Consider the following 72089-nt stretch of genomic DNA (forward strand, 5'->3'; position numbering starts at 1 on the left):
GACACAGAGGGGCTCAGACCATGAACACATTGAGCCAGCCCCAGTAGTCAGATGGAGGTGTGCCCAGTATGTCCATGCCTTGGCATAGAGGGAATGTATAGCACACACATTGACAGTATTGGCACCTATGGACTGATACCCTTCTCCACCTGCACACACAGTAAACATGGATGGCACACACACAAGACCACCTGTAAATTGTCATGTATAGGTGGTCTACTATGTGCATCCTACATAGGCAGCCCTCAACTATTGCACACATAACTGCTATTGGCACAAGGTAATTCAACACCTGAACAGTAAATTGAGCTATCAGCATGTGCTGATACTGTATGTATAGGTTCATAGGTACATAGGTAGGTACTTGACTAACTTCCAGAGGCTATTCATAAGCCTAGCCAAAATGTGTCAGCTGTCGCCACCCCATTGATTAACTAACTGTCCCTCTGTGTAGCAGAGACAATTGCAGGATTTCTGGGGTGTATCCACTGTTCCCCATCCACTCTGCAAGGTTTCCCTGGAGTGTTAGTGAGGAGCTCTGTATAATGTAATCAGGGATGTAGTTCCAAAGCATGGGGAGTACCTGTGACAGGAATCTGTCACTCCAGCATCTTCCAGTTATGGTTGTGGCAAGGTGTAGCTCATTACAGTGTATGGCCCACTGTGACATGGATTCCCATAGGTGGAGCTTATCCATTAAGCCTGAGTTGGACATGACTTTGTTGGCCAGCAAAGATTATCTCTGAGTAAATGAGATGCCACTGAGTAAAGCAGGAGTTTATTCAGTCTGGCAGTATAGGACACATGTCTGAGGCCAATAATGCTCTTGGCAAGGTATGTTCATGGACCCTACAGCTGTTGGATGTGTCTTCTGAGGTACATCCCAAATATGTTATCATACTCGATGATGGGATTGATGAATGATGAGTAAAGGGGCACAATAACCTCAGTATGTCTAGATGCGAACCCTTAAGTAATCAGATGGCCTACATAGAAGGAAGTCCTAATTACTTTGGAGATATGATTGTCAAAAGAGAGATCACTATCTAATGTAGTCCCCACATACCCATTACATCATCTGGATTAAAGTGGCTGCCACTCATGTGTTAATATGTGGGTGTTTAGTTTTCCCAACATGGAATGACCATGCAGTTTGTGACCTTTAGCTGGAGGCCATGACTTTGTCACACTGTGTTGGTCTATGTGAGGTCCCTTGAAGGACATCTGTGACAGCTGGACTGTCAAGTATGGCTCCCAGTTTGCAGTAATCACCAAACACGGACTGCTGTAGTCCACCTTTGTTTGCCTGTACCTCTGAGAAGTATATGGCAAACAGTAGGGGTCCCAGGACTCAGTCCTGTGGGACACCTGTTGTGACTGGTTAAGAGTTGGACCTGGAGGCTGCTAGGCTTACCATATGGGTTCTGTGTGTGAGCCTGTTGGCAACCCAACCTGTGATGTATGGGTGTATGTACTGGCTGGTGAGTTTATAAATAATATCTGAGTGGGGAATGGTGTCAAAATCTATGGCGAGGTCCAGGTAGTATGTGTGAACTACCACACCACTCACCTAAAGTCTAGGTGACTGTAAGACATCAAACAGGTTGAGTAGGCATGATCTGCACTCAATCAAACTTGACCTGGGTTGGGTCAAGTGTCTGGAAGTTCCCAATGTTCATAGGTTCATAGGTTCATAGGTTCATACTTGGCTATCTGCCCTAGGGCATCTACAAGCCTAGCCAGAATGTGTTTGGCTATTGCCACCCATTGAATTGAGTTTACTGTGCCCTTTTTAGGTTAGTTTACTGTGCCTCTGTCTAGTAGTGACACAGAAGTAATCCACGGGGTAAACCTATGCTCGCCCATCCACTTGTCAAGATTCCTCTTGAAGAGAGACAGTGAGGGGCTCTGCCTAACATGGACTGGGATTCTATTCCAGAGCGAAGGGAGCTTCTGGGTTATGAATCTATCCCTCCAGCATGTCCTATTTATTTCTGTTCTGAGGTTCAAGTCCCTCGAGCACGTAGCTCTAAAGGATTTGGATTTTCTGAGGTGGAGCATGTCCATTAAGTCCTGGTTTGACATGGCTTTATACGTCAGGCATAGATCACCTCTAAGTAGGTGGTATGCTACTGAGTAGAGCTGGAGTTTCTTTAACTGAGCAGCATATGGCATCTGTTTGAGTCCCTTTATCCTCTTTGTGAGGTACTTTTGGGGTCTTTCTAGTTGCTGCAGGTGTCGGTAAGGTACATCCCAAATGGGGCATTGTATTCTATTATGGGCCTTATGAGGGATGAATAAAGGTGCACTATGACATCCCTTGATCTAGATGTGAATCCTTTCATGATAAGGTGGGCTATATAGAAGGTTTTTCTAACCACTTTGGCAATGTGGTTGTCAAAGGAGAGATTACTATCAACTTGGGTTCCCAGGTCCCTAATTACTTCTTCCGTACTTAATGGATTACCACCTATGTGGTAATTTGTGGATACTTTGTTTTTGCCAAAGGGTATAACTATACACTTTTTGGCATTTATCTTTAGGCCATGGCTCTGGCACCAGTTATCCATCTCTGTGAGACCCTTTTGGAGGATACTTGTGTCAGCTGGAGAGTCAATTATGGCGCCCAATTTGCAGTCGTCTGCAAACTTGATCAGCCACAGTCCTCCCGTGTTAGCCTGAACCTCAGAAAAATATATACCGGACAAGAGAGGTTTCCAGGACTGAGCCTTGTGGGACGCCACTTGTAACTGGTTTTGAGTCTGACATGGCTCCAGCAATTCTGACCATGTGGGTTCTGTCCTTGAGCCAGTTTGCAACCCATCTTATGACATAGGGGTTTATATTTAAGCTGGAGAGCTTATCTATGATGCCCAAGTGGGGTATTGTGTCAAAGGCTTTTGCGAGGTCCAGGTAGGCTGTGTGGACTACCTTCCCTTCATCCATGGCCTTGGTGACTGTTTCAAAGAAGTTGACCAGGTTCAAGAGGTAGGATCTGCCCTTAACAAAGCCAAATTGGGTAGGATCCAGAGTCTGTAGGTCCCCAATGTCTTTGTTTATGAGTTCCATGATGATCCTTTCCATAGTTTTGCAGACCAGGCTAGTCAGGCTTATGGGGCGTTAGTTTCCAGGGTCCGTAGAGGCACCACCTTTGTGGAGTGGGACCACTGTCGCTGTATGCCATTCTTTGGGTACATAACCCGTGGTAAGGCTGAGATTGAACAGCAGCTTTACATGAGGGTTTAGCTCTTCTTGGAGTTCATGTAGGACGCAACCCGGGACACTGTCAGGTCCCATTGATGCTGTGTTTTTTGCTTTGGAGAGGGCGGCCTTCACCTGAGCATCTGAGATGTTAGGGAGGCTGCACTCTGCTGGGATAGTTATTTGCTCTTTTGGTGGGGGGGGGGAATTTGCACTGAATCTGTCTGCCAGGATGTTGGCAATGTCTGTGGGTTCAGTGTATTTTTTGTCATTTTGGATCAACTCTGAGCATATCTGGGAGTTTCCACCCAGGTTCCTAACATAACTAAAGAAAGCCTTGCAATTTTCTTTAGAGTCCTGTGCAATTTTTTTCTCGAAGCTGGCCTTGGTGGATTTTATGAGGGATCGTAGTTTTTTGCTAGTACTGATCAGAGATGCCTTCCCTTTTAGGGATTTTGCTCTATCATGTAGTAGCTTCCTCCTTCTGTTGTACAGCTTATTTATGGCTGGGGTCCACCAGACTGGACGCCTGCCTTTGGATGATTGGGTCTTGGTTTTGTTTGGGATAGCATGATCCATGCATTCCTGGAGGTGTCCATAGAATGCATTTAGAAAGAATTCTGCAGTTTGGGCCGTAGTTTCCACTGGTCCAGGGGTCTTGAAGGATTCCACCTCTGTTTTGATAAGTGTGAAGTTCACTTTTGTGAAGTTTTTCACTGTGGTTTTCTGGGTTGGGGGTGGGGTCGGGATGTGGATATCCAGTGAGATTAATTTATGGTCATATCTTACCAATGAGGGTTATACCTCTGGTATGGAGCATAGAGTCCCCATGTTAGTGATGACCATGTCCAGTATGTTTTCCCCTCTTGTGGGAGTGGTGACTAGTTGTTCCATAGCATTTGAGTTTATAAATTCTAGGAATCTTTGGGCTAGGATGTTGGGGCTTTAGTAGTGCACCCAGTCTATGTTTGGGTAGTTGAAGTCACCCAATATAATGGTGTTTGGAGAGATCTTCATATTCTCCAGTGATCTCAGGAAAGCTGAGTGGGATTCCTGTTTTTGAGAGGGTGGTCTGTAACATGCTACAAACTGAAAAGCAGTTTTGCCCACTGTTAGTTGCACATGGATGGTCTCCGATTCCTCGTGCAACACCACTAACCTAGAGGTGTGGGTATCTTTGATGAATATGGATACTCCCCCTCCTTTTATGGTTTGGTCCAAGTTTTGGGGCCGAAAAGCATGATATGAGGTATAACCTGGTAGTGCTGGGGTGCTCTCTGGAGCCTTGAACCAGGTTTCTGTCACTGCACAGATATCGATGCTCTCCATACTGAGGAGGGCTTCGAGTGAGTGCATCTTGAGGTTTAGACTTCTGCCATTGATGAGTTCTATGATGATGCACTCCATAGCCTTGCAGACCAGGCTAGTCAGGCTTATAAGGCAATAGTTCCCGGGGTCTGTTGTGGCGCCATCTGTGTGGAGTGGGATAACTGTTACTGTGTACCACTCTGTGGGTATGTAGCCTGTAGAGAGGCTGGGTTTGAACAGTGTGTTTAGGTGGGGGGGGGGGGTTAGTTCATTTGGAGCTCTTGTAAGACACAGCCTGGGACAATGTCCAGTCCCATTGAAGCTGTGTTTGTGGCTTTGGATAGGGCTGTTTTAACCTGTGTGTCAGTGATTGCTGGGGCCATACATTCTTCTGGTATGGTTATGGGCCATTTAGGGGTTGAGAGGGGTGTGAAGTTTGCAATGAACCTGTCTGCCAAAATGTTGGCAATATCAGACAGTTCGGTGTATTTTGTGCCAGTCTGCACCAACTCAGAGCAGATCTGAGAGTTTCCATTTAGGTTCTTGACATAACTAAAGAACACTTTGTGGTTATATGTAGGGTCCTTGGGAAACTGTCGTTTGAAGTTAGCCTTGGATGATTTCATGAGGGATCGTAGTTTCTTGCTGATACTGATCAGGGATGTCTGTCCTTATAGGTATTTTGCTCTTATCTGTACTAGATTCCTCCTTCTATTGTAGAGCCTGTTTATGGCAGGGGTCCACCAGACCAGTTTCCTTTTCTTGGAGGAGTGAGTCCAGGTTTGACTTAGGATAGCACGATCCATGCATTCCTGCAGATGATCATAGAGTGCCTTTGTATAGGTTTCAGCATCTTGGACAGCATTGTCCATTGGCGTGGGGGCTGTGAACCTTTACACCTCGGGCTTAAGCAATGTGAAGTCTACTTTGGAAAAGATTTTCATGGTGGTTTCCTTGTTTGGGGTTGTGGGCGGAATGTGATTATCCAGAGTTATTAGTCTATGGTCTGATCTAACCAGTGAGGGGTTGATGTCGGGTGTGGAACACCGGTCGCCCATGTTGCTGATGACCAGGTCCAATATGTTGTTCCCTCTGGTGGGAGTGTAGACCAGTTGTTGCAGGGTGTTTGAGTTTAGAAATTCTAGGAAGCACTGGGCAAGGAAGTTAGTACTTGAACAGTTCTCCCAGTTAATGTTTGGGTAGTTGAAATCACCCAGTATTAGGGTGTTTGGTAGGACCTGCATATTTCTCAGTGTCTCCAGAAATGCAGAATGTGGGTCCTGGGTCATGGTGGGTGATCTGTAGCAAGCTACAATTTGGATTGCAGTTTTGCCCATTGTCAGTTGCACTTGGATGATCTCTGATGCATCGTGCTGCGCCACTAACCTGAAGGTGTGAGTATCCTTGATGAATATGGATACACCCCCGCCTTTTGTGTTCCGGTCCGGGTATTGTGGCCGAAAGGTGTGGTATGAGTTATAGCCTGGTAGTGCTGGGGTGCTCTCTGGAGCCTTAAACCATGTTTCTGTTACTTCACAGATATCAATGCTCTCCATACTGAGGAGTGCCTTGAGTGTGTGCATTTTGAGGTTTAGACTTCTGGCATTGAGTAGCAATACCCTCAGTTTCTGGTTACTTGTGCTATTTATGGTGGTGGATTTGTCTTATGAGCCTTGTCTAAAAGTCCACCTTGCCTAATATCCACCTCTCTACTATTGTTTGCAAGCAATGACAGCTGTGCATGTGTACATGTTCTGCAAATGTGTACTGACCTTTGTTACAGGGCTGTTGCCAAATGGCTATGTGCACACCTACATGAGTAGATATTGACAGTAGAGACACACTGGCTGAACGTTTAGATTTGTGTATCCTAACCTCTCTTTGCCAGACTAACAGCTGCTTGGAAATATGTTGACAGTACTGGTAATGAAACAGGGTGCATATCATCTTTAACTCCAGTGTGACATCTGCAGTAGGAGTGTAAGATGTAGGAAACTGCTGCCCATGTGTAATAGCTGCTTCATAGGTGATGGCGTACACTATCTGATTATATCCTGATCATGTCGATAGTGGCAGCAGAGTCTATTGATATTTGACTCTGTGTGGGGAGTGGGTGTCTGTGCCCAATAGAGCTCATGGTTCTGCTGGGTATGTGAGTATATACCCAGACAAGGATACAGCCCTGTTCACACGTGCATCATCTGTAATCAACTATCAGGATGTGATGTGGCCCTCAGAGGGGGATCGCTACTAAAGGCAGCTACCATGTTCCTTTAATAGCTAGTGTTGCCACGTCCATAACACAAGTATTTACATGTGAGCATCACTGTCTAAAAATCTTCATAAACAGTAAGTATACTAAATACAGTACGCTGTACTTGTAGTACTGAATGCTTATACAGGCATGTCCACTAGTCAGCTACTGGTGTTTACTAATGTCAGCTTTATGTATGCAGCCATCCTGGGGGAATGCAATCTCTACGCGATGTACACTGCCAAACCCACCTAACACCACACCCCACACATTGTTCGGGATGCAGCTACATGGGTGAGCTTGGAGGCAGTCCATTCTACACCCATGACTGGACTAGACAGTCTAGAGGTGTAGGTTAACACATGCATCTCATCACCACAACCAACACATACCCTTACCAGAACACAGTAAGGATACACACACATGCCACCAGATATCACACACATCCACAGAGGCCTCTAAGTATCTGGCCAAGCAAGAGGCCTCCCAAGTTTGAATAGACAGACAACAGAATACAAAGACTGTACAACATAGTTTGCATAATTGTGTCACACCTCAGAACATGTGGCCGGAAACATGGCCAACAGTACTCAGATGTGAATGCAAACCCTAGCACTATGTTACATACCAAGCTATATGAGGGCAAACATACTGTCAACTGCCTGTCTGCCATGATTAGCCACATACCCATACACTCAGACCACCTTTAGAACTATACACATGTCTCTGGCATATTCTATGTTGTTGTGCAGGACCTGTGATGCAGTAGCCTGGTCTGCATGGAAACACATGTAGGAACTGTCAGGTCTTGTAGCCCATGCAGGTATGTCCCAAGTCCTGGGTAGCATTCTGCCATTAGCCAGAATGATGCAGCAGTACAGGGACAAGGATTGTATTCCACAATTGTGATATTTACTGGTGTAATTCAAAGTGTATTCAGCAACTCTCTGACTGGGATAACATGGTTGACAGACCATGATGCTTTGCCAGACAGGACCTGCACCTGTCACCCCTGAGAATCTGGATACTGACAATGGCCCATACTTCTCCTATAGTGCCCTCATCATGCCAGGTTCAAGTGAAAGTCCACTGGTGCAACAGGGACAGCCAAGAAATAAGCTGTGGGTCTTGCTACTCAATGATACAAATAAGTCACTCAATATGGACTCACTTCCGGCAATCTGAAACATGGAGAACAAATCTGTGCAGTGACTAAGATATGGTTCAACGCTTTGGAGAGCATCCCTGCATGACCATGTTATAACACATACCTCACCTCTTGGCTACCATCCTTTATTGGAACACATGGGCCACTGGTGTGTCCAACTTCCTGAGGGATATGTACACCCCCACGCTAATTGCACTTGCACAACGTAAGATGCATTATGCTGAGCAAATACCTTTGTGTCAAACTGTAATCCAAATTGCACCTTGTGACAGATCATCCACCATGCCTCATAATTCCGAACTGTCATTGTGCTGTAATGGGGAATACCACTTTTGAGACAGGAAACCATAATCATGGCCACTCAGCTATCCCATTATGAACTAGGAAGACTTATCATGTACCAACACATGTGCTCAGTGCATATTGGATTTCATCAACACCAATGACCTGGATCACCATAGTCACACCAACAGGGCTAACAGTATGCCACACATGGTCAGTCTTCAAAGCCAGTGTTATGCTCCTTAAGAGTGAAGTGGTGACTGTCATGGTACCCATGCAGATGTACAATGCATGTACAAATGCTGGGTCCTACACAAATGCACTTTAGTCACTCACATATGTGCAGTGGTTGTGCCATTGAAACAGAAACAGAATTCAAACAAACACAAACATGAAGGCAAACCAGTAGTACCCTGCCTTACACTGTACCACAGAAGGTAGTAACTGTTGCAAGAGTCAACACACATGAGTGGGAAATGGATCCATGGTCAGCCTCAGCAAGATGCAGATACTTCATATAATGCCACGCAAAGCTACTGTGAAACTAATCATCCACATATTATGAGGCCAAACACAGAGGATTCCATAGCTGTGTCATGAAACATAATGGCAACAAGAAGACCTGCTGTGCTTCACAGCACTATGGCATGAAAAGTGCTGCACCTACAGAAATATCACCTGTTCATACAGATAGAGTCTTGGATAACATAAACACACTGCCCCACCCCACCCCCCACAACAGGTACACATTCATATATCCATGTACACTACAGAGCCCCTGTAATAACAACTATGCTGGTACAGGCTGCACTCTCTAATGCCATACATACAGGCTCCATGGGACCTGTCCACATCCCAGGTTGTAGCCTACAAACATGTAAAAACAATCTGCTCCCCACATAAACATCATGTACAATCATAGCTTCATGGCAGGCTGTGTACACACTGAATGGTGCACAGCAACAGTCATCTGTTAATGCTGTCGATATCCGAGGGACCCTGGTATGTGTACAGCTGACCTGGTTACAAACAGTGGTATCATTGCATTGCATAACACATAATGCAACTGTGTCAGTACATGGGAGCTCTGCACAGTTGTTGTAGGGCTAGGTACAGTCCACCAGTCAAAGGTTACTTGGTGTTGAACCATTACATGTCATACTACATGTATGGATATGTGTTGGTGGTCTGAGGACATGGTGGTTTCTGAGGATTACATCCTAGAATGTAGCTTTTGACACTGTGACCTGCACCTGGCTCATCTGTGATGACTTATGTTGGAGTACTGGTCTGTACATGTGAGTAGCCATTATGAATGTGGGGACACACCACCTGGAGTGGTCTGGACCAGTGTTATGGCCCACATGTCTGGTTCTGAGTTATATGATGGTAGTGCTATTGTGCACTACAGAGCCTTCAGCCAGGTGTTCCTCACTGCACAGATGTCAGTATTCCCCATTGTAGGTTCAACAGTGAGCAGCTGTGATTATGACAGTAACACATCCAGCACTGGTTAGCATAAACATACAATGCAATTGTCTTCTAGGTGTCAGGGTGTTATCTTGTGTTTAGGACATTTGTCTTGGAATGGCACTATATGGACAAATGTGACCTAGGTATTATCACCACTCCCTTGAATCATGGATGCATGTGATCTGTGACAAAGGCTTGTCTTCTGTCAGCCATGTCATCCCAGAATGACAGACACTGGACAACCTCGTAATTACAGCAGTACATTGGCTCACTGTGTTGGTCAAGCAGTTGCCATTCCTAGCATGACATCACTGCGAGTGGTAGTATTGTGCTTGGTATAGACTGATACATCTAAGGTGACAGGCAGCAGCAGATGTTGTGTAGATGACCAGTGTCAGATATATGTAGTTCAGCGTTCCAGCTAACAATGACAACTACTAACACCAGAGCCCATTACAACATGTTCTGTACGTCTAACTGTATGAGAATGGCCACTGTGCCCTTCTGTGTTTAGAATCAGAGTGCATCCCAAACGGCCCTGTGCTACTACGTGTATGAGCATGCCCAGTAAAACCTTGTGTAGTTGTACTCATAGTGCATTCCAAACAGCCCTGTGCTACTAAGTGTGTGAGCATGCCCATTGACACCTTTTGTAAGTTATGTGCTTCTATGTGTATGAGCATGGCCATTGTAACCCTGTATAGCGATAGTAGTCATCCATTCCACAGATGGGCATACTCCTGTTCAGGATGGACTCCTACATTAAACACACAGGTTCACAGCTATGTAGATCTTAGCTGTCAGCATCCCTGTTGATGTCCGCAATCCTAGAAGGTCATGATGACTGCCTTAGAATGTGTAATCTCTGTGGTGCGACTCATAACTGTGTAGTATGGTAATAGTGATCTGTAGATAGGCAGGTGTCCTGATCCTACCACTGGCACATGTGTCTGTCTGCCTCAGGACAGAACAATGCTTTTTAAGAGTACTCACACCCCATACAATTCATATACTCAACTTTGGCAAGGCTGATGATGTCACCCACCTAGGAATACACCTCTGGAATTGCTGTGACCCTGTAATCTCAGTAACATGTTCTGTAACTGTGTAATGCTGTAGTGTGATAAAGTAGTTAGGTCAGTGTTCTAATCCCAGATATGCCAAGTGTGTGTCCATCTGCCTGATGACAAAACAATCCTTTTCAGAATACTCACACTCCGTACAATTCCTAAACTCAACTTTGGCAAGGCTGATGATGTCACCCACCTAGGAATACACCTCTGGGATTGCTGTGACCCACTAATCTTGGTTGCGCATTCTGTAACTGCGTAATGCTGTAGTGTGATAAAGTAATTAGGTTGGTGTTCTAATCCCAGACATCCCAAGTCTGTGTGTGTGTGTGTGTGTGTGTGTGTGTGTGTGTGTGTGTGTGTGTGTGTGTGTGTGTGTGTGTGTGTGTGTGTGTCCATCTACCTGAGGACACAACAATCCTTTTTAGAGTACTCACATTTAGTACAATTCCTATACTCAACTTTGGCAAGGCTGATGATGTCACCCAAGTAGGAATACACCTCTGGGATTGCTGTGACCCAGTAATCTCGGTAGCGTGTTCTATAACTGCTTAATGCTGTAGTGTGATAAAGTAGTTAGGTCAGTGTTCTAATCACAGACATGCCTAGTGTGTGTGTGTCCGTCTGCCTGAGGACAGAACAATCCTTTTTAGAGTACTCACACTCCGTACAATTCCTATAATCAACTTTGGCAAGGCTGATGATGTCACCCACCTAGGAATACACCTCTGGGATTGCTGTGACACAGTAATCTCAGTAGTGCATTTTGTAACTGTGTAATGCTGTAGTGTGATAAAGTAGCTAGGTCGGTGTTCTAATCCCAGGCATGCCAAGTGTGTGTTTGTCCGTCTGCCTGAGGACAAAACAATCCTTTTTAGAGTACTCACACTTCGTACAATTCCTATACTCAACTTTGTCAAGGCTGATGATGTCACCCACCTAGAAATACACCTCTGGGATTGCTGTGACCCAGTAATCTTAGTAGCACATTCTGTAACTGTGTAATGCTGTAGTTTGTTAAAGTAATCAGGTAGGTGTTCTATTCCAAGGCATAGCAGGTGTGTGTTTGTCAGTCATATTCTATGTGTTAGTGGCTATGAGTGTCTAGCCATGTTGTGATATTTAATTTAAGATGTTGAGGATGGGTGTTTGACAATGAAAATATTTTCTACAATGCCTGCTTTCCCTATAATGGATAGATTGCTGTAATAGTAGGCCTTTGTCTTTGTTTTTACACTATTTTGCTTTCGGGCAAACACTTTTAATGCAGGTGCTCAGCTCCGACTCCAACCTTAAGCCATGTTGTTTGGATGTTAATGTTAACATTTGTGTGTAAATCAGTTAAATGGATAAAATGTAAAAACAAAATAAGAACAACTGTAACTTAGATTTTACACACACGTTAAGACAAACACAAATACACAGTTTGACACTGGATTCGGAGGTCAGCAACTGCATTAACAGTGTTGCTCCGTTAACGGAAAAGTATCCCCACGTAAACGCACTTAAACATGCTTACTGGTGTTTAGATATGTTTACTACTGCATATCTGTGCTTACACCTGCTTAATAGTAACTTATTCATTATGTCACTAACACTGAGATTGAATGACATTAATTAAACATTTCATGCAGTACTCCAGTTCACATGTACATGTTCTTATGTAGGTTGAACAGCAACACGATGTATAAATATGTTTATATACACATTCCACATGGAAAATGATAAGTGCTAGATTGGGACTAGGACCGTGAATGACTGTTCATTAGGTGAATGCTCTGACCAATACACTATTGCTGTGCGGCTTCAGTTGCATATATACCCATATACCCATGTCTCCTAGTTCCCCAAACACCCACCCCAACACTTCACTAACACTGCAGCCATCCATTCTCCAGTTGGATTTGAAGTGTATTCAAACCAGTACACATTGGCTACTCCCTACCTCTGTAGACTCATCCGATCGGTTGACTCACTACAAGTATCCTCAGGAATCCCTAACGTTTAGTCCACAAACATTGGTGACATGAGTGACCAATAGGACACTAATCGCAAGTTTTGCATTATCCCACATGGGACACACTTGTCTTTATGTCAAGATTAGACTCTTACTTCCTTACATACTTACTCCCGTTAACATGACACTACAATTAATTAATTAGTCTGATTACATAGTAACATACAAGTTACACATGAGAACTAATTATGTACGTGTCCGGCGTGATTCTTTTACAAATAGACCGGTTTAGTATTTGGCGTTGCTGTTGCAGGCAGATCACAGGGATAATTCCCTGTGTGAGACAGTCCTTACATTTGATTTATTCAGCACAGCACTGACTAAGGACATTGTACACACTTCTGCGTTTTAGCAATTTCGGCACTTCCCTCTTATGCACTACCTATTATTCTATCTACTGTTGAGGTTTGTAAGGGCACATTCATGTGTTTATGTCAGCAAATGGAATGGATATGTTACAGGGAATGTACTTCTACATATAGATGTATGCATGTGTGTAAGTATACATACTTATAACTAACTCGCTGGCCTCCATGAGGTGGTCCAATTAGAACCAGGCCATCCAACCATGACACGCATGGATCCATAACCACATACCCATGGTTTCTCTACCCCACCCGAGTTCGACATACATGCAAGTCATCCATTATCCAGTTGCTTTCACAGCCATGACACACCTCCACACATTGCCCTCCCCCCAGTGTTAGGGGCCTTACACATATGTTGTCCCAACACAAGTATTATCATGCTCTCCCACCATTTAGTCCTTGAACATATCTGCGCTTTCTTGTTTAATGGACGGAGATCCAAATATGCTGTTGATTTTTGGTAGTCCCACTGTGGACTACCCTCTGATTGTTTGTGAAATAGACTTAGCAGATCAACAATGTTACTCTCACTGGTAAAACCCTGCCTGTGGTGTGAGTAGCAGTGCTTTGCTCACTCCTGGACAGCTTGATATGACATACACTGACAGCGCTATATAATACTATAGCTGCTGTTGATTCCCTTCTCATTCCTTTTCTATGCTTTATTGTTACGACGTTCATTCTTCATAGATATATATATATATATGTGTGTGTGTGTGTGTGTGTGTGTGTGTGTGTGTGTGTGTGTGTGTGTGTGTATCTATATATATATATATATATATATATATATATATATATATATATATATATATATTACATCTGTACATACTTATATACATTTCCTATGCTGGGCACTGCTTACACCCACGCAAGCGCACTCAGATTTGTTTACTGTTTGTTATGTATGTTTACTGCTGCTTATTTTTGCTTACTTGTGCCATATTCGTTATGACAGCACCACTTTCATTGAATGGATTTGGATAAAAGTCCCATGCGATATTCAAGTTCACTTTTACATGTTATTATGTCGGTTTTACAGCAGAACAACATTCATTCTACATGGAAAATGATATGTGCTATAGTTGAACTTGACTCATGAATGTCTGTTCGTTAGGTGGATGCTCTAACCACTACATTATTGGTGTGCTGCTTCATTTTGATATATACCCATGGTTCATAGTTACCCGAACACACGCCTCAACACTTCACTAACACAGCAGTCATCCATTCTCCATTTGGAAAAAAAACACACCACTACACATGTGCCACTTCCTACCTCTCTAGACCTGTCCCATATGTTGACTTACTCCAAGTTTATTCAGACGTCTCAAGCTTATAGTCCTGGAACATACATTCATATAATGGTCAGGGTGTTCAAATAGTCTTCCTGTTTTTGGCTCGCCCGACTGAGGACTGGGACTGGGACTGCCATGTACCTGTTTGAAAGTTAGACTTAGCACGTGGACAACGTTAGTCCCACTGTTAGCATCCTACCTATGGCTGGAGATGCAGGGGGTTTGCTCACCTCTGGCCAGCTTGATATGACAGCACTAAATAATACGGGAGTTCCGCTGCTGCTTTCCTTCACATTTGTTATGAATGCTTTATTGTGACCATATTTGTTCTTTACAGATATATATATATATATATATATATATATATATATATATATATATATATATATATATATATATATATATATATATATATATATATATATATATATATATATATTATATATATATATATAAAAAATCTGTACGCATGCATGCATATACATCTACATTATTATTTTCTTTGATCATACTGTTGAATGACTGAGCTGTCTGCTATGTTTGTGATAACATCAGAGTTAAGTATAACTGCTGTGGCTTAGTGGTAAATCACATTGGTTGTGGTGTGTAGGGTCCTGGTGTTGAGCCTTGCTGAGGCGGTTTATTGTGTTGCTGGGCAGAACAAGGGCCGTTGGACAAATGGTGAGTACAACACATTTCAGCAGCAGTTTTCCGTTTCACCATGTTTAACTGCCGCTTCCCGTCATGCAAACACCTTCTCCATTCTTACTGTGATACGTCACTCCCGTTCACATTTCAATGGTATTATATCATTATACAGCATACAAATGTCAGACTATGCTCATATACGGATTCCGCGTCATAAATAGTGTGTGCTGCAGTCAAACCGGCAATGTCTGCTCGTTAGGTGGATGCTCTAACCACTAAACTATTGCTGTGCTGCTTAATTTGCATGTATACCCATGGTTCATAGTTACCCGAACACACACCGGAGCACTTCACTAACACAGCAGTCATCCATTCTCCAGTTGGAAAATAACCACACCACTACACATGCACCACACCCTACTACTCTAGACATGTTCCGTATGTTGGCTCACTCCAAATATATTCAGACATCCCAAGCTTATAGTCCTGGAACATACGTTCATATAATGGTCAGGGTGTTCAAAGAGTCTTCCAGTTTTCGGCTTGTCCGACTGGAGACTGGGACTGCCCTGTACCTGTTTGAAAGTCAGACTTAGCACATGGACAAAGATAGTCCCACTGTTAGCATCCTACCTGTAGTTGGAGATGCAGGAGGTTTGCTCACCTCTGGCAAGCTTGATATGACAGCACTAAATAATATGGGGGTTCCGCTTCTGTTTTCCTTCGCAATCGTTATGCATGCTTTATTGTGACCATGTTCATTCTTCATGGATATATATATATTTATATACATCTCTGTCTGTACATACACATGCATATACACCTACATGCTTATTTACATTTCCCATACTGTTGAATGAGCGCCACATACCGCCATGCATACCCATTTACATCTGCTTGAAAGTGCCTTAATCACCCTTTATCTGACAGACATTATTCTGGGCATTATATAAATTTAGCAACCCTTGCAAGGCTTGGACCCAGGAATAGAAACACCGTAGTCACTGGTTTGACCACTAAGCCATCCGTGATACATTCTGCATGGATGGTAGTTAGGATATATGACTTTACTACAGGCATTCCACACTACTGGCAAAAAATGTGACAGTCGGTTGGTGTACATATGTATAGTACATGTTAATGCTCATATGTTTCTGAGAGACATATGTATACATTTGCAAGTATACATGAATAGGACACATACTTGACAACTACTTATATGCATGTATGTGTGATGTGTAGCTATGCGAATATAAGTATGTACATTTATAGATATATGACTACATATCTGGGATTATACATGGCCATGTATATGAACACCCGCATCCGGGAGGGACCTGTATTGTTTGTATACAGGGGTTGTGTGCATCATTACGACGTGGAACCTGGACAGGGTATACAATTTGTGGACATGTACTATTTGGAAGATGGCTATCGGGAAGCTTCTTGGGAACATGTGAAAGGTATATATTTCCGATAATGCACATGGGGAGACGTGCATCACAGTCAGGTGTTTAATCCCGTCGTAGGTTCTGCAGGACTGGGTGGAGGCTGAGCAGGATTGTGGACAAGCACTGCTATTCCGACTTGTGTCTGGATGTCAACGCCAGTGGAAATCGTGTTGTGCCACCAAGTCTAATCTTGAGAGCAGACACTTATCCTATGAGGGATGTCCAAAAATTGTGGACGCCGATGAACCCCATTCTTTTGGTTATATGAAAATGAGGGAGGGTTATACATGAATGGGATACCTAGTTTGCAGGCCTGAGACTGCTTAGGGTGAGACTGCCTAATAGATGTGGGTAGAGGGCTGTCAAAGAAAATACTCCAAAAGACCAAAAGCATAAGGTTCAGTTCAAGTATCTTTATTCTTGCACAAGGAGACAAAAAATGCAGTTACAGAGTTTGTCTGACTAAAATCAGAAAGTGTCACAGTTATTATACCTTTCTTTCAAGGCATTGCCCACTACGGCTGACATAGCAGACCACCAGTTCACAATTCTGTTACTTTACAGATGTTTCTCACATTTCTAGCTGACTCTTCAAAGTTTTAAAAAAGATTTTTCAGTAAACAGGATGGCCTTGACGACCACCGGTCAATTATAACTTTCTTGCTATGTGATGTTACAAGTCTAGGTACTATGGCTAATTCAAGCACAATGCAAGTACAGATTTCTGAAGCAGTTCATTGTTTATAGTATCTAACTTTCTTGCAGCTTGTGCACTTTTTCATTAGCAGGAAAAGAGCTTATTGTTCATAATGAATGGATCTACAGAAATTATTATTCTCCATTTAATTTCCTGACCTAGCAGAAAAATCACCAGCTTTCCAGTACATTTCCAAAGCATAAACATGTATTTTGCTGTGCTAGCAATCTAGGTCAGAGTGCATCTTGCAGTGTCAGATTGCACAATTTCAGAAAAGCATGTTTTCAGTTTCAAATAGAACTAATGCTGCATATAGAATAAAAACGTGTTAATCTTCCCTTATTTAAAATAAGCATTACACACATATGTTATTACATATTTTTCTAACATTTCCCCCCTGTTAATACGTTTTATTCTATTTCAAAAGCATAAACAGTTTGTTTCTTCTCCTAACCTCTTCCTTTGAGGATTTGCAGCTAAGAGAGTCATTCAGTTTAAACTTATGAAAGTGTTTCCTTTTTCGACAGTTCTTCAATTTCAGTACTTTGATACAAAGTCTCAGAAACTGACATGTCTATAAAATCTTTGATTAATTTTTTCATGCAGGGAATACCACAGCAAATACATGCTCCTAACAAAAGTAATCCCACACAAATGGCAATCAGGATGTTCATTAGGATGGAACACCACCCCCCAAACAAATTCTGGAAAAAGTCCGTCAGTGGGTTCGGGCCTGGCCTGGTCATGTCTGACACTTGCTGAATCATTTCCAAATGATCGCTGATCTCGTGTTTATTGTCGGGAATGAATGAACAACACTCGTCTTTGATTAAAGAGCACGTACCACCTCTCGCTACTAGGGTGAAGTCAAGAGCCATGCAGTTTTGAAGCACCACAGTTCTCATTGCATTCAGTTCATCAGTCATTAATTCAAGAGCAGAAAAAGTTGCATTGCTCATGACCTCGAGAAGTTTGGATAGCTTTCTCAGTTCCCAAATTGATTTAACTGCACCATATGCAGGGACCAGAATATGATAGTGTCACTAAAGTCCATGTGTGCTAGTTTACTTTTGTCTTTCACAGAGTTATGGTTCCTCCAACTTGCTACGATCTGTCCCATCGTATTCTCAGGTTTCTTGATTGGATTTTCAGGTTTCTTTGTGACGTCTCTGACGTTTTGAATTCTCCCATGAGGCAAAGCTGTAGTGTGTCGTATGGCCGGGACCAGGTAACCCAAAAAACAACTGCCGGACCAATTCTCAGGCAACCATTTGTATGCCTTTTTCCCAAATATGAAATAACAGTTTTCTACCTTAGTATTGATATAAACCTTCCCTGCATGAAACATTTTCTTATCTATAATAGACAGTTGTTTTAAAAGAACAGGATTATGTTGTATATCACTGACAGTTTTATGCAAGGACTCAAAGTATGAGTCATAATCTGCATCACAAATTGTTTCTGTGTTTTTAGCATTTTTAGGTTTAATATAACATTTATAAGAAACCGTTACATTAAATCTACTCCAACCTACTTGAATCGTGTCATTTTTAAAAAAGCATACAATTCCTGTTTGTGTAACAGGTAGGAATAATGCAATTTTGTCTCTAGATTTTACAGGTGTAGTCTCAAAAATCAAGTTTTCCCAGGTCTCATTGACCCCTAGGGGGACAGCAGCCATTAATAATCCCCAGTATGCTGTTGGTATAGCTGTGCAAATCCAACAATTCGAAATATTAAAAGTCTCAGCATACACATATTTGATTGCTTGGTAAGTGTTAAAGTTTGGATGCCAGTCTATGAGTGTTGAATCATGTTTGTTCAGTCTAGCTGGTGTGGCTGAAGAAAAGAAAGGCCACAGCAAAAGCCTCAGCAAAAAGAACATTGTCACTAATGCAGTTATTAAGATGATTATGCAACACTGCTGAAGTCGTTCAGCATTTCTTTTGTCTCTGGGTCTTGTCATTCTACTGCTGCTGCGTGTTAGCAAGAGTTTTATCAAGTTCAAAGTTTTTGACTAGTTTACAGTGTGGCAAATGAATCCAAGATGAATGTTCTGCAATTTTGACTGCTGTGGGCGTGCTCAGCAGTACTTGATACGGACCTTCCCACTTTGGTGTCGTCCAATTCTTCTTTTTGATTGTCTTCACCCAGACCCAAGTGCCTGGGGCTACTGCTACTTCGGATGGTTTGGTTTGGTCTTATCTGAAACAGAATTAAACTGTAAAAGATGTTTGTTATTCAGCATACTCCTCATATACTCTGCAAGTGTCCAATCTGCTTCCTGGTCTGCAGGTAAGAGAGGTTTCCACTGAGGTATATAATAAGCTCTTCCGAAAATCTTTTTGAAAGGTGTCAATCCTTTTGCATTCAGAACAGTTTTCATGCTCAACAGTGCCAGGGGCAAACAGTACACCCAGTTCTTCTGTGTGTCAGCCATGAGTTTCTTAAGCTTATTCTTTAAAACTCCATTGTGCCTCTCTACTAACCCTGCAGATTGAGGGTGATATGCACAGTGATGATTTAAAGAAATCCCAAAATACTGGCTCAACTGTTGTATAGTTTGGTTAACGAAATGTCTACCATTGTCACTGTAGATCCTTTCCGGTATGCCAAATCTAGGAATAATTTCTTTAACTAGGGTCTTTGCAACAGTGGCTGCATCTGGTTTACTAGTCGGAAAGGCCTCCACCCATTTGGAGAACATATCCACAGTGACAAGGCAGTACTTTTTATTTTCACATTTGCTCAATTCTATGAAATCCATACAGATGGTATGAAACGGATATGGTGGTGCAGGGAAACTCCCTTGCTTGGGCTTTAATGCCCCTTGTGCATGATGTTTATTACAAGTGTGACATGACAGGCAAAATTTTTTAGTGTAATTTGTAAACCCGTACATAGCGAATACCCGATTCACGAACTGTACCATCCCCCCTGTTGAGACACGGCTCTGCCCATGACTCAACAAAGCTGCATATATAAATAAATTAGACGGTAATATCAGTTTTCCCTCTTTGGAGATGTACAGCCCTTCCTTGAGAATTGCTCCTCGTTTTTTCCATTTTTGTTTTTCAGCTTGTGTAGTAAGTGTATGCATTGTTTTTCAACATTTCTAAGTCTAAAATTTCAGAAGGTTGTAATTCCTCGTTCAAAAGAAATGCTTCTGAAGCTGCTTGCTTTGCAGCTGTGTCAGCTCTCGCATTGCCTTTTGAAATCCTATCTTGTTGTTTTGTATGAGCTATGCATTTACAAATAGCTACTTTCTGAGGCAACTGAATAGAATCTAACAAATCTAAAATAAACTGTGCATGGTTAATCGGTTTGCCAGTAGATGTCACCATTCCTCGATTCTTCCACTGTTGTGCAAAAACATGTTCAGTAGAAAAAGCATACTGGCTGTCTGTAAAAATGTTTACGTTTTTACCCTTTGCTAAGGTACATGCCCGTGTCAAGGCAATCAACTCTGCTGCTTGTGCAGATAAGCTATGTGGTAGAGGTTTCGCTTCTACAATCTCAGTATCAGAAACTACTGCATAACCTGCTAGGTTCTGTCCTGTAGGACTCCTTTTGCATGAGCCATCCACGTAATATGTCACCTCGGCATCATCCAAGGGAACATCCATGAGGTCTTTTCTAGGCAGTGTCTTTTGTTCAATTACCTGCAGGCAGTTATGGGGTGTGCCATCCACAGGAGTTGGGAGCAAGGTAGAAGGATTCAAAGTAGTACATCGTTCAATTGTCATGTGAGGTTGGCTCAGCAATATAGTCATACAAGAAAGATGCCTAGCAGGGGAAAGATATGCTACTTTTTCTTGCAGTAAAATGATTGCGACTGCATGAGGCACTCTCAATGTGAGAGGGTGGAATAACACTACTGAGGCTGAAGCCTGCACTGCCATTGCAGCTGCAACTACTGCTTGTACACAGTGGGGTAGAGACCGCACCACTGGGTCCAGTTGTGATGAATAATAAGCAATGGGGCGTTGTTTGTCCCCATGCTGTTGAGTCAATACTGATGTCATATAACCTTGCTTGCAATCTACAGTTTGAAATACGTTTGTGATAATTTGGTAATCCTAAAACTAATGATGATGCTATCAATTGTTTCAGTTTGCAGAAGGTTAATTCTGCTTCTGGTGTCCACTGTATTAAATCTTGTGCTGCCATAGGTTTCTTAAAAATCAGGTCGGTTAAAGGTGCAGATTCCAAAGCATAGTTTGGGATCCAGCTTCGACAAAAATTAGTCGTACCCAGGAAGGACATAATTTCCTTCTTGGTTGTGGGTTTTGGTGCTTGTAAGATCGCTACTTTTCTGTCCTCATCTAATGTTCTGCCATCTTTGGATATTACATATCCAAGGTATTTCACTTGTTTTCTCCAAAGCTGCAATTTATTTTTGCTTACTTTGTGTCCTTCAACTGCTAGGAATTTTAATAAAGCTATAGTATCTTCCTTACAATCTCGCTGGGTAGGGGCGGCCAGTAGGATGTCATCAACATAAAGTAAAATTTGACTACCTCTCGGTGGGATAAATCCCGCTAAGTTGCTTGCCATCTCTTGTGAGAATATCATTGGGCTTTCACTATAGCCCTGTGGTAGTCGCGTATATGTATACCGCTTCCCCTGAAATGTAAATGCAAACCAATACTGGCTGTCAGGGTGTATCGGTATCGAAAAGAACACGTTGCTGATATCTACCACAGAAAAATACTTCTGTTGAGGTTTTAAATCATTCAACAAGGTATGTGGATCTGGCACCGTAGGTGCTCTTGGTATTACTGCGCCATTTACAGCTTGTAAATCGTGGACCATACGCCATTCTCCGTTTGCTTTTTTAACTGGGAATAAGGGTGTGTTACATGGCGAATCAGGAGATTCCACCAGTATTCCCTTCTTAAGTAAAGCTGCTATGATTGGTTTAATACCTGCCTCTGCATCTTTTCTCAAGGGGTACTGTCTCTTTTGTGGTCTAAATGCTGACTTTGGCGTGATAGTAACTGGTCCTGCTGTGTGAATAAGTCCTACGTCTGACTTTCCTGTTGACCAGAGAGTTTCTGGTATGTCTAATAAAGTTTTTTCTTCCTCTTCTAATAAGAGGGCTTCTCAGCTGTCTTTGCTGGACTGCAAGTGTACAGCTGGATGTGTTTGTGTTATCCAGTTCAGTTTCTGTTTTTGTATTCCCTGTTCTGACAGTTCTGATTCTGTCTGTTTTTCCCATTTTGTGATTTATTTCTCCTAGGTTTATGCATTTTAAATCTTTCTCTTTAGTTAAACTAACATGCGGTATTAGATTCGATTTGTAAAGTGAAAAGAACTCCTGGGGTAATGAACAGCTAACTACACTGTTCCCTTTCATGTCCCAGTACATATTACACAGTACTAATCTGCTTGCATGATTTCTAAACAATTATTGTTCATATTCTTTGTCAGGTCCTGGTGTATTACAATAATACAGAGTACAGTGCAACAGGTGTTGTATGTCAATACAAAGGGAGGGGAACTTACTGATAGTTACATTCATTAACTCTTCAATTACTGCTCCAGGGCCAGTCGTAACTAAGTCCTGGCTGTACCAGTAAAATGTCTCACCTTCCGTTTGTACTGCAAAAGTATTAGTTTGTCACTGTGCTTCCATACCCTGCATGGTTGGAACTACTGCTATGCCTAATAGTTGCATAAGATCTCTGCCCAAAAGGTTCACTGGGCATTTTGCAGAAACAACAATTTTGCTTTTCTGGGTTAATCCTGAAACAGGATCTGTTATTGTAATGTTATGAGAGAGAGGCTCCCGATACAGCTGTCCATTAGCTGCTTTTACTAGTATAAAGTCATGTGATTCTGAATTTTCTGGTAGTTTGGAGGGGTGTACCAGGGTTCGTGATGCCCCTGAATCGCACAAAAATTTGACTTCCCTCCCTTCTACCAGGAGTGTCACTTCTGGTTTTGTGTCAGCTAGATAGAGCTCTAAGCTCAGTAAGGCTAGGTCTAATATTTCGTTTTCTTCACTATTGGTAGCTTCCTGTACTTCCTCTATTATCGCATTCTCTGCTCCTTCTATCACATTCTCATTTGTCCTTTCTCTATTATTCCTATCTAGTGATTCCTGACTTTTATATAGTCAGTCCTCACCTTCATCATTTTTGTCTTCCATTGCTGCCTTCTTATTTTTGTTGCAATCCCTTGCCAAGTGTCCCTTTTTCCCGCATTTGAAGCACTCACCTCTTTTCTTTCTCCCTTCAAAGTCCTCTGATCGCTGATCAGATTGTTTGTTTCCTTGGGCATTCTTTTTGCCCTTTTGTCCGGACTGTACTAAATAAACTTCTCCATCTTCCACAGCAAATACTTGGGCTTTCTTTTTCTTTTTGTTATTAAAATGCCTTTTGGCATGTTTAGCATATTCAAGCAGTGATTGTAATCTGCTTGTTCAATGGTCTACCATATGTTTAGTAATGAAACTACTTATGGGTGCAATACTGCCTTTTAAAAATGCATTCTTTAACTGCTGCTAAAATGGGGAATCTTGTGTCTGGTCTTCAGGCACCTGCATTCTACAGTGATTGTTAAAACATTCTAATAATCTGGTAAAATATCTATCAACAGTTTCACTTTCTTGTTGGATGCATTGATTAATGCAAGTCCAGTCTGCCCTAGGCTTCCATTTCTCAGAAATTCGGTCTGTCAGACCTTTCACTCTATTATCTAGTTCTGCACTGCTATGTGGGAGGGGCTTAAGTGCAGCATCACGGGGATTCCAGTTGCCACTGATCATGTGCCAATCTGGACCTACTTTTTGTCTGACTACTTTTTCTACTTACTCTCCGTTTAAGTGATAACTTAATCTCATGCCCTGTAAGTCTTCTAAGAACTTTCTAAAATTAACTTTTGGATGGGGAATTCCCTCTGTGGCTTTCTGGATGTCTTCCGGTGTCCACGGTCTGTATACTAAGAGAGTTGGGTCTTGCCCTTCATGTCCTGCCTGAGGATTTGGTACTTCTATGAGTGGGCATATGTCTTCTTCACTCATAGCCTGTGAATTTCCATTCATTTGATATAATTCAATATCCCCTTTTAAATTACGTGTTCGAGACCTAGTCTCGATAGGATCTCTAACAAACGGTAGTGGTTTTATAGGAGCAACTGGATATCGTGGAGGTGGGCCAGTTTGTTCTTTTGCTTCATATTCCGGTAAGGGAGCTGGTAAGGGAACCAGAACCGGAGGGGGCAGAGGGGCCGATGCTATAACTAAGTTATTCTCCTCTTTGTCTAGAAACATTGCTTTTGAATTTTTATTCTTTTGTTCTCTTCGGTTTGCTTCCTCAATCCACCTGTGTGCCTGAGGAACTCCTAATTTACGGTGTTTTTTAACCAGACCTTTAGAATCAGTTTTTAGCTGTCTAATAAGTTTGAAAAATGAGGATCTTTCAAGTTTCCCATCAAATTCATATTTATTAACACGTTTAGTATAATATCTAACGTTTTCGGCGCGTTGTGATTGCATATATTTTGTGTCTTCGGTTAACCGTGGGCTTTGGGGTCTTTTCGTTTTTGTGCATGTATTACCCATTTTGTTCTAACCTTTTAAATGTTACGTAACCCTTTTATTTTTAATGTGGTACCACCAAGTGTTTATAGTCCCTTCAGACTACCTGCCTACTTATTCTGTTTCCCTGATCTATGACAAGATAGCAATATTTCTGTCCCTGAATTTTAACAAAATTCACACAGAACAAATACAATCAAGTCCCTGATCTAAAACAGAAAAAAAGTAGATTCACCCTACCTGAGCCTCAGTGATTGGTCACTCACTGGTTCAAATGAAACCCACCTTCAGTCGTAGATCAGAAAACTGTCTGGCCTCTTTTGCACGACAATTCAGTTGGAGGTCTTTCAATGAAGAAGATCCGATGTGGTATCTTCCCTGCGCAGTTTCATGCCACCTGGCCCATCTGATCCCAGGCTAAATGAGGGTTTCCGGCTAGAAAGGACCAAAAAATGTCAAAGAAAATACTTCAAAAGACCAAAAGCATAAGGTTCAGTTCAGGTATCTTTATTCTTGTGCAAGGAGACAAAAAATGCAGTTACAGAGTTTGTCTGACTAAAATCAGGAAGTGTCACAATTATTATACCTTTCTTTTAAGGCATTGCCCACTACGGCTGATGTAGCAGACCACCAGTTCACAATTCTGTTACTTTACAGATGTTTCTCACATTTCTAGCTGACTCTTCAAAGTTTTAAAAAAGATTTTTCAGTAAACAGGATGGCCTTGACGACCACCGGTTCGGTTATAACTTTCTTGCTATGTGATGTTACAAGTCTAGGTACTATGGCTAACTCAAGCACAATGCAAGTACAGATTTCTGAAGCAGTTCATTGTTTATAGTATCTAACTATCTTGCAGCTTGTGCACTTTTTCATTAGCACGAACAGAGCTTATTGTTCATAATGAATGGATCTACAGAAATTATTATTATTCTCCATTTAATTTCCTGACCTAGCAGAAAATCACCTGCTTTCCAGTACATTTCCAAAGCATAAACATGTATTTTGCTGTGCTAGCAAACTAGGTCAGAGAGCATCTTGCAGTGTCAGAAAGCACAATTTCAGAAAAGCATGTTTTCAGTTTCAAATAGAACTAATGCTGCATATAGAATAAAAACGTGTTAATCTTCCCTTATTTAAAATAAGCATTACACACATATGTTATTACATATTTTTCTAACAGGGGCACTATGTGCAGATATGGCTGGCCCAAGCTAGCAGCCTGAGTATGGGTGGTTTTGGTGGAAGTTCAGCAAGGGGGGGGGGGTGCTGTGGAGGGGATGATGGGTATTCAATTGTGTATCCAGGTGTGTAGGGGTTGGATGGCTCAGTTCAGGCCTAACAATTATGTGGTGTGAGCCGGTACTGTTTCTGTACATGTGTATCATACATTTTAATGTTCATATGTTTGTGAGATTGTGTTCTGCAATATGACCTGACAAGGTGTATTGGGGATGTGTATGTATGTACTTTAGTTTCCTTTTGGATTCTCCCACTGCTCCCTCATACACCTCCAGTTCACCTATTGCACATCCGACCCAGTCTCCCCTTGGCAGATTATTACATTACCCATTACCCGCCCATAATCCACATACACACCATCCATCCCTTCTCTGGTTGTTAGCCCATGGCACAGACAGCAGTACACATTGCCTACTCTACATATCTCTGGTACCATTATGGTTTTGAGGCCAACCCTAGCATATTTGGTCTTCCACATGCTGTGCTTCATGCACATAGGTACATGTAAATACTTATCTTTCATGACACGGTAGGTTGACACAGTTTATACCCATTCATTTTTGGGCCATCCAGACAAGAACAACTCGGACCGCAAATGGGCAGATATTAAGCGAATGCTCTAACCATTGGGCTAGGCTTAGCAAAGGGCAGTAGCATGCAAACATGCTGCATTTCGCTTCCACTTGGTATAAAAATCAACATTACAATGAAATATGGACACATGGTTTTATTGTGATAGTTCTAGGGACGGGGGCTCAACATTCAGCGATGTGCTTGTGCGTTTACTCCTGTGACTTTATTTTGGTGTTCGCGGAACTCTCTTGTATGGTTTGCTTACATTTCAGTATCCACAGACACTGACAGGATTGATTACAATTAGATGTAAGCTGTACAAGTCAGCATTTTAGGTTGCTTGACTGTAGTGGACATGTTCACGCCTCCGTGCAGTGCTTAAACCTCCCCTGCACTTGAGCACGTTTCCTGTGCATGTGGACGGTGCAGCAGCATGCCTTTATTAATATGCATATGGTGCTGCTGTGCCATCTCTACGCTGCAGGCTCGGCACAAGGCTAACACCGTCCTTGCGTCGAGCTTCATGAATCCCGGGGAATATCTTGTGTTAGGGCAGCTCCCCTTCCTTTAATGATGATTAGTTAGTCCTTTGTGGTTACACAGTGAGCCTGTGAACTAGGCATATGGCCTTTTCACTGCTGCTCTTTTGAAAAATGTTAAATTTATGGCTAAATTTTATTCCACAAAATTTAATGTGGAGTTCTGAACTAGAATCTATTCACCACCAAGAATCTTAACATAATTTGTTAACTATAGCTTAATTTTAATATTTTTGTGTACATGTTACTGTGTGTGTGTGTGTGTGTGTGTGTGTGTGTGTGTGTGTGTGTGTGTGTGTGTGTGTGTGTGTGTGTAAGCTTAAAATCACAGTCTCTTCCCAATTATCAGGAAAGGCAATCCTCATTAAACACAAATGTATCTACATATCTGGTAGTGTTAAGGTGATCGGTGTTACATTTTCATTGAAATAAACAAAGCTTTGGAATACCACTGCAGCAAAACAGCTTCTGAGGTATATTATCTGCTTAAATTATAGGTCACTGTTTGCTCAAAACTCTATGTTATGTATCATTATTTTAATCAGAGGTGTAAATTTCATTTTATCAATCCACATTTGCCAGTACAAAAAAGTTTCATACTACTGATAGATAAGTCAAGTTCTTGTGAAAGATCAAAGCATCTCTGAACATAAAAAAGTTATTTACTGCCCTCAGTCAGTAGATCATTCATTGAAATTCAGAATTAAATTATGTATCAAATTATTACATGCAAGGTAGCAGGCAATAATGAAAAGTAGAAAAGGGAGCTACCAAGAAACAGCAATATATATGTATTTTTTTTCAATATTACCGATTTGCTTTTACAGATTTTACTTTCTAATTCTCCATAGTACGGATCGACAAAATCCACAGTATTAATAATTCACCATGCAGTAAAAGTATCCCTAAAAGCTAAGGCATACCATCCGAATAAAATGCCAATTGTACAAATTCCAAATTAAACCTAGGTTACTATTTTGTAATGAAAATCGAATTGCAAACATTCAAGAAAACAGAACAAGGAAAAATTATATTCTAGACATCTACCATACTAGATTAAAATGATGGCAAAAAATGTGCAACTTCATTGACAAAGGCAATGTGTTAAATTCACAACATTGTTCAGCAAATGCACTAAGAAACAAACCCAGAATGATTACACTGTGAAGGAGTTCTCATCTCTCAAAATGCAAGTCAAGGGCAAGGAAGAGATATATGCATACAACAATGTACAGCCATTTCCACTAAAAAGCATCTTCCAAACAAGAGTAAGAGCAGACCCAAAACAAGTTGTAGCAGAGTTTTATACAGTAAAAGGATCTCTATTGTCCTTATTAATTAATGATATGTCATCCACTGTAAAAATAATCAAGATTTTACAATACACTGAAAAGAAAATAAACAAACTACTGAAAAAGATTTTTGAAATATTGAAAAGTTTAACATTTTTGAGGTAAAAGTATGGCCCATTTCCAAAAGACTTGTTCATAGTGTATGTGATCACTTACACTGAAAGCAGGTTGAGAGCAGGTGTTTTGGAATCTGGTTTCCATAGTAAGTCTATTTATACATAGGCCTTACACAGAAATAAATTACCTAAACTGAGAGCGGTTTTTTTTTTTTTTGGAATCAGGATAACCTTACACCGCTACCAAATCTTCTAGAATCCGGCACTACTTCTAGCTAATGAAATCCAGTCAGTATGTCAGCCATTTAAAACAATTGTAGTTTGTTCCTAGAATAAAGAGGAACAATTACTTAACAGAATGGAGGAAACTAGTATGATTGAAAAATTAAAGTATGACATATAGGTACATCAGCAAAATTCAACTATTGCAGCGAATTAAGATTTTGCATTCAAATAATGCTATTAAAACTGATAGACCTATAAATACTGGGTACTATTTTTGGGGCCACCCATGTGGAAGTGTACAACTGTGTCTGTTCTCCAAGTTTCAGCTATATAGCCTGTGGTGAGACTAAAGTTAAATAATTTTAGAAGATACTACATTACATGGTGTTCAATACTTGCAAGTAGACACCCTGAACATTGTTGGGACCTTTGCAGATAGTGTTTTACTTCTGAGCAGAGCAGAAGTCATTTCAGTAATAGTAGTAACAGGTGGCATAACTAGGAAAAACTTGTAGGGGAGATGGCGAATGTGGGAGGTGGAAAGTTGGAGCTAAATTTATCGACAAGGATATTAGCTACAGTTTTTTTTTTTTTTTTTTTTTTGCAGTGGGATGCACCATTGCAGATAATTTTAGAACTGAACTAAGCACTATTTTTGAGTTTCTTATTGTATCAGAAAAGGGTTTTGTGGTTATTACTGGAAGGAATTCTAAGTTCATAGCTGACGTGTTACTCTCTTATTGTATACCTGAAAATCTTGCTTAATATTTCAACTGCTTTCATCATGTGGAAAAGGGAATTTTTCTTACAAAGAATCTTTTGAGCTTGTTATTTTCCTTTAGAATGTATTTATATGGATACTCTACCATACTGGCTTATTTCTGTGGCTGATAGGACTTCTCTTTCTCTACAACTGTTCATAACAGAATAGAACTCTGAGGAAATGTCAAGGTGCTAGTGTCACTATGACGGATTTGTTCAGTGAAATATGCTAGCTCTACTTGCTTCAGATATCTGCAATAGTAATAATTTGGCTTTAAAATCCCCCCAAAATATTGTGCCTTTTTATGGGTAGGGAGACTTATGCTTTGGGTGAAGATAACAGCTGGGTGATCACATTTTATCAGAAAGGTACAGAAATAGGGGTTGAACAAGAGGAAGGACACAGCTGATGAGGTTTATATTCCTAGTGGGGTTGGGGACAATTTGTATTACATTAAAAAAACAGTCTAAATTATAATTTTGCACTTTGATTTTCAAAAGATTTAAATAAAGAAGTAATCTTAAAATGTTTTAACATTATTTTTCTGATATTTAACTGACTAACCTATCAACTATTGCTATTGCATATGTCTGCAAAAAGCATGGAAGTAAGAGTTTGCCAGTTTTATTGATGGCATAAAATATCACTTTAAACATGATATGCAAGAGGGTACACCATGACAAAAAGAGATTTGACCAAGTAAAAACAGCTATCTAAACCCTGATTGGTTGAATCAATTACAAAGAAACATGAGTTAATTAACCTGGAAGATATAACTGTGGAAGTAATAGCAGGAACAAAAGACCTGGCGTAATCTCAAAAGAAAGATGCAACTCTATGTCTAATGATATAAGTTCAGAAATGAATTGTGCAAGGTTGTTAATTTGCTTGATTTAAGGGTAAAATAGCCATTTAGATATTCTGTTGAGATTACGGTTGCCACCTTTTCAAATACCAAAATTAGGACATTTTTATGGTAACACAATATTTTGCAGGGCAAACCATATCCATAATCAGTACAAAGGACTGGAATTCACTTTTAAGCTGAAGTGAAAACTCAGTATTGTAGAATTTGAGTTGACTTTGCTGTTTCACATGTTAAGAGTTTTTAAGGACACAAAATATCATTTCAATGCAACTATTACCAATAATGTAATAAATAAAATTTGTCTCAGGGCATTTGCATTTTTCATGTTTTTTTCACAGGACATAATGGCCCAAACAGGGACTGTTCTTTTTAAACAGAGCCATGTTGTAACCCCAGATGACATGCAGGATATTCATGGCCACTCCATTGGTGGTACATAATTGCCCTAATATTGTGTGACATCTGTTAGTTTATGCTAAGTAAAGGGGTAGAGTTAGCAAAGCCAACTATATGGGCTTGTAAGATTTTGCCACGTACTTCACTGAGAGTATAATAATTTATACTTTTTACCATCAAATTTCACTGAAGTGCTCTGTTAATTTCCCAGATGCTAATAAACATTCCACATCCACATCCAAAAGATATCACCAGCTTGATGCCATCCTGACAGTCTCTATATAAACAATTCACTAGTCATCTTCGTCAGATTTAAACAAGAAAATATTTTAGATCTCTATGTAACAGTTAAGTGAAACCAAAACAGTCAAAGAGAATTTTACTGATGGTATAATTTTATGTGAAGTCTCATCAATATAAGTAACTTTTGTAAGATTAAAAAAGTTTACATGATGATTCTTAGATCTATACAAGCATGCTTACAAGATGCAAGGTAGAGCCTAGTTGATATGTTACATGTATATATGTAGCTTAGGAACAGAACTGCATGGATAAAAGTATGCATTTTAGCAGAGGTCAGAGAACTACTTAACATACAAAATTCACCAAGGACATTAATGTTGTGCAAGGAGAACTGATGTCAGATTGTGATACTAGAAAACTTTATACCACAAAAAAACAGTATCCCTCACATACTGTAACACGGAGTTATAAATTTGTGTAGTAGGAATGTTGAAAATATACATGATGGAGAGGGTAATGAAAGGGAACCAGGTTAATATTAAACCTAAGATTGATTATGTTATGAAGCATACTTCTGAGCAGAGTGGGTTACTCGAGTAATAAAAATACACACAGTCAGTATCAGATGCAGACTACTACTGTGGTGTGTGCGTGTGTGTGTGTGTGTGTGTGTGTGTGTGTGTGTGTGTGTGTGTGTGTGTGTGTGTGTTTGTTCACATGCATCTGTGTGTGCATCTCGTGCATGTGTGTTGTGTATGTGTTTAGTGCATATGCATGCATGTATCCACCACAGCACCCATTCCTACATAGCAAGCAGTAATTGCATCTCTCCGTGCACTTGATGTTTATATGTGATTCCATAGTACTGTTGCATTTCAAGGCCCTAATGTCTTTTATTGTAGTGATGATAGCCTACACCTGCATGATGAGCAACTACTTGTCAATAATTGTTCAATAGTGGTAGTGTCAGGTTACAAGAACATTTTTAATGTTTCCACCTATCCAATACAAAGTTTATGTCTACATCTGTGAACAGAAATGTCTGGCTGTACATATTGTGAATTAAATTTATAGAGTTTTGTGTGTGAATGACACTTTGTGGGGCTTTATATATTTGGGACATGTCCTGTAGAACTGAGGTAGCCTTATAATAACATGGAAAGATATTGCAATCTGTCTTGGTTGGAGAAAATAATAACTGTTGGCCAATGTACATAGCTATAGTAGAGCTATACACAGCCAAGGCATACTCTCATTAATCAATTAGCTTCAAAGGCTACCCTACTGCTGGATGAAGTTTAGCCTCCCCGGCCCCAAGCAGTGTTCAGTTCTTGCAGGTTGTTTTAATGTCAGGTTATTTCATGTTATTAGGAAAGCACAGCAGATTTTGGAAAGAACATGAAATAACCTGACATTAAAACAACCTGCAAGAACTGAATAATGCTGGGGGCAGGGGAGACTAAACCTTAGTGCTTTAAAATATTTTATTAAAAAGGGTTAGGAAAGCACAGCAAATTTTATATGCAGACATCCGTTACCGAACTGTGAACAAGTCATTCCTAAACAGTTCAATGCAGATGAAGAATATGTTAATTTTGTTGTTTAACATTAAGTTCCAAAACTATTTACCTGAAATGAGATCTATAATGGCAGAGATGGTTTATTACAGGCATTGAAATGCATTGCTAGTCAATATGATGGGGTAAATGTAACCGAATAACAAATGAACAATAACAAATATAGTCAAACTCATGTTAATCTATTTACTTTAACCAACTTAGGGTAGCATATAAAGCAGCTCACATTCTTGCTAAGAATGCATAGCAGACCACTGCTATCACTGTCATTTCCTTTGACTTGAGTATTCAACATTAGTCTGCAATCCTCATAAAATCTACACATACTGTAAAAAAGCTGAAAACAAAATTGCCAAGATCAAACCCTTTCTAAGTGCACCATGGTATAATCATTACAAAATCTAACTGTCTCTTACTGTAAGCAAAATATAGTGTCTATATCAGCTTAGGTTGTCGAATCCGAAAACATCGACACCTAACTGTCGAAAACTTACAATAGTGAACGGCCACATAATTGAATTCTTTCCTCGGGAAAGAATTCGAGTGGCCATCTGTAAACAAAATAAACAAACACACCCAAATATAGTGGAGGGCTTCACCCTCCACACCCTCCCAACTAAATATACCAACTCCGAGATCACTCTACATTGGGGAAAGGGCAAATCCCCGATAACGTCCATGTGAATTCTTTCCTGAGGAAAGAATTCGATAATGTGTCCACTCGCTTTTGTAAGCTTCCAACGCTTAGGTGTCGATGTATAAGCATTCGGCAGCCTAAGCTATCAACAGTACAATAGGAAACCAAATATACCTTCCTCCTGAATACCTTAACATACAAACTCATTAACAACTTTCACCTCCCACCCTACCCTCCCAGTTAAAAAACCTTTTCCACTTTGGAATGCTACATACATTTGCAGGAACTATCTACTAACCTACCCACATTATCTACTTGCTGTATCAGAGAAATCATTTCCTGGACTAGGAGAATCAGACTGGAATAAAACAGGTCCATATAATATGAGCGAATCACACAAATTGCGAACGCTCATAATATCGAACGTACTGGACCTCGAACTTCCTATTGTGGGGAGCTGTGCCCCTCCCTCCCCCGCTAAATATATATTCCAACTCTGGGATCGCACTACAGTGAGGAAAGGGCAAATATCCCATTCTTCATTGTACTGCGTTCTCAGAAAAAGCACTTTGAGGTCCGGTACATTCGATATTCTGAGCGTTCGTAATTTGTGTGAGTCGCTCATATGATATAAACTCGAATAAAATACCACCAGACAAACACAAAAGGCAAAAGGACAAACTTAGAAACGAAAAACTAAAGCGAGCAGGAGATACGTAAAACAAAACAATTTAATGTTGTAAAATACCACCAGACATATGTAACTACAGCAGCTCGGACATGTTTGTAAATACCTTAAAATCACACTACAGACAGTACCAATATCATTCCTTTAGCAGCAAAAGTTACATTCTTCTACAATACTGAGTCACCTGGCTCTCCTTAAACTATGAAAGTCTTTACTCAGATATAGGTAGGTCCTACAAATACTTAAACATATTGTAAATAACTCTCAGGAGAACCTCCACAAATCCTCCACTGCCCCATCCTCCTTCTTTTCCTAACTCCTGTAGTTCAATAACAACTAAACCTCCTAGTCAACCCCAGTTTAACCTACTTACATATGTTGTTGACTTACACCTGCAACTTGTGCAGTTTGTGCTATATTAACTCTGACACCTCACTGTTGTAAATGTAATATCCCTACCATCAGTCAGAAAACATTTACTAAACTCTTTGATGGTATGCATGTTTTCAGTATATCATTGCTTTGTATGTCATTGAGTATATCATATTTTTTTTTTATAAACACTGTCTCTTTTCTGTGTGGGCCATGCCTGAAAAGAGGCTTTAAACCAGTGTCCTATTCAGCCAAGAAACAAAATAATGAATGACTAAAAAATTGCTACTGATTATTATTTATCAAATATAAACACAGATTTGAACCACAATTGCATTTGATGAGTAATGAAAAGCAAAGTATAAAATGAGGTTATTGGTATAATATTTGTTATTTTGTATACAGTATATAACTTTTACCAGAACAACAAATGGTTTTAACCTTTGTTATAAAAAAGATAAAGAGTAAAATCACATATTCAGCTATACTTAATAATGCTCTTGTTGCATACTAGTTAATTGTGTGTGTGTGTGTGTGTGTGTGTGTGTGTGTGTGTGTGTGTGTGTGTGTACAAGCCTAGCCATAACAATTCCCTGGCTATTTCTTCCCATAATATTTACTTCTCTGGACCCCTGTCTAGCAAGGTGACTGATGTGATCCCCCGGGTAAATTTCTTATCTCCCATCCAGTCATCAAGGTTCCTTATGAAGAGGGCCAAAGAGGCGCTCTGCTTAACATATATGGGAAGTCTATTTCAGAGTATGGGGAGTCTCTGGGTCAGGAACCTAACCCTCCAGCATGTTTTGTTCATTGTGATGACAAGGTTTAGGTCCCTGGAGCATGTGGCTCTGATGTATTGGGATTTCTTTAAGTGTAGCATGTCCAACAGCTCCGGGTTTGACATGGCCTTGTATGTTAAGCAGAGATCGCCTCTGAGGAGACAATATGCGACAGAGTATGGCTGGATTTTTTTTGTCGGTCAGCATAGGGCACCTGTTTTAGGCCTGTGATTCCTTTAGTGAGGTGTTTCTGTGGCCTTTCCAGTTGTTGCAGATGTCTTGTGAGGTACATACTAAATGGGGTGTTGTACTCCATGATGGGTCTAATGAGGGATGAGTACAGTGGGACAATGACCTCCCTTTTTCTAGATGAAAAGCCCTTAGTGATGAGGTGTGCCACATAGAAGGAATTCTTGATTGTTGTGGCGATGTGGTTATCGAAGGTGAGACCACTGTCTACCTGTGTTCCTAAGTCCCTTATCACACTTTTGGTGTTTAGTGTACTGCCATCTATGTGGTAATTCATGGGTACATGTTTTTTCTCAAAGGGGATAACTATACACTTCTTGGCATTGAACTTGAGTCTATGGCTCTGGCGCCAAGCATCTGTTTTTGTAAGGCCCTTTTGTAGAATATCCACATCATTTGGGGATTCAATAATGTCTCCCAGTTTGCAGTCATCTGTGAACTTTGTTAGCCAGAGTCCCTTAGTGATGGCATGTACTTCAGAGAAGTAGATGCCAAAGAAAAGTGGTCCCAGGACTGAACCATGAGGTACTCCACTTGTCACTTGTCTGGAGCTTGATTTGGAGTCGGCTACTTTTAAAGTGTGGGTTCTCTCAGTAAGCCAGATGGCAACCCATCGAGTGATGTAGGGATTTATGCCCAGCTTAGTAAGTTTATCTATGATTCCAGAGTGGGGGATGGTGTCAATGGTCTTGGTGAGGTCCAAATAGGCTGTTTGGACTGCCTTACCCTTGTCCACGGATCTGGAGATTGATTCAAAGAAGTCAGTCAGGTTCAGGAGACATGATCAGCCCTTCACAAACCCACATTCAGTGGGGTCCAGTGTTTGAAGGTTCTCAATTTCTTTGTTTATAAGTTCCATGATAATACGTTCCATGGTCTTGCAGATCAGGCTTATTAAACTGATGGGACGGTAGTTCTCAGGATCCAAGGTGGCTACCCCTGTGTGGAGTGGGATAACTGCAGCTGTGCACCACTCAGTGGGCACGAAGCCTGAGGTGAGCCTATGATTAAACATGACACTTAGGTGAGTTGCCAGTTCTTTTTGTAGTTCATGTAGTACACAGCCCGGGATGTCCTCTAGTCCCATGGATGCTGTATTCTTAGCTTTGGAGAGTGTGGGTTTTTACCTGTGTGGCTGTGATTACCAGAATTTGGCAATCTTTCGGTATTCAGATGGGCCCTTTAGGGGGTGAGAGGGGGAAAGGTTGCCACTGAATCGATCTGCCAGGAAATTGGCAATGTCCTTGGGATCAGTATATTTAATGCCATTCTGTTGTAGCTCAGAGCAGATCTGAGCATTGCCATTTAGATTCTTGACATCGCTATAGAATACCTTATGGATGTCTTTGGAATCTTTGGCAATTTTATTTTTGTAACTAGCTTTGGAGGATTTTATGAGGGATCTCAGTTTCTTACTGAGGCTGGTAAGGGAGTTTTTTGCATCCTTGGATTTTCCTCTTTTCTGCAACAGTTTCTTCCTTCTGTTGTAATGATATATATATACCATTTGTGTGTGTATATATATATATATATATATATATATATATATATATATATATATATATAAGCATCATATTAAAAAGAGGCCAGCTATTCATTTACAAATCTTTAAGTATAACATTGCAGTTTTCATTAGAAGTACATCATGGTATAATCAAGAGCAAAAAAAAAAATTCTCAGACAGAGATAGTTTCTTAGTATTGCTAGATGTATGCAATCTGTCGTGTAAAATTGCCTGATTTTACAAGAAAGAACACTATGTTTGAGAGAAACTCTGTAAACTATGCCATAACTACTAACAGAAATGTGGGTTGAGAGTTTTGTAGTTCATTAACCACAGAGGAGTATTTGCTAGTGAACACTGATAATTAATGCAGATTCCCAATCAGTGAATAAATACTTTTCACTTCAGGATTAGCAGTTATTAAACCATGAGCACTGGGTTCTCCATATATGATATCCTAACTCTCCAACTTCGGCCTTTTCAATACTGCCATTTCTTAGTTTTCTAGATATATCTTTAATAGACAGCAATCAGTTAAATGGATTTCCTTAAAGTCTCTATTTGTCTCCATCAAAATGGGGGTTCCAAAAGGGTCAGTTCTTGGACCCTTATTATTTAATATCTTTTCACATTCAACTTTGTTCCTGAGCACATTCTTCCCTCCTACAATATGCTGATGACTCCACAGTCATCACTACCTCTGACAACCTCACAGACCTGCATGCCCTCAAACAAAACTCTTTAAACTCCATCAACAACTGGCTCTCCAATAATCAACTCATCCTAAATCTTAAAAAGACCAAGCTTCTTCAATTCCTCCTAAAATCTCTCAAACATCTAAAACCTTCCTTCTCCATTATGTCACTCAATAACATTGTCATTAATGCAGAAACTCACACAAAACTACTTGGAGTCACCATAGATGACCAACTCAAATTTGACCTTCATGTCCATCAGTCTATAAAGAAAGCTCATCAAAATCTAGGCTTACTTGCTTACTTTATAGAAATAAATTCTTCGCCAAGAAATCTATAGTCTTTCTTGCCCTTCCCTTTCTTCTCCCCAATCTTCTTTACAGCTCACAATACTTACTAACCTACAAGCTATTCCTTTAACTAAACTTAAAGCCACCTACAACAAAGTTGAGAGATTTGCAGCTAACCACACCTCTAACACACACCATCGTCAATCCCTCAAACTACTAAACTGGTCAGAATTCCTCCTCCAGCTCCTACACTCCCAGCTCGCTATTATTCATTCCATCCTCAATAAGCAATCAGCCTGTCCTTCTATTGTATCACTCATCTCACCCTACACTCCTTCCAGAACCCTTAGAAGCTCTGATCGACAAATTTTGGAAATTTATAAGCCCAAAAAAATCTATTGGCCAAAACCTCTACAGCTACACTCCTGCTTAATACCAGGACTGTAAACAGCTCAATTTTAAACCATCCCACTTAAGAACACCACTTTCTCCTATCCTGTCCCATTCCTTCCCCTGCTACTACATCTCACTACCACTCTTTTACAGTCTCCCTTCTGCTGTCCAACTTTGTATCCTAACTTCTCTTCCTACCACATCTACCCACCAGCCTACTGTTGCATTCTGTTTCCTCGGACCTCAAGAAATGTATTTGCCTTCTCTGTTTACCTTACCCTTTTCTTTGCACTCAAATCCCAATATTACTACTTCTTGATTGGGTAATATTCTAATTTAGTATTTTCTTTGCTTATGTGCATTTCTCACTCTAGTATAACCTTCTTTAGTGCCAAAGTTTGCATAATCTCTGTTGATCTCATTGTATATAATGTCGGCACAGTCTGCATTGCTCTCATTTATTATGTGTATGTATAGGATGTCTATTCACTCTGTATTGTTCTCAGACTGATTTGTATGTAACTTTGTTTCTCTTGTGGAGCTTTTCTCCCTGGGCCTCCTCTGAAAAAATGGTTCTTGCTCAGTCAGACCTTCCCGGTCAACAAATGTCAAACAAATAAATAAATAGATATGTTAAGGATATACAATAGTCCTCCATTCATAAACTGCTGTTCAGTGTGCAGGCTTCAGACATACAGAAGTAATACTCCATGTATGTAATGGACTAGGTGAAAAGTTGAAATCTTCATAAATAGGTGATCAGGATTCGTAAAACTGAAACTATGCCCTTCATACATTACATGCAGGTATAGTCACCAGGAAAGAAAGATAAGGATCCACACTATTGATGTGTTTAGCGCTTTCGTTTTTTAATAAAAAACTTCTTCAGAATAACAAACATAACAAAACTGACCCTTTATATATACACTCCCATTCCACATGATCAATTAATGACATCACAATCAATTAGTAGAAACTGATTGTAGTCTCATAAAATGAATTGTAGTCACCTGAACTAAAATAACTAGTGTAATAAGACTAGTAAAACATCCAACCTCACATAAAAACAAGACAAGAACAAAAAGTATGACATTATAAGGTTTTTTTTAAATGTAACATTGTGAAAATTCTTTTAAAAGTACCCTTCTGTTTTTAATCTAAGGACAGAGCTAATAGATATGTGAGTATTTAAACCTGGGTATTGTGTGGCATTAGTTCTCAGCTGCCATCTAAGTTCTCTATTTTCCAAAAAATCCCAGTATAACTTGTTCAAGGACTGAGAACCTAAAATTGTGCCCTACATTATTTATAATATGGACAGCCAAGACATTTAAAAAAAAAAAAATTATTTATTAAAAAAGTACAGTACGATAATTTGTTTAAAAATGTTGATCAATATATTGCTGACTTGAAATATAAATAAGAAAGGAAACTAAAGAGGGATGAAAAGGCATATGCTGAACACAGAGCATACCCTTCCCCTCCTTTGAGTCAAAGTAAATTTAACAACAACTTTAGGCATGGTGACGTATCTGATAGGGAAGTAAGTGGTGACAATTACCAAACAAGTGATGACAGGGTTTCTGATATCAACCCTTTAGAATTCCCCCCTCTGAGGAGGTCAGAACGGCTAAAGAATCAGAGAGGGGGAATGTACAACTACAACTACAGGGGGAGGGGGAGAATGTATTAGAAGAAATAAATGTGTTTGACATTTCAAATAACACGAGTAGTGAAGATGGCACTTTTGTTTAGCTTTTTTGTAACAAAAATAGTGACTTTAAGGTTTACAACTACAGTGATTATATATTTAACCATAATATTGCTGACATTTTTGAAAAAGGCTTTTCTTTTGTTCCAAGTAAAAAAGGAGGGTTGGATGATGCACTAATAGATTTAAAACTTTATACAAGGAAATTGAATTTCCAGTTTTGTTTTAAAGAATGTGTTCCTAATAATAGTGTAGATTTATGTAAAAAAACAAGTTTATTTAATCCCCCCTTATGTCCTATAGTACAGACCTTTGAAAAGATGTGCAAACACAATATTTGTAAGGTGTTCAAGCATAATGGTAGGGCACTACAGGTGGAGAACAATCTGAATACACAAGAGATGGAATTATTACAAAATGTATGTGGGAATAAAACTGTCAGAATCATGAAACCAGATAAGGGGGGTGGGTTGGTTATCATGGATAAAAATGTATATATTAACAAAATGTTTGGGATTCTTTATACCGACACCTACTGTCAGGTTAGTGTTAATGAGAAAAATATTCTATATAGGAAAGTAGATATTTTGTTGGAAGAACTTTTTTTGAATAGACAGATCTCACTAGATGAACGGTCTTATATGGAAGTTTAATGTCCAAAAATCCAAACCATGTTTGGTATACCAAAATTACACAACGACCTTTACAACCCCCCCCCCGCCCTCGACCTATTGTTGACGCAAAGGCATCAAAAACATATTTTATAGCTAAATTTATAGATACACAATTAAAAAACATCTTGTGCAACTGTAATTGGATAGTAAAGGATTCCTGGGACCTTTTGAAGAAAATTAATAAGAATATGTACAACCATAACTTAGTTTTTTTGATAATAGATGTCAGGAATTTGTCTTCTGTCATCCCCCATGACACTGGTATTGAATGGTTTTACCTATATCTATGTCAATACACTGAAATAAGTCATGGTAGGACACATGATTAGGAGCCTCATGGAACTTATTTTAGACACCAACATCATTGTCTTTGAAGAACAACTATTTAAACAATGTAAGGGTGTAGCTATGGGGGCCACCTGTGCACCTATTTTTGCTAACTTAGTTTTAGCATTTTGGGAAAAGGAATATATTTTTACTAGTCCTTATGCAAAATTATGGAACTATTACGGTCGTTATCTGGATGATATTATAATTTTATGGAATGACAGTGAAGACACACTCAATGATTTTCTTGCATTTATTAAAGAAACCACAGATTTTTTTGATTTTACATATACCATCTCTTATGATAAAATAGACAATTTAGACGTTACCATCAATAAAAATAGATTGAATAACTGTTTTGAGACCACCATTTTTAGAAAGCCTACCTATTCTAACACACTTTTGCATTTCACCAGTTTTCACCCCCTACACCAGAAAAAAATCACTAGTAAAGGGGCAGGGGGTAAGACTGGCAAGAATGGTGTCTGATTTCAATGATTTCTTAGAACAAATCCACATTCTTAAGGGAATGTTGGTAAATAGGAGTTATCCCCTAGAGTTTGTTAACATTATATTACAGGAAGTTGTTGTTAAGAGGGAAAATGGTTTTCCATTATTAGGAAAAGGATTTGACAGTTTTTCCGAAGTGGAACATAGAATTGAGAACAAAATATTTAACAGGGCTGCTATTTTTAAATATAATTTGCAGTTCGCAAGTATTAGTAATATAATTCAACATAATTGGAATTTATTTAACACCAGCAAGGAATACTTGGACATAGTAGGAGTAGGGCCGAACATAATATATAAAAAGGACACCACCATTAAAAATATGTTAGAGAGAACACAGGAAGTGTGTTCTAGAACTAGGGGCATGCACAAATGTGGGTTCTGTTTACAATGTAAACATTCTGGAAGGAACTGAAATTCGTATTCCAAATTTTGGGAAATTTATATATAAAAAGAAATACACTTGTAGCAGTAAGGCTGTTGTTTACATAGGGATGTGTACTCAGTGTCCCTGTTTCTATGTTGGTAAAACGATCAACTCCCTTAGGAGTAGAATGTACTAACATGTCTATGATATTAAGAAACAAGATACAAAAAATGTCTTGGCTGTCCATATTATAAATAATGTAGGGCACACTTTTAGGTTCTCAGTCCTTGAACAAGTTATACTGGGAGATAGAGGTGGACCTCTTATGATTTTTTGGAAAATAGAGAACTTAGATATCAGCTGAGAACTAATGCCACACAATACCCAGATTTAAATACTCACATATCTATTAGCTCTTTCCTTAGATTAAAAACAGGAGGGTACTTTTAAAAGAATTTTCACAATGTTACATTTAAAAAAAAAAACTTATAATGTTATACTTTTGTTCTTGTCTTGTTTTTATGTGAGGTTGGATGTTTTACTAGTCTTATTACACTAGTTATTTTAGTTCAGGTGACTACAATTCATTTTATGAGACTACAATGAGTTTCTTCTATTGATTGATGATGTCATTATTGATCATGTGTGTAATGTATATATATATAATAAAGGTGTTATGTTTGTTGTTTTTATTCTGAAGAAGTGTTTTATTAAAAAACGAAAGCGCTAAACACATCGATAGTGTGGATCCTTATCTTTCTTTCCTGGTGACTATCAGTTTGTCTCATAACTTGTTTTCTTGTGGTGAATTATATGCAGGTATCCTCAAGAGGAAATACGGCTATATCACCTGCTACAACAGGACAGAAATCAGTCCATGTGTTACTCAAATCTGTACAAAACAGCAAAATAAATGCCATAAGTTGGCTTAAAATAAAGGTTTATGCTCCCAGTTTATTTATTTACTTATTGGTGACCAGAAAAGTCTGACTGAGTCAGGGACCCATTTTCAGCAGAGGCCCAGGAAGAAAAGCTCCAACAATAAGAACATGCTTTCACTCAAGACAATTAAGACTAAAGAGTAATAGTAAAAGTAAAAAGCAGGTCCAGTTGATGGTTAAATATAGACATGTATACATACATACATACATACATACATACATACACAGGACTTAAAAAAAAGCAACGTTAAACACAATCCACTATTATCTGAGCATTCATTCATTTTTAAATTTTATATCAGTTTAAGTTATGGATTTTCTCTCTGCAGGTAATATTAAAGAAACCAAAGGCATTCAATCCAATATGATCTAAAACCAGAACTTGGAAAAGTTGTACAGCTAAGAACCACCAGGCATTATCCATCCTATTAAAAAGTACAGTATATCATAAATAAGCGAAAGGTCTTGTGACATCAGTGCAATGAAAAGGAGGATTATCAGACAATGCACATTCTTTAAAAAAGTACCAAACCCTGACTCTGAGTGATAGACTTTGATTTAGGATAAGATTATGGACACCAACTGTAGAAAGAATGCCCGTTTCAGAATTACTGGCTTCTCTCTTTGCAACACTCTGAGAAGCTCTGCAATTCAAGAGGATATTAGAGTGGAGCTACTTCTCCTCCAGGTTGTGAGAAGTCAATTGAAGTAGTTAAGAGGTCATTCCTGTAGTGTACTCTTGGAAGGTAGACCACTCATAACCCACTGAAAGGAGGTTATGTGACAGACACAGAGCATGCTGGTTAGTTAATAATACATAGTTTGTCTAGGAAACCCGGGACTTCTGCAATATTAGATGGAGGCTGTTACTGTGGAAGGGAAAATGTGGACTTTTCCAATTCTATTGTTCATTAAAATGAAAACTGGTATATCAAGAAATTTAGAAAATAAAACAATTGAGGAGTAAATGAAATAAGGGCGGCCACAGTGGTGCAGCGGTTAGCATTGCCACCTCACAGCAAGAGGTTCTCCGGTTCGATCCTCGGCTGGGGTGCTTTCTGTGCGGAGTCTGCATGTTCTCCCTGTGGTTGCATGGGTTTTCTCCGGATGCTCTGGTTTCCTCCCAAAGACATGCTGTAGGTGGATTGGACACTCTGAATTGGCCCTAGGCATGAGTGTGTGCGTGTGTGTGCCTTCTGTGGAAGGTTGGGTGCCGGGCTGGCAACTCGACACCATAAAACTCCACTGCCAATTATGAGGAGACAGGTGATCTGGGAAAAGCCGAAAGAAGATGTAATGAAATAAATATAATATTGCATGTGACTCAGTCAGAGTGACAAATCATGAATGAATAAATTCATATAATATTCACACATGAATCATGTTTTACAGCTATCTGTAAACTGAAAAGCACAAACTGCATAAATCCACACAGACAGATCGCAACCAGCATCGAGATCGCTAAATAAATAAAAAAAAAAATTATTAAAATTCAATTAGTTAAGCTCTTTCATTCGATACAGAACTTCCTCAGAACTAACAAACACACTCAACCCCTACCTACTATTTCAATGTACAACAACCAATCCATAAACGTCTTTATTAGTCACATGTTCCTAATTAATGAACATAATTAAAACCAAAAGAAACTTCCAGTCTCAACTAAAAACAATCACATTCCATAGTGCTTCAATTTTAAAACAGAAACCAAGAAACAATTATCATTTAGGCAGGGTGAAAATGTGTCATTTAACCTTATTTGCCATTTCAGTTCCTTAAGGTCCAAGTGCTCATCCATAATTTGACCCTGAGGATTCATTTTTATATAATCAATAACCATAAATCCAAAATTAGGAGTAGGATATGCTGATATATGCTTAAACAGTGCACTAGCGTGTTTTTCCTTTTTTATATCCGAAAGATGTTCATAAATTCTGTCCCTCAACCTCCTTGAGGTTTTTCCCACATAATATGCTGGACAGTATACACGCTGAGCTAAATAAACCACATCCTGTTTCTTACAATGAAAATGTCCCCTAATTTTATATTGTACCCCTTTAACACAGAATTTGTCACTTTCCATAATATACTTAACATAGGATACAGGTACCACATTTAACTGTGCATTCTCTACCCCTAAGATGGTGGTAAATTATTTTATTTTTTTTTATCCTACTCATAATTTTGGATTTAAGGTTATTGATTATATAAAAATGGATCCTCATGGATGAATTATGGATGAGCACTTGGAACTTAGGGAAATGATTTAAAACCATTTTAAAATCAAAGCACTATGGAATATGATTGTTGTTAGTTGAGAATGGAAGTTTCTTTTGGTTTAATTACATTCATTAATTAGGAACATGTGACTAATAAAGAAGTTTATGGAATTGTTGTACATTTAAATAGTAGGGGTTGAGTGTGTTTATTAGTTTTGAGGAAGTTCTGTATGGAACGAAAAAGCTTTACTAATTGAATTTTAATAAATTGTTTTTTTATTTATTTGGTGGCACAGTGCTGGTTCAGATCTGTCTGTGTGGGTCTATACATGTTTTACAGCTATTATACCATGTTTCTTACTTTATAAGTTGTTTTAGGAGTGTACATATAAATGGTATATGGAGTTTTCATTCACTTCATTCAGACTTTTTTCAGCTTTTAGAAGCATTGAACTCATTAACAGTAATTTATAGTATAATTTTCCTAAATTTTGATCTTCGTTATTAGTCTGCTTTTTTTTTTTTTTTTGAGAAGGAGATATGTTCCTTATATTATGTCTAGCTTCAGCCAGTGAGCACTGCCTAAGTGCTGCAGTTTGCTTTTGTACTCATGACACTCACACAGTGAATAGTTTTGAATACTTCCAGTTTAACTTGTACACTTTACATGTTAAAATTTCTTTCTTTCTTTTTTATCCATGACAGATTTAGTGTTTATTTAGTTCCGCTCATCAGTGTGTATGCAATAGTTGTTGGCTTTGTATTTCTGTTGTAATTTTCAAAGGTCTATTCCTGCTAGTGAAATGAAGAAGGTACTTTCTATTGATTACCCAGTGTGTGTGTGTGTGTGTGTGTGTGTGTGTGTGTGTGTGTGTGTGTATGTGTGTGAGACAGTGTATGTGTTGTACTGCACAGGATTTTATAACTTTGTCTTTGCTGTACTGCAATATTTAAATGTTATGGAGGGTTATTTTTCATTTTTTGTGTTTTTGTGAGTACTGGGAGTGTGCCATATAATATAATATAATATAATATAATATAATATAATATAATATAATATAATATAATATAATAATTATCTATGAGCCACCAGTTATCTTTTTTTTTGGTCACCATTTATCAAAAATTAAATTTTGAAAATAGTGAAGAGAAAACCTAAACAACTGTCAGAAAAAACTTCAAAGACCAATACACGTAAGGTTCAGTTAAGGCACTTTTAATTTACTTGCCGCAAGGAGACAAAAACATGCAAATACAAGGATTTGTCTAACTACTAACAGGAAGTATGTTCATTCTTATACTGTTTTACAAGACATGGCCTTCTAAGCTGATGTAATCAAACACAACTTTTAGCATTGTTCTACAGCAGATGTTACTCAGATTTTCTGCTGACATGACTAGATTTGTGAGAAACTTTTGAGAAAAACAACCTGGCCTTGGTGGGCACTAATCCGTTTACAAACATCTATTGTACAGTGTTACATTTCAAGGTACTCTTCTAATTCAGATACAAACAAATGCTGATTGCAGTTCATATTTTCAAGCAGGCTTTGTCCTAATTATCTGTAACTTCTACAGCTGTGTATTTTCACACAGCACAGCAGAACTGCTTGTCTAAGTTTCATACAAGTAGTATTGTTCTATTCATTATTTTCCTAACGCAAGCAGAAATCACCTGCTTCTCAGTAAATTTCCAAGACACAAGCAAGATTTCAACTAACAATACAAGGTCAGAAAGCAACTGCAGTTTGTACAGATTTATGCAGTATGAAATAGAATAAATGTGTTAACCCTTTTCAAGCTCTAAATGCACTAAGTATATTACTAATACACACATCAATACATATTTTTCTAACATTTCCCCCCTATTAATACTTTTATACTACTTTCAAAATAAGCATAAACAGTTTGTTTTCTTCTCCTAAACTCTTCCACTCAGGATTTGCAGTTAAGAGAGTCATTTAGTTTAAACTTATGAAAGCACTTGCAGTCTTTTAACAGTTCTTCAAACTCAGTACTTTGATATAAGGTTTCAGAAACGGACATGTCTATAAAGTCTTTAATCAGTCTTTTCATGCAGGGGATACCACAACAAACATATACTCCCAGTAGGAGCATTCCTACATAAATGGCAATCAGGATGTTCATTAGGTTGGTACCCCACCCCCCAAACCATTTCTGGAAAAAGTCCGTCAGTGGGTTTGGGCCTGGTTTAGTCATGGCCGACACTTGCTGAATTACCTCAAGATGATTGTCTATCTCATTGTGTATGGTCAGGAACATACGAACAGCATTCTTCTTGGATTAAAGTGCAACTACCACCTCTCGCCGCTAGGGTGAAGTCGAGAGCCATGCGGTTTTGGAGCACTACAGTTCTCATGGCATTCAGTTCATCAGTCATTAATTCGAGAGCAGAAAAAGTTGCATTGCTCATTACTTTGAGAAGTTTTGACAGTTTTCTCAGCTCCCAGATCGATTTCACTGCTCCATATGCTGGTAATATGCCAGCCCACGATATAACACTATCACTCAAGTCCATGTGTGTCAGTCCTTTGCCTAGAGAATGAATGTCTTTCCAACGTGCATCAATTTGTCCCACTGGATTCACAGGTTTCTTGATGACCTCTCGGACATTTCAAATTTTTCCTCGAGGCAAAACTGCACTGTTTCGTATGGCCGGAACCAGGTAACCCAAAAAACAACTGCCGGACCAATTCTCATGCAACCATTTGTATGCCTTTCTGCCACACACAAAATAACAGTACTCTACTTTAGTAGTAACCTTGCTATGAATATACACTCACCCTGCATGAAACATTTTCTTATCAATTATAGACAGCTGTTTATAAAGAACAGAATTATGTTTTACTTCATCAAGTGTTTTGTGCATCAGTCCAAGAAATGAATCATAGTTTGTATTACAATAAAGATCTACATTGTTACCTTTAGTTTAACATTTATAAGGAACAGTCACATTGCAATTGCTCCAACCCACTTGATCAGTATCATTTTTATAAAAACACACAGTTCCCTTTTGTGGAACAGACAAGTGAAATGCTATTTTATCTTGTGATGTAATGGTTGAGGTATCATAAATCAAGTTCTCCCAGGTCTCATTGACCCCTAGGGGGACTGTAGTCATTAATAACCCCCTGTATGCTGTTGGCAAAGCTGTGCAAATTCAGCAATTCGAAACATTGAAAGTCTCAGCATACACATATTTAATTGCCTGGTAAGTGTTAAAGTTTGGATGCCAGTTTATGAGTAATGCTTCACGTTTATTCAGTTCAGTCCGTGTGGCTGGGAAAAGAAAAGGCCACAACAAAAAGATTATTGTCACTAGTGCAGTTAACAGGATGATTATGCAATACTTCTGAGGAAAGGGTTGTTCTGCATTCCTGTTTCTTCTGGACTCTATCATTTTTACTCTTGGCATGTAACAAGATTTTTGTCCAGTTCAAAGTTTTTGACTAATTTACAGTGCATCAGGTGGATCCAGGAGGCACGCTCCACGATTTTGACTGCAGTGGGTGTTGACAAAAGCACTTGATATGGTCCTTCCCACTTTGGAGATGCCCAATTCTTCTTCTTAACTCTCTTCAGCCAGATCCACGTTCCAGGGGGCACTGCCACTTCTGACAGTCTGGTTCATTCTTTAACTGAAACAGAATTTAACTGCAGCAAATGTTTAGAATTTAAAAAGTTTCGCATATACTCAGCTAATGTACTGTCAGCTTCCTGGTCTGTGGGCATGAGAGATTTCCACTGAGGTATGTAATAAGCCCTTCCAAATAATTTTTCAAAAGGAGTCAATCCTTTTGCATTCGGAACAGTTCTCATGCTCAACAGTGCCAGGGGCAGACAGTACACCACATTTCTCTGTGTTTCTACCATTAACTTCCTTAGCTTACTTTTTAAAATCCCATTATGCTTCTCTACTAGCCCTGCAGATTGTGGGTAATACGCACAATGATTTTTTAAAGAAATGCCAAAATGTCTACTTAACTGCTGTATGGTCTGGTTCACAAAGTGTGTGCCGTTGTCACTGTAGATTCTTCCCGGAATGCCAAATCTAGGGATGATTTCTTTAACAAGGACTTTGGCGACAGTTAGAGCATATGGATTTTTAGTCGGAAAGGCTTCCACCCATCTGGAAAACATATCTACAATGACAAGACAATACTTCTTATTTTCACATTTATTCAACTCTATGAAATCCATACAGATAGTATGAAATGGATACGGTGGTGTAGGGAAACTCCCTTGCTTGGGCTTCAACACCCCTTGTGCATGATGTTTATTACAAACGTGGCATACCGCGCAGAATTTTTTAGAGTAATTTGAGAAGCCATGTGTCGTGAACACTTGGTTCACCAGCTGTACCATCCCCCCTGTTGAGACATGGCACTGCCCATTGCTCAACAAAGCTGCATATCTAAACACATTAGATGGCAATATCGGTTTCCCTTCCTTAGAGATGTACAGCCTCTTTTCGAGAATTGCTCCTCATTTTACCCATCTTTGTTTTTCAGCTTGCGTAGTAAGTGTCTGCATTGTCTTTAACATTTCTAAGTCTAAAATCTCAGAGGGTTGTAATTCCTCTTTCAAAAGAAATGCTTCTGAAGCTGCTTGCTTTGCAGCTGTATCAGCTCTCGCATTACCTTTTGAAATCCTATCCTGTTGCTTGGTATGAGCTGTGCATTTACAAATAACTACTTTCTGAGGTAACTGAATAAATTTTAAAAGATCTAAAATAAACTGTGCATGATTGATTGGTTTACCAGTAGATGTTATCATTCCTTGATTTTTCCACTGTTGCATAAAAACATGTACAGTAGAAAAAGCGTACTGGCTGTCAGTAAAAATGTTCACACATTTACCCTTTGCTAAGGTACATACCAGTGTCAAGACAATCAATTCTGCTGCCTGTGCAGATAAACTGTGGTAAAGATTTCACTTCTATAATGTCAGTATCAGGAACTACTGCATATCCTACTAGGTTCTGTCCTGCAGGACCCCTTTTGCATGAGCCATCCACGTAGTATGTCACCTCGGCATCATCCAAGGGAACATCCGTAAGATCTTTTCTAGGAAGTGTCTTTTGCTCAATCACCTGCAGACAGCAGTGTGATGTGCCATCTACAGGGGTTGGGAGCAAGGTAGAAGGGTTCAAAGTCATGCATCGTTCAATTGTCATATGAGGCTGGCTCAACAATATAGTTATACAGGAAAGATGCCTAGCAGGGGAAAGATATGCTACCTTCTCTTGCAGTAAAATAATCGTGACTGCATGAGGCATTCTCAATATGAGAGGGTGGAACAACACTACAGAGGCCGAAGCCTGTACTGCCATTGCAGCTGCAACTACTGCTTGTACACAGTGAGGTAAAGACCGTGCCACTGGGTCCAATTGTGATGAATAATAAGCAATAAAGAGTTGCTTGTCCCCATGCTGCTGTGTTAACACTGATGTCATATAACCTTGCTTACAATCTACAGTTTGGAAAAAACATCTATTACAGTTTGGTAATCCCAAAACTAATGAAGACGTTATTAACTGTTTCAGTTTGCAGAAAGCAGATTCTGCTTCTGGTGTCCATTGTATCAAATCCTGTGCTGCCATAGGCTTTTTATAAATCAGGTTAGTCATTGGTGCAGATTCCAAGGCATAGTTTGGAATCCAACTCCGACAAAAATTAGTCGTATCCAGGAAGGATATCATTTCCTTCTTGGTGGTGGGTTTTTGTGCTTGCAAAATTGCTATTTTTCTGTCCTCATCTAATGTACTACCCTCCTTTTATATTACATATCCTAGGTATTTAACTTGGTTTTTCCAAAGTTGCAGTTTATTTCTGTTTACTTTATGTCCTTCAGTGGCTAAAAATTGTAATAGCGCTATGGTATCTTCTTTACAATCTTGCTGTGTGGGGGCCGCCAGCAGGATATCATCAACATAAAGCAAAATATGAGTACCTCTTGGTGGGGCAAATCCCGCCAAGTTACTCACCATTTCTTGTGAGAATATCATTGGACTTTCACAATACCCCTGTGGTAGTCGCATATATGTATACCTTTTTCCCTGAAATGTGAATGCAAACCAATGCTGGCTGTCAGGGTGTATAGGTATTGAGAAGAACACATTGCTGATATCTACCACAGAAAAATATTTCTGTTGAGGTTTTAAATCATTCAACAGGGTGTATGGGTCTGGCACCATAGGTGCCCTTGATATTACTGCGTCATTCACAGCTTGTAAATCTTGGACCATACGCCACTCTCCATTCGCTTTCTTAACAGGAAATAAGGGTGTGTTACATGGTGAATCAGGAGATTCCACCAGCACCCCTTCCTTAAGTAAAGCTGCTATAATAGGTTTGATTCCTACCTCTGCATCTTTTCTTAAGGGATACTGTCTTTTTTGTGGTCTAAATGCTGACTTTGGCATAATAGTAACTGGTCCTGCTGTGTGAATAAGTCCTACATCTGATTTTCCTGTTGACCAAAGAGTTTCTGGTATGTTCTGTAAGGCATTCTCTTCCTCCTTCAATAGGAGTGCTAATCAGCTGTCCTTGCTAGACTGCAAGTGTACAGCTGGGTGGGTCTGAGTTATCCAATTCAACTTCTGCAATTGTATTCCCTGTTCTGACAGTTCTATCTCTGTCTGTTTTTCCAATCTTGTGACTTTTTCTCCCAAGTCTACCCATTTCACATTTTTGTCCTTAGTTAAGCTAACATGTGGTAATCAATTCGATTTGTAAAGTGCAAAGAACTCCTGGGGCAACAAACAGCTGGCTAAACTGTTCCCTTCTGTGTCCCAGTACAGATTACGCAATATCAATCTGTTTGCACGATTTCTAAACAATTCTTGCTCATATTCCTTATCAGGTCCTGGTGTGTTACAATAATACAGAGTACAGTGCAACAAATGTTTATCAATGTCAAGGGAGGGGAACTTGCTGATGGCTATGTTCATCAACTCCTCGGTCACTGCCCCTGGACCAGTCGTAACCAAGTCCTGGCTGTACCAATTAAACATTTCACCCTCCAATTGCACTGCAAAGGTATAAATTTGTTGCTGTGCTTCCATACCCTGCATAATCGGAACTACTGCTATACCAAATAGCTGCATAAGGTCTCTGCCCAAGAGGTTGACTGGGCAGTTTGCAGAAGCACCAATTTTGCTTTTCTGGGTCAATCCTGAAACAGGATCAGTTATCACAATATTATGGGAGAGGGGCTCCCGATACAGCTGTCCATTAGCTGCTTTTACTAATATGCAATCAGGTGACTCTGAGTTCTCGGGCAGTTTGGAGGGATGTATCAGGGTCCGTGAGGCCCCCGAGTCACACAAGAATCTGACTTCCCTCCCTTCTACCAGGAGTGTAACTTCTGATTTCGTGTCTGCTAAATAGAGCTCTAAGCTCAATAAAGCCACACCCAATATCTCATTTCCTTCACTATCCGTGACTTCCTGCACTACATCTATTTCTTCTGTCACATTCTCTATTTCCTCTATCACATACTCATTTGTCCCTTCTCTGCTATCCCCTTATAGTGATTCCTGACTATCATATAGTCAGTCCTCACCCTCCTTATCTTCCGTAGTTGCCTTCTTGTTTTTCTTGCAATCCCTTGCCAAATGTCCATTTTTACCACATTTAAAACATTGAAAAAAAAAAAAAAAAAAAAGAAACCTTAGGTGTCGTCTACAGCTTCAGGCTTCAGACTGTTAAGACACAATTTATTAATCGCTTAAAAAGTGAAACTGACAGGATGTAAACTTCACTAGAATGTGATGAACTGAAAAGAGTTAAGTATCCAAGCAGTTGTCATCCACAGCTTCAAACTTCAGGCTGTTAAAACTCAATTTATTGAAAACTTAAAAAGTGAAGCTGACAAAATGCAAGCTTCACTGAAATGCTGAAATAATTAGCCTAGTAATTAACATCCACAACTTCAGGCTTCAAGTTGTTAAAGCACAGTTAATAGATGCTTTGTAAGCAAAGCTGAAAAAAACATATACTTCACTGGAGTGTAAAAAGCTGATAAAATTGTCCAAACGATAAGCGCTTTTGGCAGATGCCTTCTTCAGATCATATAAAAGTGTGGTTAGCTCTTCCTGTTTATAAAGGAAACACAATCAAGAGCTGGTAGCTAATTGTCTTTGGTGTTCTTAAAGGCACAGGACAAAAATGAATGTTCAAAGTGGAGATTTGTCTCCTATAATGTAGTTCAATGTTAAAAATGCTAGAATCATGTATTAATGTTTGGTAGGTTTCTTCTACATGATTCTAGCATTTTTAACATTGAACTACATCTATTAACTGTGGTTTAACAACTTGAAGCCTGACGTTGTGGATGTTAATTACTAGGCTAATTATTTCAGCATTTCAGTGAAGCTTGCATTTTGTCAGCTTCACTTTTTAAGCTTTCAATAAATTGAGTTTTAACAGCCTGAAGTTTGAAGCTGTAGATGACAACTGCTTGGATACTTAACTCTTTTCAGTTCATCACATTCTAGTAAAGTATACATCCTGTCAGCTTCACTTTTTAAGCAATTAATAAATTGTGTCTTAACAGTCTGAAGCCTGAAGCTGTGGACGACACCTAAGTTTTTTTTTTTTTTTCTTTGTTCATTTGTCTACCCTCGGTGTCTTTAGTAGTGGTGAGGAGAATTTATTTCCTGTTTTGTTGTTTGTTTCTCTCACTCTACACATGACAGAAGGGCAAACAGGAGCAGCAGTGAAAGCGAAATCATGCAATTTTCCTGGTTTTTCTAGAGACATTGCAAATCCACTTTTAACTATTAATTTTAGTAGTGACTGTTTAGTGCCTAATACTACAAACCTTGCAGTAGATACTAGTTTTTCTGACACGCTTCGTGAAGTAGAAAATGCTGCTTATCGCCTTAAAAGGCTTCAATGGCAACACTTCCATTTGGAAGCTTGCCTATTTCATCAGATAGTGCCAAGAGGAATGAGAGTTAAATGCCTTCCCTCTTATGGAAACACCTATCCAGAGCTGTTAGCCCAATGGCAAAGGATTAATTTGGACACTAGCCAAAAATGCATGAGGCTGCTCACCGATTTTTTTAAACCTGAAGAAGAACAAATTTCCTCTTTTATCTCTAAGAAACAAGAAGAACTGGAACATTGTGATTTGCAGGACCAGCATTTAAGCCAGATTGAACAGTTACAAGTGAACTTAAACACTTATAACAATAAGCTTAAACTACAAAAAATGGGTAAACCAAATCGAGATCATAGGGATTTCACAATTGGTCATATCTTTGAATGGCCTAGAAAGGATAGCACCAATCAAGGATGTCCCCATTTTTCTACTATTGAACAAAGGAAAGCCATACAAGGTTTGACTGTAAAAGAGACTGCTAACACTTTGCATCCTTGTCAAATAACTACTACCTCATCAACTTCCCTTTCCTCCTCGACTTCATCTACAGGAGAGGAGGTTCCTACTGCTAGCACTGATATTTTCACCAGGGATCTGGGAGGTACTGGTGCTAACGTTACTAATGATGGTAGTAATTCCAACACCACCTTTAATTGTGCTACTAGACCTAAAGAAGCGACGACACACCTACCAATAAACTGGCCGTTGCCGGTTTTTGTGAGGGAGAATTCGTACAGGTCACAGAGGATGCAGAGTCAAGAACGCAAATGGAAGAAGTTTGTGGACTAAATATTGGGGGTAATGATTTAGTAGTTAACTTATCCAAGATCACACTGGATCCTGATGTTATCAGCCTGTTAAATAAGGGACTGAGTTTTATTCCAGCTGTTTCTTCTTATGTGAATGAATTCATGACAGATGTTAGGTTGTTCTGCAGGAACGTGTCCCTGAAATGTATTTTTGGAGAAGGTTCTACGAAAAAACAGCAGACCTATAAGAAATTGAGTTTATTTACTCCAGCTAATTCTCCTCAAGTAGAACTTTTCATGAAATTGTGTGAGGATGAGATAAACAAGGTGGGAGGTACAACAGATAAAGTTAAGAATTGTTTATATAACTTGAACAGGAAAGAAAAAGAGGCTCTCCAAGATTTGAGAAGGACAGATAGCTCGGTGATTAAACCAGCAGCTAAAGGTGGCTGCATAGTAGTGATGGATGCAGACTGGTATGGTAATAAAGTTTCACTGATGTTGGATGACAACATGACTTATCGCAAATTGAGTAAGAAAGAAGTAAATCAGAGAATTGAACGCATCAGAGGGAGCACCTATGATCTACTGATGGAAAGAAGGATCAGTCAAGATTTATATGAATTTTTTGAAACACCTCATCCTATGTTTCCCAGCATTGGTGGATTACCTAAGATACATAAAGATCTTTTGGACCCTCCCTTACGTCCCATTGTCTCTGGGAGAGGATGGATTACTGAATCCATATCCATGTATGTTGAAAATGAACTCAAGAAAGCTTTTCCTTATGCTACCACTGTCTTAAAAGATACAGGCAGCTTCTTGAAAGACTTGTTCTCCACTGTTAAGTCTCTGGATGGATTTGATAACCTTCTACTTGTAACTATGGGCATAACCAGTCTCTTTACTGTGATCCCCCATGAGTATGGCCTGAGGGCCTTACATGATTTTCTGGTCAGACATAATTTAACAACGGAACATCTTTGTTCTCTGCTGGAATTAGTCCTTGAGAATAACATCTTTATGTATGGAGATACCTTTTATTTGCAAACCTGGGGTGTGGCCATGGGTTCTCCATGTGCCAACAGTTATTCAAACTTGGTCTTGGCTGAGTGGGAATTTAAAACAATGTTCAGTGATGGAAATATCTGGAAGAATGAACTTGTCTACTATGGGCAATTTGTGGATGATGTTTTTTGTTTATGGAAAGGAGGTATTGACTGATTGGATCTTTTTGTCAGCTTCATTAACAACAGCACTGACTTCCTTGAGTTCAAAATGAAACACTCATCCTCAGTCATAGATTTCTTGGATGTCAAGATACGTCTACATCCAACTCAAGGTCTCTCTACTGGGGTGCATAGGAAAAAGACCTGGCAAAATCATTTCTTACACAGGCAGAGCATGCATCCAAGACATATTTTTGATAACATCTTTGACAACCAAATCTTAAGAGTCTCAAGACTATGTACTGATGAGGAGGAATTCTTGGAAGAACAATCCAATCTACGTAGATATTTGAAGGATAGGGCTTACCAGGAAAATAATTTTCCACCAGTTTCACAGGTGCAAACCTATAGAAAGCAAAGAGGTCAACCTTATTACTCAGAGAGGTCTGAACAAGCTTCACAAAGACAGTCTAATGACACAACACCTCAACAACTTAGATGTATGCTCACTTACAGTTCAGACAATCGACAGGCTGTGAAGTGATCAGGAAATTTTGGCTTATTCTGGCAGCGGATGATAAAATAAAGAACATCGTTGGAGAGAGACCCAGGTTTCTCTATAAGAATAAAAAGAATATCAAGAGATTATTATGCCATAAAGTTGGCATTAAATGTGGTGGTCCACTATCAGACCTCAAAGGTACTTTTAAATGCTGCAGATTCAATGCTTGTCCTTACTTAGATACTAGTAATACTTTTCTCCACCCAGTATCTGGACGTAACTTTCATTTAGATGTTTATGCTGATTGTACTACTAGCCATATTATCTATTTGGCTACCTGTCGCAAGTGCCAAGCTTTTTATCTTCGTAAAACTGACCAACAATTAAAGGATCGTATTCTACGACATGTCAGAGACATTGATCAGAAAGTTCCACATAATGCCTTAGCAGCACACGTATTGGTCCATCCTATGCATAATTTCTTGTTTAAAGCAGTGGAAGTGGTCACCCAAAACATCAGGGAAGGAGATGTCCATAACAGGACAGAATTGAGAGAGATCTTTTGGATCAACAATTTTAGAGCCAATCGACCCCCAGGACTTAATACAATAGTACCTCTCAGACCTGTTCTAAAATCTAGAAGAAGCCTACCAAACATTAATACATGATTCTAGCATTTTTAACATTGAACTACATTATAGGAGACAAATCTCCATTTTGAGCATTCATTTTTGCCCTGTGCCTTTAAGAACACCAAACAAATTAGCTACCAGCTCTTGATTGTGTTTCCTTCATAAACTGGAAGAGCTAACCACACTTTTATACGATCTGAAGAAGGCATCTGCCAAAAGCGCTTATCATTTGGACAATTTCATCAGCTTTTTACACTCCAGTGAAGTGTATGTTTTTGTCAGCTTTGCTTACAAAGCATCTATTAACTTGCTTTAACAACTTGAAGCCTGAAGTTGTGGATGTTAATTATTAGGCTAATTATTTCAGCATTTCAGTGAAGCTTGCATTTTGTCAGCTTCACTTTTTAAGTTTTCAATAAATTTAGTTTTAACAGCCTGAAGTTTGAAGCTGTGGATGACAACTGCTTGGATACTTAACTCTTTTCAGTTCATCACATTCTAGTGAAGTTTACATCCTGTCAACTTCACTTTTTAAGTGATTAATAAATTGTGTCTTAAAAGTCTGAAGCCTGAAGCTGTGGACGACACCTAAGGTTTTTTTTCTTTTTTCTTTGTTCATTTGTCTACCCTCAGTGTCTTTAGTAGTGGTGAGGAGAATTTATTTCCCACATTTAAAACATTCACCCCTTTTCTTTCACCCTTCAAAGTCCTCTGATCGTTGATCAGATTGTTTGTTTCCTTGGGCATTTCTCTTGCCCTTTTTCCCAGACTGTACTACATAAACTTCTGCTCCATTTTCTACAGAAAATACTTGGGCTTTCTTCTTCTTTTTGCTATTAAAATGCCTTTTGGCATGCCTAGCATATTCAAGTAATGACTGTAACCTGCTTGTACGATGATCTACCATTTGCTTTGTAATAAAGCTGCTTATGGGTGCAATACTGCCTTTCAAAAATGCATTTTTTAACTGCTGGTCATATGGGGAATCGTGTGTCTGATCTTCAGGAACCTGTATTCCACAGTGGTTATTAGAACATTCTAACAGTCTGGCATAATATCTGTCAACAGTTTCGCCTTCTTGTTGGATGCATTGATTAATGCAAGTCCATTCTGCCCTAGGCTTCCATTTCTCAGAGATTCAGTCTGTAAGACCTTTCACTCTGTTGTCTAACTGTGTGCTGCTATGTGGGAGGGGCCTGAATGCAGCATCATGGGGATTCCAGTCACCACTAATCATGTGCCAATCTGACCCCACAATTTGTCTGGCTTCTTTTTCTACCTCTTCTCCGTTTAAATTATAACTTAGCCTCATTCCTTGCAAATCTTCTAAGAACTTTCTAAAATTAACTTTTGGATGGGGAATTCCCTCAGTGGCTTTCCGGATGTCTTCCGGAGTCTAGGGTCTATACACTAGAATAGTTGGGTCCTGACCTTCTTGCCCTGCCTGAGGATTAGGCACTTCTATAAGTGGGCATATTTCTTCTTCACTCATAGATTGTGAATTTCTACCCATTTGATACAACTCAATGTCCCCTTTTGAGTTTCCTGCCCATGCTCGAGACCTGGTCTCGATGGGATCTCTAATAAACGGTTTTGCTTTTGTAGTATCTCTATTTACAGTGACAGCAGGATATCGCAGGGGTGGACTAACTTGTTCACTTGCCTCATATTCTGGTAAGGGAGGCGGAGGGCCGATGCTATTACTAGGTTATTGTCCCCCTTATCTAAAAACATTGCTTTTGAATTATTATTCTTTTGTTCCCTTCGGTTTACTTCCTCAATCCACCTGTGTGCCTGAAGAATTCCTAATTGACGTTGCTTTTTTACCTGACCTTTAGAATCGGTTTTAAGCTGTTTGACAAGTTTGACAAGTGAGAATTTTTCTAGTTTACCATCAAATTCATACTTATTATCCCATTTTGAATAGTATTTAATATTATCAGCACGCTGTGACTGCATGTATTTCGCATCTTCGGTTAACGGCGGATTTTGGGACCTTTTTGTACAATTATTACCCATTTTGTTCTACCCTTTCAATCGTTACATAACACCTTATTTTTAACGTGGTACCACGGCTATTTTTATAGTCTCTTCAGAATGACTGCCTACCTGCTCTGTTTCCCTGATCTATGACAAGACATTAATCTTTCTGTCCCTGACTTATATACAAAGTCTCTAACAGAACAAATACAAATCTAGTCCCTGATCTAAAACAGAAAAAAAAGGTGGATTCACCTTACCTGAGCCTTCATGATTGATCACCTGGTTCGAGTAAACCCGTCCTTCAGTCGCAGATCAGAAAGTGGCTGGCCTATTTTTGTACAACAATTCAGTCGGAGGGCTTTTCAAATAAGAAGAACCAATGTGGTTTCTTCCCTGTATGGTTTCAAGCCACCTGGCCTGTCTGATCCGAGGCGAAGTGAGGGTTTCCAGTCCAAAGGACCAATCTGTCAAAGGAAAAAACTTCAAAGACCAATACACGTAAGGTTCAGTTAAGGCACTTTTAATTTACTTGCCGCAAGGAGACAACAACATGCAAATACAAGGATTTGTCTAACTACTAACAGGAAGTATGTTCATTCTTATACTGTTTTACAAGACATGACCTTCTAAGCTGACATAATCAAACACAACTTTTAGCATTGTTCTACAGCAGATGTTACTCAGATTTTCTGCTGACATGCTAGATTTGTGAGAAACTTTTGAGAAAAACAACCTGGCCTTGGTGGGCACTAATCCATTTACAAACGTCTATTGTACAGTGTTACATTTCAACGTACTCTTCTAATTCAGATACAAGCAAATGCTGATTGCAGTTCATATTTTCAAGCAGGCCTTGTCCTAATTATCTGTAACTTCTACAGCTGTGTATTTTCACACAGCACAGCGGAACTTCTTGTCTAAGTTTCATACAAGTAGTATTGTTCTATTCATTATTTTCCTAACGCAAGCAGAAATCACCTGCTTCTCAGTAAATTTCCAAGACACAAGCAAGATTTTAACTAACAATACAAGGTCAGAAAGCAACTGCAGTTTGTACAGATTTATGCAGTATGAAATAGAATAAATGTGTTAACCCTTTTCAAGCTCTAAATGCACTAAGCATATTACTAATGCATACATCAATACATATTTTTCTAACAACAAACCATTTTTTGCAGGGACCAAGACCCCGTAAAGCACCCACTCCACCCAGAATTATACATACCATCCACACGATCACACCACAGTGAAGAAAAGGGGAAAAACACCAACAAATTTACTGTTAGCACAAACAATATAACACATTATGTCAAAACTCAATGTGATATTAAATTCTTTCTCTTAAGCTGCCCAATGAGTAGTGCTGTGAACACCAATAGGTATAGCAAAATATAATATAAAACTAGATGAGAATTATTGTAAGATTTAGCCTTTATTGGACAAGTTTGTTCTGGAGGTTGAAACAGTAGATCAAAACTTCAAGCCATAAGGAACTAAAGGCCAAAGAAAACTTTACTCCATACTAGGTTTTATTGGAGTATTGCTATGTCATTTTATTTAGCTTTTTACGTTTTTAGTGCTTGAGTTATTCATATGCTGTGTGCAGACATTTGTATACATACTTTGCATTGCATGTCTAAATAATGAATGGTGTAAGTAACTAGGCTTGTTTTCTGATTGCTTTAGATATCTTATTTATTTAAAGATGTTTGCTTAAGACAAGGAAATTCTCTGGGGTTTATAGTTTAAAACTGAGGACCTCTAAGAAATGATGTGAAAAATAATTCAGCAGTAAAGGTGTTATCTGATACATTAAAGAGAATACAAGCCATGTCCCAGAGACACAGAGTTGTTAGGAAAAATAAGGGTGCCTTGATGGTTTATCGATTGTGTTGAACATCTAAAAAAGTAGAGTGTTGAGTTATGTGGTAAGAGAAGAAAGAGGTGTGTCTGTTACATTTCTAGTTAAACATGAGTAAAACTGATGAACCTTCAAGCTTAAATATAAAGAAGAGTTACTCAGGGCTGGAGTTTTCATTAGGTATCACTTTTACTTACTACATGATAAAATAAAACATAACAGAATAGCATATAATAGAATATAACATAAAAGAATAGAACAGAATGTAATACATTAGAATGGAACAGAACATAATAGAACAGAGCTGTCATCTAGCTGCTGATCACTTAGCTGCAAATGTCTCATCTGCTTGCAGATGAATGTTAATCTGCATATTCCAGTGTGAGACCATCAAAGGCTTGTACTGCATCTGTAGATACACTTCTTTTATGTTAGTGTTACATCTGGGAATCTAAATTTACTTTTTCTGAGTCTGTCTGATCACTAAGTCAATACATTTATACTTTTGAGGTGTGAACCCCTACTATAAAGATACAGAGGTGCTTTTTTCCTCCAAAAAATACTTTTTAAACTAAGTATTAATCATTAATATAACATGCCTCAAGCTACTAGTAGCAAATAAGTGAAACTCAAAAACTTGGAGTTCACATTAATAATTTAGATCCACATATAAAAAAGAATCCCGAAAACAAAATTAGGAGAACTCATCGAATTGGCCAAAAAGCAAAACTAAAAACAATCAAAAACAGTGAAAAAAAACTGAATGAACAGCAAGTGAACAAAATCTGCCTGTTTATCTACAAAAGTAACATCCAAACTGACAAGTGTTTATAGGGTAAAAAAACCCAACTATTAAAATGGAAAAAAACATGTCAAACTTGCATGCAAGACGAAACAATATTGATGAGTGCTTTTGTCCCTTTTAGCAAAGAGACTTCATTAGAATACAACACAATCTTAATTTTCATAATTGATATTTAATTATAATAAACTTTAATAAATTCCATTTGTTTAGACATTCCTGTTTTGATAGAAACATTTCAATTCAAAACTAAAAAATTGCATTTTAAAACCAATTCCATAAACGTAACTAAATTGTCTATCAGAAAGTTTGCTATTGTTGGTTAACAATGTAGAGAATCATAATAAATCAATGGAATGTAGAATCATATTAAATAAGTTTACCACATAAATGGTTACAAATAAACTTTCATGAAATGATACCTTAGAATTAAAAAAAAATTTCATGAATTCTTCAGAATATATTGTCGGTCTTCCAAAAAGCCTTTTCTTATCAATATAAATGTGCATGTATATATATATAGATATATATATATATATATATATATATATATATATATATATATATATATATAGAGAGAGAGAGAGAGAGAGAGATATGTGGGTTTTATTTTTTGTTGTTCCTGTTACTAAGGGTTGAATTGTTAGGGCTATTATGAATTTTAGGGATACCAAAAAACATGGTAATGATATGATGTTATACTTTCAAAAATCATATTTCTCCTTATTTAAGGCCCCCCTCCATAAGCAAATCAAACAAAAAAGAATCAACTTTTAAACATGCAATAGGAATTTCATTCTTTGAAATAATTTCATGTGCATTATCATTGTAAATCTTTATCAAAACTCTCATTGTATAATCAAGTGAATCTTTAATAACCACCCCACTGTCTTTATCAAGCTTTTTATCTTCTAACTGTTGGATAAGTCCCACAATGTCTGCCTTGCCTTAGATGTTAAATTCATCACATAATCCCTAGGATTTAATAAAATCTGTGTAGGTACCTTGTAGAGCCTACGCAGAATGTATCTGTGTACACGGCCACTGTTCCCCCCAGGCAGCGTGCCATGCATATTAATGATGATGCACTGCCGAGGGAGAGACAAGGAACAGGGATACTGAATCAGTGTAGGGAGAAGTGTAGTGGCTACCCGTGGCTGCAGATGAGTGTGAAGCTCCCAGTAATGCTTCTCACCAATGTTGCAATGTTTAATGTCGTGAAGTGTATCAAATGTATAATAAGTCATTTCTTTTATTTATTTATTTTTTTTTCTTCATGTTTGCATGGCATGGCATGGAGTGCAGCAATGCTAAGCTGTGCTCACATATAGACAGCCGACATCTGCTAGACATGTAAAAATAGAAACTGGATGTAATTAATTATCATAATTACATTTTTTTTCTTTTTCTTTCTTTTTTTATTGCCATTTGTACCGTGTGGAGCGAAGCACATCAGAGCTGAGCAGAGCTTATACAGACATAGCTGACATGTGCCAGACATCTAAAAATAGAAACTGGATGCAGTTAATTATTTATTTATAGGTTTGTTTAAGTGTGTTTGTGTAGTGCAGTGTGGTGCTCAGCAATGATAACAGGTAGCCTAGAAGTATATGTGAAGGTATACTAGTTTTATAACATCCACCTAGCTACATGGGTAGAGTTACAGCCTTATGTGTAGTAAGGTGCTGGGTTCAAGTCCATAACAGGCAGGATATGTCTATAAATGAATGTACTATTTTTCTATAATTTAATAAAGGTATTGTAAAATTTTGCACTGCTGTGCTCTGCTAAACACTTCTCATTCATGCTAAGCAGTGCATAAACATGTTAACAGCTACCAATGTCTGCATGGTGCTAAGCTTCGTAAAACTATGGTTCTGTGAGTTTTCATGCTGATCAGCTCTGCTTACCTTGTTTGTGCAGTGCTAAGCAATGTGGTACTTTTTTGAATGTTGCACAATGACATGTAAGGATTGAAAAATAACCTATATTAAGCCCAATCAGTGGGAATTCTGCATCATTCATTGGAGTTCAATCAACTGTTGGTATGGCAGGCAGTGTTGGCAAAGGTGTGAAATTTCAGGAGCAGAAGTGGGCTATTCAGAAGTTCAGGGTCAGGGTTGGGCTCCTAGTACAAAACCATGCACCCCTGCTGATGCAAAGTAGATTCCAGGGTTCAGAGTGTAAGGCAGAGGCCTGGGATTGTTTGGCCAGGGAACTCAACAGTGTTACTATTATCCCCAGCACAGGTGAGCAGTGTCATCACCATTATAACAATGTAAAAAAGAGAAAGAGGGGAATCTTGGACACCTGGGTCCAAGAAACTAGAGATGGGAATGCCCCATAAGTATGTAACTATGTCTTCCTCTATCTTACCAAAATGCAAGCTGAATTTCTGGAAAACTGATATGCATAATGGTGTGCTTCTCTCCAAACAGCTACAGCTGAGAGAGCTCGCAATGTCAAGTCCCATGTTGGATGCCTGGCCAGGTTGCACTGTGGGTGTGGGTAAGTACATATTTAGTATGCCAACTGTAATGCAATAAGCAAGAAAGAGTAAAGCATTTACTGCAATAAAGTATACACAAGAAAAACTGTAGTGCAATAAATTGGCAAGCAGAACCATAAAGCAATACATGGGCAATTAGAGCTTTAGTGCAATACATGAACAATAACAAATGGAGTGCAATAAGAAATAAACAATACCAATAACAGTAAGCAAAATTGTGTTCAGCAGGATTGTGTTGTCATAACCATTACAGTACAGCTGTATGCATTGTTTATCTATGGTAAGGTTGCTGCAGTCAAGAGTATCACTATCATAGCTGTACAATGCAAAACTAACGGCCTTCAAATGGTACTGCTTAACTCATTGTAGTGTCCAAGGCTGTTTCCAAGCCAGTATTGGACACATAATACACTTTGTTCCTCCTACGTCAGGTAATAAAGGTATATGGGTGAGGTGGCCCACTCCATGGGCAGATATTGTGTGTGTGCTTCACAGATATTTAAAAGCAATAACAAAAACAAAAAAAATGTTCAACAACATTGTTGATACTAAACTAAAGCTGTTTTAATATATGCAGTATGGTTGTATTCCATGTATGTGTACTCTACTGTCAGTGAAGTCAATTATAACACTGTAATAGTTCTAGAATGCAAAAAGAATGTCAGGTAACATGTATGGTTAAACCCATAGTATGGGTCACGGTTTCTCCAAGCCATTACTAGTCGCATAATGCTCTCATTTTCTTCCACTCCGGGAATAAAAGGTATATGGGTGAGGTGGCTTGTGTTATGAGCAGATATTGTTGTGTGGACTTCACAGATATTGCAAAGAAGTACCAATAAAAAGTGATCACCAGCAGTGTTGTTTCCATAATGAAGCTGTATTAATATATGCATTACATCTGTATTCCATGCATGCATGTTCTACTGTCACTGCACTCAGTTATAACACTATAATAGTTCTAGCATACAAAAAGAATGTCCTGTAAGTTGTATTGCTCAACTTATAGTATGGTTCAAGGTTATCTCCAGCCCACTATCAGTCAAGTAATGCTCGCATTTTCCATCTCCCCAGGAACAAAAGATATATGAGTGAGGTAGCCCATGTTATAAGCAGATATTGTGTTTAGATTTCATAGTTTTAAAATCATTAAGAATAAAGCGTTCACCAGCATTGTTGATTCATAAATAAATCTGTCTACTTCCAGTATGGCTGTATTCATTGCATGTCTGTACTAAGTTGCTGGAGTCAATCCTTACAGTACTTGCAGATGCCCCCTGCAGTCACAGATATTGGGTTCTATTCCCATGTCTGGCAACTGAGGCATGACAGCTATCTAGTTTATGTACTGTGCACAAACATGCCTCTCATGTGTCACAATTTCTCTTACTGTACTTAGTATTGTGTAATCCATCTGTCACAGGATTACTGTAGAAATGATTACCTGGAATGCAAAGTATTACCAAATCCACTTACAGAACACCTTGGTAGTTATATAAGTCAACATGATATGCAACCTAGTTGTGAACCTGCATTTGGTAATGATTGGTCCACAGTGTTCCATGCAAACAGCTTGAGATATATGAACATGGTGCATCACCTATAGGAGACTTGTAGTCACTGTACACAAAACTGACAATACACACCTGTACAGTAAATATTAGCATTGTTTTCTGGGATATAATCTGCAATGTCACTAATGGACTCTTTTCTTTCTCTACCCACCCCTTATCTTCATGTATTTCTTCTTGCAGTTTATTATTATAGTTTAATATTAACATATTTTGTTGCAATAACTATATTCATTCATTTATTTATTTATTTATTTATTGCATTTGTTTACTGGGAAAGTCCACTGGGCCTTGGAGAGCCCATTTTCAGTGTAGGCCAGGGAAGAAAACTCCACATACAAATTATACAGAAAATGATTTTCAGTTACATAAATGGCTAGAAGGCTATACTTTACAGTTTGTACAAACATACAGTTTAGTTACATGCATGCTTAGAAGGCTATACAGTAGCAATAACAGGCATGGATTTTAAGGTAACACAGTATAATGTACATGTAAGAGTTAACACTGTATTAAACAAGTAGCTGGGCATATTTTGGGAAATATGATTTGTTATTGTTATGTGTTATTATGCATTCATATTAACATATCTTGTTAAATTAACCATGTGGTTGCCCTTATGCTTTAACTGTTACTGACATACTGTTAACATAATGACTGTTCTGCTATTTCATGTTGTGTCACATATAATATACATTGTTATCTATTTGGGGTAATTAAAATGATGTTCCATGCTGTTGATGATAACAATTATTTGCTCATAACTAACTTCAACTTATTGCTATACCTCAATTACCACAGTATGTCGGTAGTCCGGTTCCAGCTGATCCCCCTACCTTGCCTCAACTGGCAGTGGCACCGGGTCCCAGCACATCTGGGACACAGACCAGTGGTGCCCCCTCTACTGCCTCTGCACTACGTGCATTCTCAGGTAATACCAGTATACCCCTCTGGGAGCAGTGGTGGAGGGGATGTTGTCACCCATGGTGAGCTGCTGGTCTTGGTGCACAGGATAGTCTGCCATGGGTTTGACTGCTGCCAGTGCTGGATTGAGGTCATGCTGGCTGATCTGGTGGGGCAACCTCACCCTGGTGCCCAGCCTCCAGCAGTGCCACCCTCGGCCATACTTCTCAACTGTGTCAAATTCCTTGGCATTTAACAATTTTGAGGTCCAAATAATGTGGTGCCCTGAATATCCAATTGGCCCCCTTTATTCTTGATTAATTCCCGTCCTTTTTTAAAATGTTTTCCACCTTGGCAATCTTCTGCTGATGTTATCACGTGTGCGATGATGTCAGCATCATGAGTGGCCAGCCAGCCAGTCAGAATTCGGCTGAGGGCTTGAGGAGTGTGACTGTCTGAATGTTTATGTTCTGGGCAGCAGCAACATGTGTTTAGGTCAGACACGGACTTCAAAATCAAATCAGGACAGGTTCATTAGCAACCAGCAGCAGTTAATCCAATATTCGGCCTCTGTTCATTGACGGATACTTTATTTGTCATAAAGAGGTAAATAGGAAATTGTTTGCAGTATTTTGGATCGGATGGGAAATGGGTGATCTGAAGCTTTCAGAATGGCTCGTCGGGTCGTCGCTCTCAAATTTTTTGGCACAAAATGGCCTGAGCTGGTTTCAGTGTATAGTGTTACTATGGCTGGCTCCGGGAGAGCTTACAGTGAGAATAAATTATGTATGTTAATAGTTGTTGTGTATATAACTTATTTACATTAAGAGTTAGATGTAAATCTAGTAATAATAGTGATGTTTGGTTGTCACTTTTGATCAAAGATTCAGAACTCCAAGCAGTTTTAGGTAAGGTGTCAGGGAGAGATAGAGACCATTGGTTATGGTTGTTGGCCTCCTTAAACATGGTTTTATGCACTGTTAGCACACACATTATATACAGGGAAATATAAATAATACTGGGAGCATATTATTTTTTTTCTGCTAATGATGGCAGTTGTTGATTTACGAAAAGAATTTCATTACATCCTGGTAGTTTCTACTGGCCTTTCGATCTGCAGTGGTGATGATATTGACATTAGAATTATCTTATTTGAAGTTCATTTTGACACTTGTTCACTTAAAGTGTGACATAAAACGGAAGGATTGTAAGTCTTGATTGTATTACTATTTTATAGTTAATTTAGGGGGATCATTTATGCAGGTTAATGATGTATGGAGTGGCTGTTTCAGTTGTGTAGAAAAGAGAATTATTATGCTAAGTATTTTGGTATTTCCAAGTTAAAATGTGTGGTATGATAAAACAATGTTTTATATTTCAATGAGAAGCTGAAAACCTGGGCAGGCCTGTTAGTGGGCTTATGGGAGTTGGGCAAAGTTGACAAGTTAGGTTTTATTTGTATCATAGCTTACAAAGCATTGGGTAGGTAAAACCTGCAGGAGGTACATTTGAATAGTTGTTGACCACAGATAGGCAGTTAGTAGATCCTTTTTTGTTATGTGGCTGGTGACAGTTGCCATACTGGTCTAGTAGTTGTTTATATTAGGACACACCCTGATGAGCAGTAGCAAGCTCCTCACCTGGTGTGACATGGGTCACCCTTAGAGTGACAGAACTCATATTTTTCAAGAAGTAAGTGTTTCTGTTATTCTGGTTGTTTTTAAGAAGATGACATATACTTGTGTGTGCCCATCTTTCACAGATATTGTCAGTAAGTTTGTTTTTATTTTCTAATTTTTAAAAAGTAAAAAATTAGAACAACAACGAAACTATCTAAACACAATTGACATACCCATCTGGATGTCAGTCAAGTCGGCACTGCCCACATCTGTGCAGAGTACAATTATGTGGCTTTAGGTAAACAGTTGCTGCCATACCTCTGTTTATGGGATAGTGTATAGCCTTAGAAGTCAGTTTAAGGCATAGTTTGACTGACTCTCAAAAGTGATTTTGTTGTAGTAACAACACTGGTAAAATTCTGACTTGGCAACACACAGCTTTTCATTTGATGCCTAGCATTTGGTAAAAGGTTTCCCTGTGCTGTGTTGGTACCTTGTCATTGTTCTCTGTTTTAAATAAATTTACTCTTGTTTAGAGTCAAGTTGGTAGAGAGCTGTGTATGGGAGACCTGTGTCCATGTCCCTGTTTTTTGTTTAGCAGGCTAAGCCATATGATATGGCATTTGCCACATAAGGCTAAAGCTGTGAACTGCAGTTACTGTGTGGTACAGCGCTTGATTCACTTGGGTCTTGTTTGTCTGTTGTGTGCCCTTGAATAAGTCATTTAACTAGACATTGCTCCTGGGTCAGCCCTGAATAAAACAGTGTGTCCAGTGAGTCTACCTGGTTAACAAATGAATAGTATTATAATCCCTTTAGCATGTAGGGTATGCAGTCATGGTGTCATTGTCTTGCTCTAATTTTCCTTTACTCAGCAAGAGGCCAAAATCCTTAAAGAGGAGGAGGGACATGTGAGTGTTCTGAACTTAATGCCAAGAATGTGAACATAGCTCTCGGTCTTCAAAATAAGGCTGCATAGGAATGGATGTTATATTCTGTAGGTAACTATAGTGGCAGTAATTGAAAATTATTTATGAGTGTGAGGATGGGTTTTTGTGAAGTTTATGCTCTCCTGCTGTCCAAGTAAGTAGCCATTGTCGGTTTATGCTATATGTGTAGTGGACTTGGTGAGAGAGCATACACAATTCTGAATAGTGTTGCATCGGGGAGATAAATTCTGTCTTTGGTAATAGTAGGCCTGGGTTAGTCATAACTGGGGGGGGGGGCAGTTTTAGTCATCAAGAATTTGATGATTATTTCAGGCAGTTGGCAACTTGTCTGATCTTAATGTAAATCGTATTAATTTTCGTATCTGTTTTTCTTTGTACAAGAAGAACAGGTGACAAATTTGAAGTTTACCTATGACAAAGCAATTCAATTTCTCAGCACAGTGTTTAAGCACTTTAGAGACACATCCTCAAAGTGCTTGGTTCTTCAGTTTGGCTGTACGCTGGTTGCCTTCTGTATGAAGAGTTTGTGGATTTTCACCAGGTGCTATGATTTCATACCAATTTTGAAAGATGTAGGGTATGTGAATTGACATTACTCCAGAGTTTTCCCCTGGTAGTGCTTTTATATCAGGTTGTGATATGTGCATGTAGAAGTGTGTATGCTACATGAGAATGAACTCTCTTGACCCAAAAGTGGATTAAGCAGGTGGAGAATGAATAAATTAATCTTTCTGGAAAGGAGCAGCACTGCAACTCTTTTACACTTTGGTAGTTTAGAAAGGTAAAGCAAATTGATGTTTCTGCATAGGTACTACATTCATTAGTAACACATGTGGATATTGTGTTTTAATCACCACATTTCAACTGTCTAAAACTCTCAAATAGTAGCTATTGTAAGCTTTAAGATTTCTGAATTTTTTTTCTAGTATTCAGATCTGGGCTCAGAATGAATGGAAGCATGCCCTTGCTCTGCTGTATTGATATATTTTGCTTATTTCAGCCTTTGCTAACATTGCATTGTTTTTTTTAAATAGTTTTAGCTAATTAATACCAGCCTCTTGCCACACCATTTCCAAAATGTCTGAAACCCGCCACTGCACTGCATTTTAAAAAATCCCCATTTTTTTCCTCACCCTAATTCTTTTAAACTAGTGGCGTTAACTGTATGTTCTCTCCATATTTAACATCTTTTTACCAAGGTAGCACACTAGTGTACCCTGCAAGCACAGCCTCACCCAGTGTTATTTTTCTAAAAGAATACTGTATTTTAGTTTTGCACAAGTTCAAATATTAATATAAATAAAACACTATTGTTCTTATTTTGGGTTTCATGATCATATTTCGGTTGTCTGTTCTTCAGTTTGCATTTAAAAGCTGACCTCACAATTCCATTAGAGTGTGCAGGGCTACATAATTATGTACATACATTTTATGTTAATCAGAGTACATATTTGTGCTTATTTTACATGGGCATTGTCCAGATTTTTGATGTTTCCAGGTTGAGAGGTATGCCCTCTGGGCAGTGAAGGATCAGTGCCAACAGTCCCATGGGTGAGGCCATCTGGAGGAACATGGGACTTGGATTCTACAACACCCTCTTTCTTCAAGGTTTTAACCCACTTCATGTGTTACACACTGTCCCTGTCTGCTGTCTTGCCTGTCTTGTTTGTTTACAAATGCATCCTCACTTACCCAACCTGCCTCCTCTATATATATCTATCTCTCTCCCCCAACAATCCACTCACACCTAAAAAAAAAAAAAAAACAAATGGGCACCAATTCCCCTCCAAAAAAATCGCCACATACATAGCTCTCCATTTTGCCTATGTATCCAATGGACACAAGTAATTTGGTCCAATTGGCCTGACAATGCAGTTATGTTGTCCTCACCCCTCTCTCTGTAGGTGAGAGTTCAAATCCATGTACTTATTCTGTCAAAGTGCACAGTTGTTACTGTAAAAGAAATGGATAGCTATGCTTATTTCTTACACCCTTCCTTTACATCCCTACCTGCCTTCCACTATGTTTTTCCCCTGCTTGCACCCTATTTCACCACTTGCCTATCTCCCCATTTTTCTTTTCTTTATATTTTCTAAGCACCATGCTAAGCTCAGCTAAATAGAGCTATATTGATTATATGTGTCCTTAAAATTCTATTACACATTTATAAAATAAACAACTGTCCCATGTTTTGAATCCGCGGCCATCACACCTGCATATTAGTGCATTAACCTGTCATGCCATGCAACTCTTACTTAAAATTGATGCTTTAAAAAAAACACATGAATTGGCAGTTACAGTCATTAAGGACATCTAAGCATAGCTGCATGCAATGCAGCACCATGTAAAATTGAATAAAGCTGAATGGAAAACATGGGAGTGTTCTTGGGACTCCAGTGCAATATTACACCACTACAAAGCCAAAGACATAATAATGGATGTAAATGCAGACTCTGATAGCAGGTACATGTGTACTTTTATCAGCAGCATGTAGAAAGACATTTGCTAAGGCATTAATGGAAAAATGCATGTGCAACTGGGACCCTGGTGCAGAAATACATCCATATAAAGCCTTGCACATACTGATGGATATAGAACATGATTTTCCCAGCCTGTAGGAGTGCACATATGTCTTGCAAATACACCTACTGCAGCAGTGACTCAGCAGCTCATTCTGTTAAATGCCTCATACACAGTACATTTCTGCCACACACAGTCCTGGGTTCAAATCCAGTGGTGTGTAGCACTGCATTTTCAATATTGTGAAGCCAGCAATTAGTGACAGACTCATGCAGTCTCTATCCACACAATGCATGTCAAATTAATTGACTGCTTTTAACTGATGGAAGTCACAGGTCTGCAGGTAAAAACATACTTCAGGTATCCCTATAGCAAATGCAAATGTGCGTAAATTGTCACGTCATGCAATAATATGCATTCACAGAGAATGTCACCTCAATTACT

This window comes from Protopterus annectens, chromosome 2.part0, assembly GCF_019279795.1.
Source record: "Protopterus annectens isolate FY-2018-M chromosome 2.part0, PAN1.0, whole genome shotgun sequence".
Lineage (NCBI taxonomy): Eukaryota > Metazoa > Chordata > Ceratodontiformes > Protopteridae > Protopterus > Protopterus annectens.